Here is a 67479-nt window from a genome sequence, read left to right on the forward strand (position 1 = left end):
ATAACTTATGTAATTTAATTCGTGAATAACTTACTTTAAACTTTATGTCTTGATTTTATTTGTTTTTTGGCTTCTTTTTTCCTCCTATATAAATAAATTAGGCAAATTATCGCGCTTTGCGAGGTAGTGAACTAAGTCAATAATCTACTTCTGAATATTTGATAATATAAGTGTTTTTGAGAGGGTACAACCTACGATAAATTGTAAAGAATATTTTATCCAAAGAAAAAATAAAGTATTTTTAATCTTAAAAAAAAAATAATTGATTCCAAGTGTTTTTGAATTTTGTTATTAATTCTTTATTTTGCTGTTATAGTTCATCACTAAGTCTTTAGAAAAGATATTTAATTGTTTCAGCGTCTATATTTGTATTTTAAAAAAGTGGTACAAAAATTTTATTCATTAATTGTGAGAGTTTTCTCCTATTCAAAGCCTCTACATACATAATCTAAAAAGTATACATTTTATATAAGTAGTTGTGTACTTGATAAATTAATTAAAATTAAAGAGAAAATGCATACGTATTCTCCAACCTATGCTCGAAATCTGAGAGACATATACTATGGTCCTATTATCCCCTCCCCCCCCCCTTATTTTATAAATAATTATTTCTTTAATATTTGATTAATATAGATTCATCCTACTTTGACTGGTAATTCATTGATTCCAATCCAACATTTGAACCCCAAACGTTTGATTAAGGTTGAGTACAATACTTCCTATCCCACTACATTTCTTTAATTTTTTGATGTCACTAATCGATTGAATGCCTCGATAAAATAAAAAGTTGAATAAATAAATTGTTAAGATAGTGTGGAACCACCATAACTTTTGAACACTCAAAATCCCTTCTTGGACATCCCATGAATCTTTTAACCACTGAAAACTCTATGAAGATCAAAATCATTTACTTTACAAGTTTAAAGATTCTAATCTACATGACATTTATAGTGTAATGATTACATCAAACTCTTGATAAACATATCTTTACTTCAATATAATGATCAAAAGCATAAGCATAAACAAGAAAGTTTAAAATGTATACTCAAAAACAAAAATTAATAGCATAAACATAAATTAATGATCGTAAAAAATATATCAGGATCTGTAATAATAAAATGAAACATATAGGAAAAATCAAGCAAAATTGAATGCATATTTTCCCCTTAAGGAAATTATTCTATTCTAGTAGCCGAGATTTAAAGAAATAGATCCTCTCAAGACAAAACGATTTTATTCACCAGCGTGTTGATACAAAAATAATGTTGTCAGTGAGCCACTCAATAAAAACTACACGAATATTATATTGTGAAGAAGAAGAAGAATAACAAGAGGAAGAAGAGGAGGAAGAAGAAGAAGAAAAAGAGGAAGAGAAAGAAGAAGAAGATGAAGATGTAGTAGTTCAAAATTTTCGTTATTTTAAAAGAAAAGGAAACAGTAAATAAATGTTTATTGTGCCTTATCAAAAAGGTCACAACTCTTCGGAGAAGTCACAATCTTTCATAAAAGTCACAATTTTTCATAAAAGTCGCAACTCTTCATAAAAATCGCAACGCTTTATTAAAGTTGCAACTCTTCATAAAAGTCGCAAATCTTCGTAAAAGTCACAACTTTTTATAAAATGCCCAATTATTCATAAAAGGAACGGAAAAGGGCCTAAAATACCTTTAAAGTATTGAAAATGGTACAAAATTACCCTACATCCACCTATTGGCTCCAAAATGCCCTTTTCATCCACCTATTGGCTCCAAAATACCCTTGTCATCCACCTTTGGGTTCAAAATTGACCACTTTTTTAATTGTTTTAAAATTAAACTCTTTAAATATTTTTTAAAATACTTGGCGTTCAACTATTGATTATAATTTTAATTTATTAGTATAATTTATAAACCAACCCACTACCCACTCATTACTAACTAAACCTCACTCAATTAATGATCCAATTATAATATCAAAATCGTCATAAACACTACTAAAACACAATGAAATTATAGATTCCTGAAAATGACATCCAAAATTATTCGAGTCCGAATCGAAACCCCAATTTAATTTAGGTTGAGCCGCTTATTTAGGAGGACACTTTCTTTCAAAATTGAATTAGAAATTTATGAAAGGTAAACAAGTAATACATCCCGAATTAATTCATGCACTTTTTTTAAATATAATTTTATAAATATTTATGATTTGTTTTAAAACCTTTAATATATTATTTTGAAAAAAAGTTACCTATGAAGTAACGTCACATAATTGAGACTTAAGAATAATTAAGATGAACATAGTCAGACTTTTAAGTTTATCGGTGATTTTTATTTAGCCACTTGAATGTATAATAATTTACTTCTATAATTTTTAAAAACACTCAATTGGCAGTAGCTTGCATTAATAATGTGACGGGTTTATTAAGAGGAATTTAATTAGTAATGGGTGGGTAATGGATAGATATATAAATTATACTAATAAGTTTAATTATAACAAATAATTGAGCACCACGTATTTCAAAAAATATTTAAATAGTTTAAATATAAAACCGTTAAATAAGTGGTCAATTTTGAACCAAAAGGTGGATGACAAGGGTATTTTGGACCCAATAGGTGGCTGGAAAGGGTATTTTGGAGCCAATAGGTGGATGGAGGGTAATTTTGTACCATTTTGAATACTTTGAGGGTATTTTAGGCCCTTTTCCGTAAAAGGAAAGACTAATTTTAAAAATAAATAAATTAAAAGGAAATCTTGGTTTGTGATGGCGGCACGTAGACGGACTTAGGGTTCTCTTTTATATAAATATATGATATATGCTGAAAATTACTCCCATACTATATGCGTGCGCGTAAAATAATAAAGCAAGAGGAAGAATATTGTAGGAAAAAAAAGAGATGATTATTACGAGTATTGTTTATGGTTCTATAAGGATCGCTTATTGATTAAAATCAAAATCAAATCTTTAGTTATTTAAATTTCTAAAACCAAATCAAACGAAAAAAATAACCGTTGGTTTGGTTCGATTTGGTTAAGTTATTTTAGTTATTTGGTTTAAAAGTAAATAGTAATTTTTTTGAGGACTTACATCGATAAACACAAACACCTAGTACATGAACAATTAACAAAAAAAAAATTATTGTCGATTCAATTAAGCATTATTAGAGTTATCATTACACGAAAAAGTGTGACTATTTTATGTGAAGTAGCAAAGTAGGGTAGGTAAGGACTAAAATGGATGTTGATGGACTTGAACTTAAGATTGTTATAGTTGGGCTTGAGAAAATTGTAAAGTTAAAAACTAAAATTAGTTAAAATTTAACAAAACAATTATATTTTATTTATAAATGATATATAAATAATTATAAAATTTATAATCTAATTTATCAATTCAGTTTGGTTATTTTTGCAATTTTTTTAGCATAGCCAAAGCCAAATCAAATAATATCGATTTTAAAAATATAAAACCAAACCTAACCATACCAATCAAGTATCGATTTTTAAACAATTTGACTTAAAAAACAGGTTCGATTTGATTTTTTAACCATAAACAGCCTTAATTGTTACACTATTTTTCTTGAGGATGTAACATAATAGATACCCTTTTATTTTATTTATAGTGAAAAAATAATTTTATCCAAAATAATTAACCCATCACTCGAATAAAAATATATCTATAACAACATTGAATTTATGCAAGATAAATTACAAAAATTATGTTAAAATTAACTTAACCTAATCCGGAATTACACTTTGGAATGTACTTCAAGTTGTTCGTGGATTAATTCGATTCCTTCTGATCTTGTTCTCTCTCCTTTAGGACTTCATTGAATTTTTCAAATTACAAATCTACTTTTTACCCTCACTTTGTAAAAATAAAATTAAAAAAATTCATAATAAAGCCGCTTAAAATTATCTAGCTATTGGTAAAAAATAAAATAAAAATCTATTTAAAATATTGCATGATAAAATATTACAGGATTAGAGATTTCATGTTTTTTTTCTCTTGTAAAATAAAGAAATTTTATCAACAAAATAGAAAGATTATATACCCTTAAAAAAAGGTACCGTTAAATTTGTAAAGCTCAAAAATACAAAAATTAAAACGATCGAAATGCGTGATTTGAATATATACGACAACTTGATTAATATAAACAAGACGAAAGAAATAATAAATATATATAATTGAAACAATATACTCCTAATAAGTTAAATAAATAGACTGGGTATGAAATTTGATGTCAATGATTGATCGAATAAGCTTGATCTTATTGATAGTAATTAGAACAATGAGTAACAGAGATCAAGAGCTTAATAATACAATGTAACAATGCATTGCTAGTCAATAAATCTATATTCGAGTTACAATGAGTACATAAAACTTTATTATTCGCATAATTCAATTTCTCAAAAATTTGTATTTGCTCATGTTTGCATTTGTTAGTAATAATTCAGAAAGATAAAAAATCTTTTAATAATGATTAAATTTTCCTCTTTACTCTATTCAGTTATGATCCGATATTTGATTTCACAATTCTGAAGTTAGATATCTTTAATATTGTATTATTGAAAACTTTAACTCCGCTTCCATTTTTCTTTATTGAAACTAAAATAAATTTGATGCTTTTATGAAGACCGAAGAAAAAACTATTGTCCACTATTATTATTAAAATAGAGATATTTTGTTACTATCCTATCCACGTACATATGTGGTTTGATTTTTATTTTACCATATATATAAAATTGAAGGATTGATAATAATTATAAAACCATAAAGTAATCAAAAGTTATTACTGGATTAAACTTATAATATATTTTCATTGATATAGAAATAGAACTCTCTAAGCCTAATAATTAACGCTATTAGCAAATCACTCTATATATGATTCTTTATCAATATTTTTTAAAGACATTTAGCTGACAAATAAGGTAGACATAAATCAAATAGTAATTAAATATATTGTTTTAATCAAAAGAAATTTTTATTAATTTCACTTTAAAAAATACTAATAGAAATATACGCCTTTAAATAATAGTAATCATCTCTAATAATCTAAACTATTGCAAAATTATTTCACGGAAATATCAATTAGATACTAAAAATATATTTCTAATTTTTTTTACATGTTTTCAATTGAACATATCAATCAGAAAAAAAGTTACTGAGCATAAGTGATGCAATGATAATGATTTTTTCTCACCATTAGACTAAAAATATATTTCTAATTTTTTTTACATGCTTTCAATTGGAAATATAAATCACATTTGAAAAAAAGTTACTGAGCATAAGTGATGCAATAATAATGATTTTTTCTCACCATTAGACTTGAGCAGTTCTAATAAAAATAAGTGACATTAGCTTTAAAACAAATGTTAAGTTTATTTAACAAATTTTCATATATATTCTGTATTTATTGTCGTAATTTTTTAAAATATACAATAATTAGTTATGTCTCACTATTTATTTATTTTTTAATTATCATATAGTCAAGCAATCTAATCTTTTGTAAGACATTGATATTCTCGTATGAATTATTATCTTAAACAAATTTTTATTGATTATAGTTTTGAGAGTTTTTTCAATTAATTTAATTGTTATATAAACTATTAAAATATTTTATAAGTACTAGAAGTATTTCAAATTGAAAATAAAACTTCACTAGATTGATTCAGTATGTCAATAAAAGTATCAATATTTACATGTGTAGTATATCCGATTACTTTTAATTCTATATAGATCTAAATCATACAATATTATATACCATGATTGTTTTGCTTTTGAATTAGACATTCAAAATGAAAACATGTCTTTCTAATTAATTTGTGATTTAAAGTTATTGACTGCAATTTCCTAATTGTGAGTGTTTAAAGAAGATGGGCTTCCTAATTATGAGTGTTCATCAAATAATTACAGACGTTTTACCTAATACATATGGCTCCAACATCAGTCTGTCAAGCATATTTGAAACATCCCATCATAAAACATACCTAATGTGCATTTTTCATATCGCGCTCGCATTTATTTATGTTATCAATATCTTTTGTTTCTTTCGATATTTATATTATAATGAATTTTTGCATTTTATTAAAAAAATATATTTGAAAGATCTATTGTAATAATTTTTTACTTCATAAAGTGAAGATAAACTCTGCGTAGTTTCTATTTTGTCCAAATTTTATTTGTGAAAATATATTGAATATGTTATATTGTTATTGTTACAATATCACGTTAATTGTTATCTATGAAATATAATTCACAAATACATGTTTCAGATAAAATTATCCATCAAAAATAATTTTTTTATTTGGATTCAAACATGGACTGTGCATATCATGATTATTATTGCGACTTAACATCGTTAAATGGATTATTTTTCACCAGTTAATGTCTAATATTCCTTCTTTCGTACAATATTTTAATATTTCTAGGACGACTAGTATTTTAAATTAAAGAGAGAGTTCAACTTGGTATCATTGAATATTCTTTATTCTATCCAAGTACAATTTCCAAATCGCTTTTATTCCTCTCATTTCAATTAAATATTGATACAACTTAGTACTCCCTCGTTTATTTTTATTTGTCATATTATGTTTTTTTAAAGTTGATTTAATTAATTTTGAAAGTTAAATTAGATTATATTTATTCAATATTCTAAATAAAAAAATTAAATGTTAAAAAACTATATGAAAAGTACTATAAATTGCAATTTTTATATATCAATATGATGAAAAAATATATCTTAAAATGTTAGTCAAAGTTTTTATTTAACTCTAAAAGTAAAAATAATAACAAATAATAATGGAGGGAGAAAGTTTTAGATAACACTAATTATGGTTTGTGCAATTGATGGAAATAACATTATTCAAATGTTATGTACTCCTTTTTAAAAAAAAAGAAAAATCGAGAATTTGCCATCACTATTTTTTGTTCGTGTTAATGATAAATTACATTAGATTAACTCTATAGGACTAGTTCGATTGAAGAAAGTTCTTTACTTTTTTTTTTACTTTTTATTTTTTTTATCTCCTTTCCTTTCTAAATGTGTTTTTTTTTTTTAATTTTCAAAATTATCTGGGCCAATTTAAAGTATTAACTAGATAGAAATGAAGTTGAAGATTCAGACGCTAAAATTTCCTATTTAGTAAAATAAAAAAAATTCCTTTTTAAAGACTTAAAAGAATCATTTTTAAAGCGATTCGGTACAATTCATTTTGTCTTCTATTACAAAAAAATCGTTTTTTATTATATGTTTTTTAATAAAAGATTTATATTTTACATATAAGAGATTTCAAATAACGCATACGAAATCCAGAAAAAATAAAATTTTCCTCCTTCCTCTCTGAGATGAGTTCAATAATTGGAAGCGCAAAAGTCTAAGCTATTATTCTCTTCGTTTGGTGTTGTTTGTTATAATTTTCATTATTAAAGTCAAATTTTAAAATTTTTAACTAAATTTTAAGATGTTTCTTTTCATCATATTAATATGTAAAAAAATGTAATTTATAGTACTTTTTATATAGTTTTAAAATATCTAATTCTTTTCTTTAAAATATTGAATTACTATGATCTAATTTATCTTTAAAAATTAATCAAATTGACTTTCAATAAACACAACATTACAAATATTTCTGAACTGAGGGAGTAAAAAATAATAAATTAGTCCGATCTTTATCTCTTTTCCTTTTCTAAATGAGTTGTCTTTTTGTAAAAAGTTTATAGAAATGATTGTAAGCACAATATTGTATTTTATATTATAAATAGATCTGAAAATATTTCAAATTTCATAGCAAGAAAAATCAATTAGTTACACGTTTAATAATACTATATCATTATTTCTTTCGGTAAACTAAACCTTTCTTTCAGATTAGTTGGCACTACTAAAAGAGTTCTTTTTATTTTAAACATACGTTTGAATACGAAGATATGCAAGGTAAACATTCATATATGTAATAACAAAAGATAAAGTGAAAACTGTCGAACTAAAAAAACATATTATAGAAATCATATATTTTTAAGGTAAAATTATAATTTATCACTTAAAAGTTTATAATTACAAAAATCCCTCAAATCGATACATTAATAGATGATTCGGATATATTAATGGCCAAAAAAATTAAAGCACTGATACATTAAAAAGATGGTTGAATACATGCACTGATACATATAAAAGAGATCAAATACATTAATGGATGATTAGGATACATTAATGGCCAAAAGATCAAAACGCTAATACATTAAAAAGAAGGTCAGATATATTAATAAAGTGTTAGATACATTAATGACATTTTTGAGTTTTGAGAAAAATGAGAGATTTTGTTTGTAAATCTATAGAAAATAATGCTAATAAGTAAAATAAAAGGTGGAATTTCCGTAATTATTATGTTATTATCCTAGCCAAATCACACCTGATGTTCGATGTAAAATGAATAGAACATCAATTCTAATAAAGTCATAAAAAAATTCATAAATTCATTAATTTCATAAAATTGGTTTAATTTTTATAATATTATTGTCGGTTAAGATTTTAAAAAATCACTTTTAAGAAGACAGAAATCAAGAAAGGTAAAGAGCAATTAACTCGTGTTTTCCTATTCATGGCATGCATTGGTGGTTCAATTATTATTACTTGAAGTAGGTAAAATTTAGAGATTACGCACACTGAGAAATAATATCAAAAGAATTGATTTTCGATTCTATTAACCTTCTGTCTCTATTTACTTGTTAAATATTTATTAATTTAATTTTTTTTTTTTTGTTCTTTCGATAATTTAAGAGAAGATAATTTTCTTCTTTTTCCCTATTATAACCTAAATTTATTAATATTGAGTTAATACTTTTGAAAAATATAATTAGTAAATATATTTGAGACCCTATCATTTAATAGAGATAAAATAATAATCCCGTTATATTAATTATTATTTTTTTAAATCAAAGTTTGATAAATAAAAATAGATAGAAAGAATATTAATTTTATTTTGAAATAGCTGGAATTAGTGACCACGTTTTTTCCCTTAACATTTTTTTTTAAAAAAAAAAAATTAGAAAAACTTGACTATGCAGGAGGGTCCTATCTTGTCATGTAATACACTCTTTTTGCTTTAAAATAAAATATGTTAAAGTTCAAATTCAATTCATCATATAGGCTCTAAAATATAAGAATAATAGAGTTATAAAACATATATATATAAAAAAAATCGTTAAACGATTTTAAGAAAACTGATATATATATATATATATAACACTCAATCTCAAACTAAATCAATGAAATATTTAAATCTTTAAATATTTCATTCTAACACTTGGATATATGAAAACTTATATAGATACACGCAAATTTTATATACAATAGTTGTTTTAATTTTCCCAAGTTAGAATAGAGTGCAGGCATATGTATAATATTGAATAATTGAAGAAATAGTTGTCGCTTGGACGAATGTGTCAATTTAAGTCAGAATAATCACAATAAGCCCTGCGGAGTATTATATGTTACTATATAAAATAATACTGTGGTTTGAAAATAACCAATGCGTAATACTACATGTGCTTTATGGACGCACATGAGCCTAGCATAAATAAATGAAATTAAATAATATACGACAATAATGTAAAGAATATTATTAGAAACTTCTTAAACTTAAATTAAAAATTAAGAATATATTTTACTTATATTATAAGATCAGATATATTTAAATTTAATTAATCGAATAAAAATATATTTTTAAAATTATCGATAATTTAAAAAATTAAAAGTAATAAAATTGAAGGTTTTTCTCATCTTTATATACTAAACAATATATATGTTAGTACCATTACATCAGTGTACCTAGTGCGATGACGAGCGCAAGCGCATTTGCTCGCGTCATAGATGCTTCCTCAATTTTTCATGAAAGAGAAATATACTTAGCTGACTCGTATTAGTTGATTATTTATCTGATTCGTATTAGTTGATTATTATTTTTTTCGTACAATGTTTTGAAAGTTATATTATCTTTATGTTTATGCTAATGGTACGATATAAAATAAAAGATAATAAAGTAATATGGTACGAATTAAGTCGCTCCGGAAGGAAGAAAAGAACACATTATTTGGTTACCTAATGATTTCCCTTGTCACATCTCAACATCCATTGCTTCTCTTAATTCAGACATACATGCCTGTCTATATGCTAAGCTTTTATCTTCTTTTTCTCAATATAATATGGTACATACACCTCCAGTTTTGCTCATTAATTTCTTCATTCCCCAAAATTCTGTGAGTCATCAAAATGCAAAATCCAGAAGATCACCACTCTGACAGGGAGATCATTAGTCCCTCCTACACCACCAAATCTAACGATGACAAGTACGTCGAAGTCACCCTTGATATCCGCGATGACACCGTAGCAGTCCACGGTGTCAAAAATGCCACTAAGACTAAAGCAGAGGAAGCAGAGATTGACGCACTGGGCAAAAACCTGCAGAAAAAACGCAGCTTTGGGGCCACAATCGTAAGAAATCTTTCCAAGACTTTAAGAAGCCAACCGCATCCTCCTCGGACAATTGATAGGAGTTCAACAGCAGCTCAGAATGCTCTCAAAGGCTTCAAATTTATCAGTAGGACTGATGGTGGCTCTGGATGGGACACCGTCCAACAGCGATTCGACGAGCTTACTGCCAACTCAGATAGCTTACTACCTAAAGCAAAATTTGGAGAATGCATAGGTAAGAGGATCCGAGTTTTAACTTCTATACACTGACTGTATATAAGTAATTTACATCATCAAGTTACCTAAAAACATGTAATTATGTAAATAATTACACGTCGTATTTCACTGGATATGTTGTTGTTTGTTGATTTTCAATGATAGGTATGAACAAGGAATCTGAGGGATTTGCATTAGAGCTTTTTGATGCGTTAGCTCGGAGGAGAAATATAACAAGTGGTTGCATCAGCAAAGAACAGCTTAAAGAGTTTTGGGAACAAATTGCTAACCAAAGCTTTGATTCCCGCCTTCAAACCTTTTTTGACATGTAACTAACAAAATATTATCATCACATCTTTTCATCGATTAGTTGTTCAATCAAATCAATTAATTTTTGGATTCTGATTTTTGTGAGGATTTTATGCAGGGTTGATAAAGACGCAGATGGTAGACTTACAGAAGAAGAAGTCAGAGAGGTATTTGTGATTCCATATATTTATCTGTCTTATCTAGTAAATACAATGATCGTTTGGGCGTGCGAATAAATTTCCACATGAAAAGTTGAAAAAACAAATATATCCTGGCAGATTATTTGCCTAAGCGCATCAGCTAACAAGCTATCAAATATCCAAAAACAAGCAGCAGAATACGCAGCGTTGATCATGGAAGAGTTGGATCGCGAACACAAAGGATACATCATGGTTAGACTAGTTTTATTTCATGTTCAATGATCTCAATTTGAAAATAAATATCATTTCAACTATTTATCATCTGATTTGATTTGACAGCTTGAGAACTTGGAAATGCTTTTATTACAAGCTCCAATTCAATCAGATGGAGGAAAAGGCTTGAATAGGAACTTAAGTCATATGCTAAGCATGAAGCTAAAGCCAACATTGGAGACTAATCCCATAAAAAGATGGTATAATAATTTGACGTACTTTTTGTTAGACAATTGGCGAAGAGTTTGGGTACTGTTATTATGGATTAGTGTCATGGCTGGACTATTTGTTTACAAATATGTCCAGTACAGAAACAAAGCAGCATTTGATGTCATGGGTCATTGTGTTTGTGTGGCGAAAGGGGCTGCCGAGGTACTTAAGCTAAACATGGCACTGATTTTACTCCCAGTCTGCAGAAACACTATCACTTGGCTTCGAAACAAGACTAAATTAGGTGGTGCTGTTCCCTTTGATGATAACATCAATTTTCACAAAGTAAGCTGTTCTTCTTTTTCTCTTCTTCCAATTTAAGCTGATTCTCACCTTGCTAGGAGAGTGCTGTATGTGTTTACTTCTTTATGTTTTAATACCTCTGAATGAAAATCCTGGTTCTGCCACTGATTTAAGACCGATTATGTGACAAACTTACACAAGAAAAACTAGATATGGAATAAATTGTTGTTTTTATCTTTCCCTTTGTATAGATGGTGGCAGGGGCAATTGGACTTGCTGTTGGAATACACATACTTGCTCATATGACCTGTGATTTTCCTCGGCTACTAAATGCTAGCCCGGAAAAGTATAAACCTATGAAGCCATACTTTGGAGATCAACCAAGAAACTATTGGCATTTTGTGAAGGGAGTGGAAGGAGTGTCCGGGATCATAATGGTGGTTTTGATGTCAATAGCTTTCACTCTAGCAAGCCAACGATTTAGAAGGAACAAAATTCGTTTACCAAGACCATTGAACAAGCTCACAGGTTTCAATGCCTTCTGGTACTCCCATCACCTCTTTGTCATTGTCTATTCTCTCCTCATAGTCCATGGTATCGAGCTTTACTTAACCAAAGAATGGTACAAGAAGACGGTCAGTCAAGACATTTGTGGAATCAACAATAATTTCTTAATGAGTTTAACTTTTATACACTCACAACTATTAAATCAACTTACAATGCGAGTGTATACTTGCAGACATGGATGTACTTGGCTATACCAATCATACTTTATTCTGGTGAAAGATTACTAAGGGCATTCAGGTCAAGCGTCAAGGATGTTAAAATATTAAAAGTAAGTTGAGTCCAAATCTATACATATAATTTAGTTATAATTCTTGACAATATCAAAGTTGTTGAGACAAATGATAAATTTACACTTAATATGGAGCTAGGTGGCTATGTATCCTGGAAATGTGTTGACACTTCAAATGTCAAAGCCACAGGGCTTCAATTATAAAAGTGGGCAATACATGTTTGTCAACTGTGCTGCAGTTTCACCATTTGAATGGTAGGTGATGCTTAATAAATAAATTACTACTAATTAAGTGTCACATGTGTTTCTTAATTGTGTTATTATTGTTCCTTTTCTTTTCTCGAATAAATTTTCTTAAAATATGAATTTCAAATCTTGAAAATAAGATATGTTATCTATTACAATAGATAAAAATGGTCTGATGGTGTAAAAATATGTTAATTGAATTACATTGGTTGTGCAAAAGACACGATATGAATCTCGTTCACTAATTAGATGACGAGGCATTTGACTAACTTAAAAAAGTGAAATACAGTTATTTGTTGGGTTTTATTTGCTCTGATTTCTTACCATAAATTGGTTTTCCTTTTAGGAAAAGGTTTTGGATTGACTAATCATTTTCTTGTAGGAAAAGGTTTAGGACTCTATAAATAGAGGAATGTTCCTTCTAACTTAATCAACATTCACAATGTCTTAAGGGCTTTGAGAGTTTTGGTTAGGGGGAGAATTTATGGGTCACAAGATTGATACATTATCACTTGTGTGAACCTCCCATGTATTCCGAGTGAATTGGTTGAGGTTGTTTCCCTCTGTATTTTGTATTCTCATATTTATAGTGGATTGCTCATCTCCTTTATGGACGTAGGTGGATTGACTGAACCACGTTAAATATTTGTGTCTTTTGGTATATTTCTCGTTGTCTTCATACTCGTGGTCTTTTGAGGTTTGCTTTGCTAGCTTCCGCGTTTACACCTACTTATTTTCGATCCTAACATTACTCTCTCTATACTTGGTTGAATTTCTTTGTTTTTAACTCAATACACATACTGTTCTTGTGATTTGGCAAATGTTATATATACACCAGGCACCCATTTTCTATAACTTCAGCGCCTGGAGATGAGTATCTAAGTGTACATATTCGAACTGTTGGTGATTGGACTACAAAACTCAGAGATGTTTTCTCAGAGGTAAGCATTATTAAAGTAATGTTTCCACTATTTTTAATACTCAATTATTGAACTTTTTCTTAATCATATCCATACATTTTTTACATTATTATATATGCGTGCCAGCCATCACAAACAGGAAGAAGTGGACTCGTTAAAGCCGCCTATATGCAAGACAATACAAAGTGAGTCTTTTTTCCATTATTATAATACAGTGCCCCCCAATCACACTTAAAAAAATTGATTCACTTAACAGCGCATTAGGTAGTTTAACCTTCATTTTCATATCATTTGGGTAAGGAATAAAAATAAATAGTGGTACGATAAATTTTTTATATTTATTTGATTGTTATGTTCAAAATAATTTATTCTATCATTTATATCATAGTAATGAGATAAATTATATCAGAATAACTATACTCAGAATAACTAATTCTGAAATAACTTGTTTCAACTAAACCATAATATTCCGTTTTGACGAAAAGCCATAATATTTGGTGTTCTATTATTCAAATACTACTGACTTTTTAAAATATGTTGACTCTCTGTGAGGTACTATATTGATGGGTTAATTTACTAATTTAAATTTTTCATGATCATAATTGACAAGATTTGTTTACAATGTGTATGATATGACAGGAAATTGTTTTCTTTTGGACTCAAAAAAAATTGGAAACCTTTTCCATTACTCAGAAATGGAAATAAATTTTCTTCACAAATATTCCAACTCTAGCAATGTCATTTGCTCTAATTAACATTTTAATACTTAAATTTTTCATCAAACATTGTCTAATTTTTCTAAAATTATTATCAATTTTTAATAAAAAAAATTTCCCCACATACTGGAAATTTAGTTGTTCCCTTCGTCCTTTTTACATGACATTTTTTTCCTTTTTAGGTCTTCTAAAAAAGAATGTCACTTTACTATAGTAAGAAAAAATAATTACTTTAAAATTTTTCTTTTACCTTTAATGAAATGATTTGCAATCACGCAAATATCTAAGAATTATTTAGACAATAAGTTCCATTTTTAAAAAAAGAAAATACCATTACCAATAAGTTAAAAAAAACTAGCATTACTTATAAATTGTTTGGTCGGATGGATTAAAAATAAAATATATTGCACAAAAGTATTTATTTATAAAGATACCTCCACAATTATGATGGAAAAGATGTAAAAAAAGGTTTTGAGGAGCAATACGTGGTTTTGAAGTATGTACAGGATTGAATTTTAATTTTTAATCATTCCAGAGAAACGTTATTGTGAGTCACGTTTTAACTTTAAAACGTGCCTCATAGTAACGAAATATAAAACGTTACTGACAATAACGTTTTATGTCTGTTTACTCTGTCAGATTTTTTTCTTTTAGTTATTGAATTTTTTTGAATAAAATATTACCTAAAACGTTAGTGAGAACCACGTTTATACTAGTTTCGTAAAATTTCAAAAAAAATATCGTATTTTGGTAAATTGATTTTAATAATGACTTACTTTGGTCAAAACTTCATAGATATACATAAGTTGAAAAAATGCATTAAACAAGGTATTACTAATATACAGAGCTAATACATACATTATTTTTTCTAATACACTTTGCCAAGATAGCTGAATTATATATGATGACGTTTAATTATTTCAGTTACCCAAAAGTGTTAATTGATGGACCATATGGAGCACCAGCACAAGAGTATAACGAATATGAGGTGCTTTTGTTGGTAGGTTTAGGAATTGGAGCCACCCCTATGATAAGTATTGTTAAAGACATAGTGAACAACATGAAGGAAGAAGAGTATGATCATGATTTGGAGAGCACAGAACAAAAGAAAAAATCAGGATCAGGATCAAACTTCAAGAGAGTATATTTTTATTGGGTTACTAGAGAACAAGGTTCATTTGATTGGTTCAAGGGTTTAATGAATGAGTTAGCTGAAATGGATTGTGCTGAAATAATCGAGATGCATAATTATTGTACAAGTGTTTATGAAGAAGGTGATGCTCGCTCTGCTCTCATCGCGATGCTTCAATCCATCAACCATGCTAAAAATGGTGTAGACATTGTATCTGGAACAAGAGTTAAGACTCATTTTGCTAGACCTAATTGGAGAGATGTCTACAAACGCATTGCTCTTAATCATACTGATGCAAGAGTTGGTATGTACCTGAGACTTCCTATAATTTTAAGAATTTCAATTATATGCATAATAGTAAACACCTCCTTTAATTTGGGCTCAACTGATATAGACATAACATATAAATATGACCGTTAACTTGGCGTCAGTTAACATTACGACCTTGAACTTTAGATATATATGCACAAGCAGACACTTTTACTTGTATAAAATTGAACAAATTGACACATTCATCTTCCATGACACCCTACATGGAGAATTTGTGTCCTACGTGTATTATGCCATGTAGGACACGTGTGCGTATTTGTTCAATTTTATACAAGTTTAAGTGTCTACTTATGCACATTAAAGTTAAGAGTCATAGTTGTCAACAAACACCAAGTTAAAAGTTATATTCATATCATTTCAACTTTAAATTATATAAATAAACCCTTAAATTTGTATAAAGTTAAACACGTTTTCTTTTAAAATTTGAAGGAGTTTTCTACTGTGGGGCACCAGCACTGACGAAACAGCTTGGACAACTGGCCTTAGATTTTTCCCACAAGACATCAACAAAGTTTGATTTCCATAAAGAAAATTTTTGACCAATCATGGACAAGCAAAGGATCAAACCAAACAGATAACAACCATTTTTTTTCTCATAAAGAAGCATATATATCCACTACTTTTTTTTTATATATATAGAAAATGTTGTTGATTTTGTTAACAGTTGGGTTTTGTATTGTTATACGAAAAGCAATTATTTTGTGCAGCTCCACCCACCGGTACTGGATTGGATTACCAATTCAAATAATCCTTTTATTTCAATGCCTTTTGTAAAGGATATATGTTTGATTTATCGTAAACGATATTAAATGTCTATAGTAATATTTTTGTGATATTACACTTTATTATTAAATTTTTTGCTTACTTCCACTGTAGCATTATGTGGTATTTTTTATTTTTGAAGAATTAAACAGTTTAAATTTGATCAAAAATTTATTTATAGAATTTTCAAATTTTTTGAAATTAAAAATTAGAGTATATTTATAAGTTACATAAAAAATACTATAAATTATAATAATTGATAATTTAAAATATATAAATGATATATGAAAATTTTAATATCAAAATAGACTTATATCAAATCTCAAAATTTTAAAAATGTCACATAAAAAATAAAAACAAAATAAGACTGTAACAAAAATTTGGTGCATTTTTTTTAATATGATTTTTACAACTTCTAGTATTTTTATATTTAGAGTTAAAAATATAATTTAAAAATTAAAATTACATGTCTAAATAAAAAACTTAATTTCATATTTATATTATTTTATATCACGTAATCAAACGGACACTAAAAATAGACCAGCCGAAAAGAGAAAGTAAAATTTTATAAATTTTAGCTAGCACCGCAAGAACAAACGTATGAATCCACACACATCAGTGAAAAGAACGGTGTCGTCCGCATGGCTAATTACGTGGCGAGCTGCCCATGCGACTTTTGTCACCGCTGAATTTTATTTTTATTCTTTTACATTGTTAATTGTCCCCCCCAAACTACTCCGATTTCTGCATCATCATCCCCATTAGAATATTTGGTTTTTCCAGCATTTTCCCACAATTATGGTACACTCTTCCTCTTCTCCCTGTTTTTTTTTTTTATCATCTCTGGCTTAATTCAAAATTGTGTTTCTGCTTTAATAGTGTTTACTTAAAATGGTACAGTACTTTTTACATCATTACCAATTTAACATGATAGTTTTGTTAACGCACTGATTACTACTGTATTAGATGCAACTCGTTGTTTAATTTCCGCTGCAAGCTAGTTAGTTGTGCCTAGCCGTAGTAAAATCAAACTCAATCCGTCCAATCCATTTAGGTTTCGGTTGCTTGTTTAACTCAATCCGTTTTAACATATAAAAAATTGAATCGACACGTAACGCCAAATTGATTTTTGAGAAATTTTGTCAATTTTTATTTTTATTTTATATGTTATATATAAATAGAATAAAGAAAAATAATAATTTTATTAGGTATCAACAAATTATAAAATAACAACTAAAGCTATTTAAAATTTAGTAAGAATTGAGCGGGTCAGGTTACGATTACTAACCTGTTACCTCACCCATTTTGGCCCAAGTAAATTTGGGTCGGGTTGGGCCTGACCCGTTTATTGTGTTGACTCTGATCAGTTCAAATTTAGTCCAATCCGCCCGATTGTCCCCCCTAGTTATGCATGCGAGTTGTGTGAGGCTTTAAAATTTAAGCCTGTAGAGAACTAGTAACTTTTTTAGGACTAGACAAGTAGGGTAGATGTCACCCGCAACAAATAAGGAATTTTGCAGCAACTATTTAGCAGTAATAATATAATTGTCATTATATTAATTTAGTGGTAATAATAAATATGAGTATTTATATTCGGAACACTATACGAATGGTATCAACTCAATTGACACAAAATGTAGTGCGTGTGAGATGCAAAATTATATTTTTCGCGCTTGGATAGTTAGCATAGGTATGAAATTGCTGAATATAGTTTAGTACATTCAGAACTGAAATGACAGAGTAGAAGCTGAATATATTTTGGGTATGTTTACTGTTTGGTGTGAAGAAATATGTTTTTCAAGAAAATAGTTTGTTAATTTTAGAAAATTAATGTTTGTTTGTTTGTTTTACTTATTTTTTGGTGTTTGGGGAGTAAGGTATAGTGCAGCCAAACGCCATGATCTGATTGAAGCTGAAAATGTGATTAGTGACAAAATGGTTAATTTGTGTATCATCTTTAATCATCAAAGCTATGACTTTCCTCGAAACTAACATTTGTAAAGCAGGTGAGAATTTATAGAATGTTCTACAAAATTTTACCACAGAGCACCCGGGTTTATTCCCGGGACTTCACCTCAAGGTAGTACATTCGAATTCGTAATCCACGACAAAGATAGTATTCTTTGTTATTTGTTTGCTACGTTCTGTTTGATAATCTGTAGTCATTGCTCAGGACAGTGGGAAATTAGGGCCTAAAAACTGTGGCGAACACTTGGAACAAGCCAAAAATGAGTTTCCGGTATGTAAATGTGGATTCGACATGTTGGATGCTGGCTTTTTCAATGACTGTAAGGTACTGTGACGGAGTTAAATTCACTAAACAATTTGTTAGCTGTGTTGCACGGATTATTCATAAATGTCGACTGTTGTGTTTTGGATCCTCCAAAAGTAGCACATTTTTTTGGAGGATCTGACATTGAGTGCTCCCAACATTTTTGGAGAGCCCGAGCAAAATAGTTTGTTAGTATTCTTGCCCTTAATTGGAAAACTGAGTAAGGCTATTTTTGTGTCTGGTGCTGATTCTTTCTTTTCAGAAGCTTGAAATACAAAAGGGCGCAAAAGATTTTAACATTCCTATAATAAGATCGAACCGGAAGTTAGTTGCTACTGAGAATGGAGGTTTGCGTGACCCGTCTCCTTTAGTTTTCAATTCTGCATGGAAATCCCAGGAAGCAAAGCGAGTAACGGACAAGTTCAGTTATTCTGTATGCTCTGGCATTCAAAGGCCGAAAAATGATGAGGATATTGCTTTCATGAGTGTACGTGCACCCTAAATAACCATGCTAACGTAACCGTGTTGCACCACTGTTTCCTAGTTTAATTTTATTATTTGAAATTGTTTATCAGGTTCTTGAACTCGGGCAACTTCTCAAGGAAAAACTGATTACATCCGAGGAACTCACTCGAATTTTTCTGAACAGATTAAAAAGGTACGGTGAATGAATGATTTGCTTTTGTTTATCTCATTTGCTTGCTATTGAATAATTTAATTCTGAAAATGATGTGTTATGCCGGAGCTCGCAGGTACAGCCCTGTCCTTGAATCTGTTATCACAATTACTGAAGAATTAGCATTTCAACAAGCGAAAGAGGCTGATCAAGTGCTTGCAAAAGGAAAATATTTGGGTAGAAGTCCACCTTCCTCTCTTCCCCTTAGTCCCCTTCCGCGTCCTCTCCACATTTTAGTTTTTGGATGTCACGAGAAAATCTTCTAACATTTGTTTTTATGGAGTGAGGTGTCTGGAGAGAGATGATACTAAAATTTCAGTTTGAATGACCATTCTGTTCTTTATAGGTCCTCTTCATGGGATTCCGTATGGTCTAAAGGACATTATTGCAGTACCAGATTATCCCACAACATGGGGTTCCAAGTCTTTTAAAGATCAAGTTATTGATGTCGAAGCTTGGGTTTATAAGAGGTACTTACAAATCAATAAATGTCATGGCCACTCCCGAAGCCAGCCTATATTGTACATATGTTTGTATAATAATTTGTAGATACGGTTGATGCAGGCTGAAATCTGCTGGTGCAATTCTTGTTGCAAAGTTAGTCTCTGGTTCTTTAGCTTATGACGATATCTGGTTCGGTGGTAGAACAAGAAACCCCTGGAATATCGAAGAATTTTCAACTGGTTCATCAGCAGGGCCAGCTTCCAGCACCTCAGCAGGTATATTGAGTTAGCTTTCTCTAATACTCCCTCAGTCCCAATTTAAGTTTCTTAGTACTTACATCTGTTTCGTTATCTTCACGGGTGAAAGAATGAATTTTTATTAACCTTTAGCCATTTACTGATCCAAATGAATGGAATCTAACAGATATATCATACTATGCCCAGTTCTTAAATTGGTTCTATACATATGACCAGCAACAAGAAAAACAATTGCAGTATCTAAATAGTGATACGGAAGATGAGTCAATCATTACTTCGTTTTTTTTTTCTAATAGAATACTCTGAGAAGAGATAGAATGGGAGGTACCGAATAAGATTATTTGGCAAGTATATTGATCTACAATGATGTCTTCACATTGCAGGTCTAGTTCCATTTGCAATTGGTTCAGAAACTGTTGGGTCTATTACCTACCCAGCTACTAGGTGTGGTGTTACTGCATTGCGGCCCACTTTTGGAGCTGTTGGTCGTACTGGAGTTATGAGCATATCGGAAAGCTTGGTATCGTACCTCTTCCACAAAATTTGATTCCTTTTATATGTATTTTTATCTTTTACTGTAGAGGTGCTGACACTTGAATCTGGCTGGTCATTAGGATAAACTAGGCCCTCTCTGCAGAACTGCTGCAGATTGTGCGGTTGTTCTCGATGTCATCCGAGGAAAGGATCCAGATGATCTTTCATCCAGGGACATCATGTTAGGTGATCCATTTTCAGTTGATATTACAAAACTCACCGTTGGGTATCTCGAAGACGCTGACAAGGAAGTAAGTGATTGTTCTACATTACCAGAAATTCACTATGCAAATTAGATTCTTTATCCTCTTTGAAAGCCCGAATTAACTAGATTGTTTAATTATGTCAATTACAGGTTGTTGGTGTACTTAGATCAAAGGGAGTGAATATGGTTCCATTTAATCTGGATTACACTGTCGATAGTGCTCAAGGTATTGTTAGCTTCACTATGGATGTTGACATGCTAGCTCATTTTGACGAGTGGCAGCGCTCGAACCAGGATGATGAATTTGAAGCTCAAGACCAATGGCCTCTTGAACTTCGTCGTGCCCGTGTAATATCTGCTGTCGACTATATTCAGGTATATGTCACAATCTAGAATATATCGCTCTCTAGATGTTAAAACACATTGCCTCGGATAGAGCCCGATACACTTTACCGATCAAATAGCGTTAAAGAAGGTAGATGTACTTGACAGGCACAGAGAAGTCGAAGCAAATTGATTCAGGAAGTGAAAGAGAACTTCACAGTTGATGCATTTATTGGAGATTCAGGTGACTGGGAGAAAGTTTGTGTGGGCAATCTTGTGGGTATGCCAGTAGTGGTGGTTCCAACAGGTTTTAAGAAGATATCCAATGCACCGTCTGATGATACTCGCAGGAAGACAACAATAACTACTGGCATTTATGCTCCTCCTGACCATGATCATGTTGTAAGGCTCTAATCCTCTTATCTTGTATGTTTTGGATATAGGAAAATTTAGAATCCTAGAGTCTAGCTTGGTCAGAATGAATTTAATTTTCTCATATGTATATATGTGAACACGCACACATGGTTCGAGGGGAAAGTAATGAGTTCAGCTCAGAACAATCCGTCCTTGTTGCTAGACTGATGGCCTTGATTTTGTGTGTTCCTTCCTTTTATGCGCAGGCTTTAGCATTGGCAATGGCGTATCAGTCACTAACCAACCATCATAAGCAGCGCCCTCCAATTGACGACATTGGGCCAAATGATTCAATTCCAAACCCACCCACTTCCACTGTACCCGCAAGACAACTACGTGATTACTAATCTCTCAAGGGTGTTCAATGTCACTCTGTGTTGTCCTTTTAACTTATTATTATAGATGTATACCACTAGTTGTAGTAGTCAAAGCTGTGTTGGATCGACAAAAAAGGAAGAAAATAGTTCTCTGTTTTTGTTTATGCTGAAGGATATTCTTTTTTGGTATATTCGTTTCATTCTGTAGCACTTATAGTTTGGCTATATACCTCTTGCCAATAGTTTGTGGTAGATAGCTCTCCCTAATTGTTTGTGCTATGCAAATTTCAATTTCGAACCCTGGTGTTGACGTTTCAAATTGAAGAAAGGATCAAGAACAGTTGTTGTATGATTGATTCCAGGAGCTATATAAGCAACTTTATCAAGACTTTTAGTTCAGGAACTATGGAAGAATACCTAAACTATATGGATCTGTCTAAATCTACACTGTCATACATTTTTCTTGTTAAAGAGGAAAAAAATCTCAAAAATTGGCGAAATGTTTGCTCGGCTGGCCATAAGGCAAGAAGGGATGAGAAAATAAAGCAGTAGTAAAGGGAAACAAAAGAAGAGCATAACACCTAACTCAAATATCTAAGTCCTTCTAGCTGAAACAATTCTCTGTTTCAGCATCTCTAATTTTCACGTCTAGTCCTCCTACGAGGAGCAGCGGCGTCCTCATTCTGGTCTTCTTTCTTCTGCGTGGATCCTTCCTTGTTTGAACTTGATGTCTCTGCACCGTCACTTTTCTTAGCTTTTACCTGCAAAAGCAACAAGTGGTTCTTTTATCAAACATACATACTCAACAAACTCGACACAAGTTTCATTTGTTTCCTATTTCTTTGTGGGGGGCTGAGGCTGAGTTCAGACTTACGGGTTGCTGCTGTGTCCCACCAAAGATGAGCTTCAAGAAAACTGTAAAAATGATAATTATGATTGAAATGACAGCACCAACTGTGAGATTGGGCTGTTTCTCAGCCTTCTCAAGAAGATCCTACAAGACAAGTTATGTATTAGTCATGCGTACAAAAATGAAACAACATGCAACGTCAAAACACCAGGTCACACTCACCAATACTTTGGACCTGTGTTCGCCCAAGAAGGGAATGTCAGCCACCTTGTAGAGGAGATCAAGTACCATTTTCTGCCAAGTGTTCCAAATAGATCTCAGATCAAGTGATGGAATGAAAAGAAAAATCAAGAACAATGGGTTGTATCTTGAAGAAAGTGTAAACAACTACCTGGAATCCTTTGAGCCCACCAGCGCTTGCTGCTTCCTCGGCCTTTTGTTTCTCTTTCTCTATGTCAAACTTGGGCTTCCATGAAGTCATCCTGTATGATTCTGCAACTTTCTCATCACTTGCTATCAAGATATTGTCAAATAATATACCATCTTGCATTGTCCAGATTTCAATGCCAATTGCTGCAATAGGCTCGAAATTGGGCCTGTCGAGTTTGAAGTAGTTGGGATTTGGAATATCTCTTGGCTTCCAAACACCCTTGTAATTGGGATTCTCAATCAGTGGAGCATACCATTTTCCATTGTATGCTGGATTTCTCTTCATTGGTCTTGTCCACTCCCCACACCCAGGGACTTCTTCACATTTTGGGTTGTCAATTTTGGGAGCCTCCCATTCACCATCTTCATCGTCAACCCAATCTTCAGGCTTTGTTGCCTCAGGATCATCGATCTCTTCAGGCTCGTCATCCAACCATCCCTCAGGCTTCTCAGCATCCTCATCTTCAATCTCCATTGGTGCATCCTCATCCCAATCATCTGGTTTCGTAGCATCTGGATCTGGAATTTTTTCCCTCTCATCCCAGTCCTCAGGCTTCTTATCATCTGGGTCTGGAATGGTCTCTGCTGGAATAAGAGGTGGCTCCATATCATAATCTGAGAGTAAGTCAGCCTTCTTCTTCTGTTCCCCATCAACTAAGATTAACAACTCATTGTTGGGTTTCAAAACCGCAGTGTAAACATGGGTTAGTTTGTCAGAAGGTACAGATGGTGGAAACTTAAGGTGGTGTTCAATGTACTCCCCGCTCTTAGGATTCTTATGTTTCAAGATGAAATGAATTTTGTCTGTGGCTCCACATCTATCTGGTCCAAACATTATAGTATAGGGAGATTCATTGCTGAATTCCTTGGGAATCCACCCTGCCTCCTGGGGGCGGAGGTATTTAAGATAAGCACCACCACATTCAAGTCCTTCCTGGAGGCGAACTTCATATTGAAGAACCATAGTTCCATCATTGAGGCTGACAACATTGTCAAGCTCCTTGACAATAGCATATTTTTTTGCCTTCTCACTCACAAGAAGCCCATGGTCATCATGTCCCTCACTCTTGGCATGTTTCCACACACCTGAGACACAATTTGAACTCCATATGAACACTTGAAACTTTAACAATCAAAGATCGACTCAGCATTATAGAAATAAAGACATTACACAATGTTATAAGGCACACTCGATGGTGAGAAATTTATTATGAATCAAAATTGAGTTAGCATTATAGACATAAAGATATCGCAAAAATATCTAAGACTGGCTAATATGACAGACAAGCAAGGAATTCTATATTGCTTCGCAACAAATGGATTTTGAGCCTTATCTGTCACTGGGAACAGAGTTTTGCAGCATAAACTCCAGGTTCATTATTTGGTGGGGTTGCAAATATACAGTACACTTTTGAAAAATTAATGGATTTGAATAATGGTATAACTCTTTAAGTTTTATAAGCATTGAACACATCAATCAGCATAACTCTTTAAATTTCTATTTGATATTTTGGTTTTTTCCTCTCTACCAATGTATTATCCAGAGTTGCTGTTTAATTTCCTTACAAATTAATGAATGATGACATGAATCTGAAAGATATTCGCGGATTATAGTAGGAACAACTAGCATATACCAATATAGTATAAGAATTAACAGTCAAAGAGAAGAACATAAACAGATGAAATGAACCTCGTCACCCTCATTCATCCGCCAAAATTCAAAATTAATATGCAATTTTAAACAAAAAAAAAAGGAAAGAAGAACACCAATTGATCTCATTTTATGTTGCACTATGGATGACTGCTTCTTTTATATATACACACTTCCCTAATCATCGAAACTAAACATCCAAATTTTAAACTTCGGCGTAATTTTTCTAAAAAAAAATCAACTTTTCAAGTTTCAACTATTATGATCTGTCAAATTCCGACGGAATACTTATAACAGATCCAGAGAAAAACTTACCATTAAACTCCTCTTTCTCAGACACAATCCAACGCCCATCAAATGTCTCATCGAACGACTCGTAAAATTTCTAGAATCAAACAATAAATTCTCAGCCAACGCACCGTTAACATGATCCAGTAGACACACTATTGCAAAAACAAACACGATCAGACATGCAATTAGAGATATACATCTTACCACATCCGAAGAAGCATAGAGTTGAGAAACAAAGCAACCGGCCAATAATAACAATGCATATTGCGTCCAAATTCTCCGATTCCGCTCTTCCATAACCAAATATGGAATGTAATACTCACTGAAATAAAAACAAAAAAATAGCAGAGATCTGAGTGGGTATAGAAGAAGAGGAGAAAACAGAGTGAAATTTGCGGGGAGGAGAAATTCAGAGTATAAATAAATATGGCGACCAGTTCGGGTAGTTCATAACTCGTGAAGTGGACCAATGAATATATGCCACGTTGGTAGCCGCGACTTCAACGAACACCCGCAGGGGAAGTTGGATCTACGACTGGTATAGTTTTGTGTACACTTCAATTTGGTGGCTCAAATTTTTTTCCATTATTTCGATCAACTATATATAATGTTTTTATTTTTATATTGTTACGTAATTTCATCGAAAGTTTATGTCATGATATTACGAAAACAGACATATCATTTTATGATTTATCCATCTATTTGGTTCGAATTTCACATTATACAATCATAAAATACATTATTAGATATGCAAACTTTTGTAATACTCAACGATAAGGGATATATTAAGATCCCTTTTAGTTTTCAAATCCAAATAAACTGAATATAGTGTTTTAATTCATTTGATAGTGGCTAAATGGCTATGGGGCTTTATAAGATTCTTCCAATTTCCAAACCAATTGAGGGTTCAAAGTGTTGGGTAAAAGAAGTGGACGGTGCAAACTGCTTGCAATCTAAGGCATTTGGACATGATTTCAAGTGGTGATTTAAAATCAATGATTTGACATCATGCTGATTTGAAATTGAATATTTAGTTAGAACGTATAAATCCAATTTTTTAAGTTTGTATTTTTTTTTATAAACATGGAAATTCGTGTGACAATTATTAAAATATTCTCAAATCTCATACAATCTTTGAGCAAATTATCATTTACAAATAAAAGTATTGAAATATTTAAAGACGTCACATCAGTAAATTGCATACTTTGATGTTTTCTTTTGTAAATAAATTTAACAATTTCTTTCTGAAAAATTTAAAGTGAAGAGTCTTTTAAAACTAATGGATCAATTTTACATTCTGAAAAAACAAAAAAATTGAGTCACAATTTGACATCCTACTAAAATTTGAAGTTAGAAATCATGATTTAAATTGAAGATCAAATTTTAAGCAGAATTGATAAGCAAAACCTTATGCAAACACCTACTTATATTAATAAATATATAAACTACTTTTGTAAAGGCTGCTAAGTGCTAACTTGCCACAACTGTTTTCCCCTTCAACATTTTCTTTAACTTGCACCTGCACATTCCACTTCTCTCCACCTGTCAGCTAACTTTGACCCCCCCAAATCCCAAATGGTATTTTCTTTAATCTTTTGCTTTTTCTCCACATGGAGAGTGAATAGATTTCTTTTGTCTTTTAAGTAAATAAAATCTCATAAACATGTGTGATTGAAAGAGACAACAAACATTGTGTTTCATGTGGTGGGATAAATAGGAGGACCCAATATATATAAACATCATAATGCTAGTAAAGTGACCTTTCTAGAATTGACTTTTCTCTATCATGGAGAGGAAGTCTTGGCTTCCACTATAAATATATATAGACTCTTGAGCCCAAAAGAAACCATCATCTCAACTTAAGACACAAAAAAAAAAATGTGGAGGAAGAAGAGAAAGAAGAGTATGACAAAATCAAGGATGACAATCAACACAAGTACCCCTCTGATGCATCTAATCTAAGTGGATGTCAAGGACTCACAGGCAAGTCATTGAGGCAAAGGGAAGGTTATGCCTTTCTTCCAGATCTTTTTTTTTTTCCTTTGTTGTGTTTTGGGTTAATGTTTTTGAAGTTCCACTTTATATGTAATGTATGCTTGTTTTGGGTTGAAATTCTCTTTAATACAATGATTCGTGTTACCCGCGTATGCTATCATCCTGTTTTCCCCAATTCCACTACTTTCCTGCCACAGTTTAGTCTTCACCAGCAAAGTTATAAAGTATATGTTTGAATCTTACAAGAGAGACTCAAAGCATGTTTACACAATGAAACTAAGTGCCATGTAAATAAAAAAAATCAGAATAAGATGCAGTTCTAGCATTAAACATCAAAACCAACACATGAATGCGCAAGCAAACATGGAGTAGAAGATTAATTACTTCAAAAATGTGTCAAAACTAACAAGATGGACAATATTATAGTCAGAATGCCATAAAAAAGTACTGAGTAAAGGAAAAGTTTTCTTAACCGACTCATTCTTCAAAAACCTAATTTAAAATATATCATAGCTTAAAAGCACCTCTAGCAAGCATCAACCCAAGACCATCATATCCTTCTCTTTAACCCTAAAAGAGCATCCTTCAGTAAGTTTTGCACGGCCACCAGTTGGCTGGCATAGCACTTGCTGGCAATTGGGGCATGTAACTACGGTTTGCGAGTGGCTGAAAATTGTTGTTCTGTAAGGAATTAAGACAAAATTATTAGTACATAACTAACAAGTGACACACTTGTAAAAACGACGACATTAACCACTGATTTTCAGTTACTTACATTTGGAAGCAGCCTTGGCATTTGACATCCTGCAACAGTATATAAACGTTACACAAGCAAGGCAAGAAACCATATACTGTACATACATATATCAAAGGAAATCTAAAATATCAATGATTGATAGTAGACTACCAGAAAAGTAGAATTAGGTGATTGGACCAAACGCTTAAGCTTGTGCTTTTGCTTCTCAAGCTCAGCAGGGGGGTGAAGCAAGTCAGTGTCATTTGAAATCTTTGGAATACCCTGATCGAGCCACAGGAAAAGACCATTAAACCACACAATTGCCAACTAAACCAATGTCAAAATATTGAAGAATTTCAAGTGGTCACTCACCATATTGCCTTGAAGCTTTTGTATGATCACGGATGTTGCAAATTGCTGTCGATCAAAAGAAAGCAGAAACTAAGAAAAACAAGAGATCGCACCAACACATTCATAAAAGAAATTGCAGTAGGTAATATAGGGGGGCCGGGATCAGCAAGTCATGTCTTCGAGAAACTATACCGATCAAAAGACATAGCACATTCGTCATAAAAAATAATGTACTTGAATCAGCTATGAATCTTTTACATTAATTTACCTATATTCTAGCCCATTCCATGATAAAATAGAACCCCTAGCCCTTAGTTACAAAGACTCTTCACATTTGATGCCACCCATGTACGATCCACCAAAAATACACTACGCTGGCAAATCTACCAAAAATACACAATTTTGGCAAATCTACGTGCACCCGCTAGCATTTTTGAAGAGTCCGAGCAACATAGCCCTTGACTTCACCAATCCTAAAACTATGAATTCTTCAGATCTCATTATGGATGTATAACTCTTCCGGAAAGAATATTTAATCACTTCATCCTATAGGCATGCATACTCAATTGTCAATGTAAGGCATGCCCAAGTGAGCATATGTACCAACAGATTCAGTCACTATTAAAATAAAAGGTGAAACTTATTTACCTAATTCTGCACATTAATGCAGATTATCACCAAGGTTTCAATACACATTTTTCTTTTCCCTCAAAAACAATTTATCACAATTATGGAAATCTCCACTACCTTTCTAAGGTACAAACATACACTGGCTCCCCAAAAATATTGTGCATTATAAATGTAATCTTCTTACACACTTGCATAAATTAAACCTAGGGATCAATGACCAATACACTGATGATTAAACAAACAAACAACAACATACCCACTCAATGGAATCCTTATACACAATCGGCTCAAATATACATGTAGATTCATATTTTCTATTGATCATGCATGCAACGTATGAGATAAAAAGAATTCTAAATGTTAAGAGATGATCAGAAAACGAGAGTTACCTCCAATAAAAAAAGCCCTAAGCTCTGTTCCTTGTTTGCCTATGTGAGGTAGAAGAGGCTATTTCTACTAGCTTTCATCTATTGGGCCTCTAAAGAAAGTCTCAATTTTTTCGGCCCAATCATAATAATAAATATAGTAAGTAAATCTTTTCAATTAATTTATTTATTATAGTGAGTAAAATAAGAAAAAAAAAACTCCTATAACGTATGCAACTCTTCTCCTATCCAAACTGCAACAAAAAATATACACCAGCACGATGAATCATATTATTATTTTTTGTATTTGGAGAAAATGCAAAAAAAATGAGTAAAGTTTATTTAAGAGACCGTTTATAGAGATTAAAAACCTATGCTGAGCTGATGGTCTTTCAGAAACTAAATCTTGCCGTCCATGAAGTTGTGGTAAGATCTGTGTGCACTCTATCACTATGAATCGCACATTTTGTTGTTGTCTTTAATTTACCAGTGTTAATGCGTTGATTAACACGTGTTTGTAGAACTAGAATATTAAATAGGATTATTTTAAGTCTTAGGATCATATATTAGATAGATGATTGTACTTACTTTAGAGGTTAGTTTTTCTTGAGTTACAATTACCATTATTATTACAATTGTTTTATTTGCATAAAGTAAGTGCAGAGAGCAATGAGCATAAAGAGTTGAATCTCACTTGCATATAATCCATATAGCAAAAACCTTAAAAGGTCTGCACATCACTGTATTCATTTAACATTTACTTGCCAAAAAGTGTAGAATTGATATTCCTATAACTCAGACATACATTGTAAAAGAGGACTATTCTCAATTGCCAACGTAGTCATTTTGTCAGTTGAATCTACAAACAAAACTCTATAACTATAACCCCGCCGATATCGATAACCAATGGGGAGTCAAAAATCAGGTGTATGATTTTGATAATCATATCACCAATGAGCTAAATTTATCTTATTTAATGTCACATTATCATCATCATCTTCATCAGCAGTTTGAACCTTAAATCTGTTGCTGACTCTATGTCAGCTAATCAAGATCTAGACTCTTTTTCATTGATTCGTACACAAGATAGGTTATGCTTGCTGCTGGCACAACTTTTAAAAGATTTGGAAAAAGTCCTTTGTAGAATCCCCTGAAGCCTTCACGCTGAACTGTTTTTCGGAACACATCAGCCATACCTTGGTATGCAGAATCAGCTTGCATTCTAGCAAGAGTACAATTTAGAGTAAAAAAACGGCACGGCACATGATAAACCAGAAAGCTACACCTTCCAAATAGAAAAATTGGCAGTTGTTGGATCCTAGAATCAAACTGCAGAGTTTACCTGGTCCGAATAACCTGCAAAGGATAAACACATGTTGCTCCCAGGGCTCCTGAAATAGTCCCACATCCCAGTTGCACAAGAGGGCCGGCTTCTGCATTACATGCACAATTCGTAGGAAATTAGTTTTCATTTTCTTGGAGAAAATAGGTAGTAACAGTTGAGAAGGCACAAGTTAAAGCTGTACCACTATCATGAAGAATGTAAACCTTTGACAAATCCTTTAAAGTTTCATATGCAGCTAAATCAATGCCTGCATAAGGGATGATTCCAAGCAGAGATGGTACCAATCCTCTATAAAATGCCCGAGGTCCCTCTTGTATAAAAATGTCTTTTGATAGTTTTCGCAGACTAGGAACGCTGCCACTCTCACATGAATGAGTCTGTAACCGAGTTTTAACAAGATCCATGGGATATATAGCAGTTTGTGCTATTGCACCTGCCATTCCACCAGCCACAAGACGCCCAGAAGTTCCTATGTCTCTCTGATCTTCAACACCCCTGGCACGACCAATAGCATTTTTCAAGGTTTCATATGCATAAAATTTAATTGCACTTTCTGGTGCAACCTTCAACACATTTAGCCCATTGCCACGAAAAAACCCCAATAGACCACCTTCCTTCCATATGCTTTTGACTGCAGGACCAATTGAAGCATGAGTTGTTTGCACTTGTAAAATGACCTTAAGGCGATCAAGAGGTGCTGTGGCAGTACGCGAAGCAGCTCCTGCAACTCCACCTGCAATCAGGTATTTGGATGCATGAACATGCTTACTGATGCCTTCCGGAATGACTGTCTGCTCCCCAATATCTACAAGACATACCCTCTCCAAGTATTGGTAAATATTCTCAATGGTGGCCTCATGTGGATAGAGTAGAAGAAAATCCCTCCACTCCTCAAAAGTGATAATTCCGTTATTATCCTTGTCCACGTGTTCCACAAACCGTGCAAGTTCATCATCATCTAATTCTATTCCTGCAAGAAAGAAACTGCCCTAGCTTATAAGAGGAAGACAACTAAAAAACATGGAAATGAACATGGAAAACTCCTCTAGCCAGAAACAAAATTAGATTCCAAGAGATGGCAATCATAAAAGCAAATAATTGAGCAATAACAGAGGAAAAATTAGTATGCAGATAATAAATGGATAATCCAATTTGAATATGTTATGCAAATTCATCAATGGGCCATCATTTTAGCACCTTTATTTAGTAAGCATGAAATTGTAAAAACAGGTACTTTTCCTGCAGATAGAGAAAAGTGGACCAGGAGAGCAAGGGAACTTAATACTGATGGGGAGCCAAAATAAACTGAAAGGCCCTAAAGTTTGTGTCAACAAAGGCAACGAGTAGAGCAACCAGGAAAGAACATATAATTATTTCAAGTGCCCATATTCAGATTCTAGAAAAGAATAAAATTAATTAAAGCACAAAGTGTCAACAGTGTCACACACATATCTGATTATCATGAAGCAACATTACTGAATCTGTAGCATAAAGGAAAACAGAGAAAAAAGAAAAATAGACAAAAAGAAGAAAAATAATTATGACGGGAAAGCACCATCTGAAGGACTTAATTGTCAGGCACCCTACCTTATTTCTTGCATGAGAAATATCTCAATTACCCACAGTTATTTGGAAAGCTCATACCTGGTGGTAATAATGAATGACTGAATGTACATACAACTCAATTCGTACTGTACAATTCGAACATAAGCCCCATTTGCATTGAATTTTTTTTAGGTCATCTTGTTTGGTTAAGAAATAATCTTAGGTTTTTAAAACGCCCCAAAAAGATTTTCAATAAACAAAATTAAACTAAGTAGATTTTCATTATTTTCAAAAAACAACTGAAGCAAAGTATAGATGTAGGAAAAACAACCAGTTGGAAATAAGTTCCAATCTTTATTGATACGCTGACAGTAGTCCCATATTTATCAAAATGTCAGTTTGTTCAGAGATTAGTGAGTCAGTTTGGAATAAACATGAGAGTAAAAGAATCTCGAGTATATGAGAACAGAGACACATTATTAAGTTTTTTTTTTTTTGATGAAGTGAGATTTCATTAAGGCATCCAGTAGATGGAAAGATACAAAAGGGGGGATCTGTCAGCTCAGTAAGAACAAAAAATTTATAGAGCTAAGGAGCTGACAAAGTCCAGGTAGTGATCTAAGTTATTTACAAGGGAAAGTAGGCCCAACTAAAAAGGTTAACCAAACAACTAGCCTTAAGCTTACATTGGAGTGAAAAATCCGTCGAAATGTCTCCTGTTTCTTTCATTCCAAATAACCCAAAAAATATAAGCTGGGGTCATGATCCAGATTTTCCTGATGGATTTTCTAACTTCCATGGAACTCCAACTAGTGTAGGTCTGATATTGAAGGACACGGACCAACTTATACCAAAAAGCGCTAGGAACATGTTCCAAAAGTGTTAAAGTTAAACTGACTCAAAAGAAGCAGAATTGATATGAAAAATGATAGTCGTGTTGTTTTGCCCATATTTACGGAAAAAGACACACAATCCATACAACAATTGGTTTCCCTGACGCTTACAGAATTGCTTCAAAACACCAACTCTTGACCTGATTATGCTGGACCCCAGCTTGATTACACAACGGTAAACTCAAACTCATCTAAATGTAATTCATTGTCTAGAGCAGAGAGAAAGAAAGAGTTAACTAATTTCAGTGTAAAGAACCAGTTCTCCTCAACTATGAGTAACTTGTAGAGAACATCATGGCCATCCTAAGCATCCTATAGCTACAAGAATATGAATTATACCCTTCGGGGCCCAGTGGTTTGAGATTGGGACTTCCATGTTGGAGGTCTCAAGTTCGAAACCCCTTGCCAGCGAAAGCAAGGGGTTTGCCTTCTGGGTCGAGCTCGTTGCATCCAGGCTTGCCTGGTGCTGTTACCTCTCCTATGTGGTTTGCGAGCTATTGCATAGGAGTGGGGGTTTTACCCTGCCTGGTGCGGTTACCTCTCCTATGTGGTTTGCGAGCTATTGCATAGGAGTGGGGTTTTTACCCTATGCGCACCCAAAGGGTAGCGGCTGCGGGTTTCCCTTGTCATCAAAAATAAAAATAAAAAAAATATGAATTCTTGCACCATATCATCGTCAACCAGCCAACTTATTAACCACGTAATTTAGCTCCGTATAAGCCTTGACAATCTACTCTGCATATTTCTAAATCAAAGAATTGAAGAAGTCCCGCGAGAAATAGTCTAAGAATTAAAATTAAGAACTAGAAAAATTATTTTATCACAGGCACCAGAAAAGAAAGTGCAAAAGCATCTTCAAAATCAGACTAAAAGTGGTGAAACCATTGTAGCTAAATTGAAGACGAATCAAAAACCATCTGAGCTTAGAGAAGTGGCACCTCAGAGCATCAAAATACTACTACAACTTTATTGTGAACAGTTAAACATTAACATCTTGCTCAATAAAGCAAATATTGAACAACTATAATAGCATAATGCACCAATTTGCTATGAAGTGATTTTACAGACACACATTTTACCTTTTTCAACTGAAATCATGAGTATCAAAGCGACAAGTCAGCTAAGCAGGACTACTTATCCCATGACAAAAAGGGGGGTGACAAGGGTTAAATGGATGATCCAGTGATAAGGTGTAACGAAACAAACATACTCATATCTGCTCAATGCTATGCAGATAACTTGCCCTAATATACATCACCAAGATGCCAATTCCAAAACTAAAGGCTTTAAATACCATCTTGCGAGAGAAATAGATACTCACACGTTAAAGAAAATACCTTAACACGACGAACTTATGACTTACACAATTCATATCTACTGAATAAATGAAGAGTAGAGATCCAGTGCAGAGAAGAATAGATTGAGGTGGCCTATGCATTATGTGGTCCTTGTGGAAACCAGGAGATACTATGAGGGGAAATAACTTGTTGATTGTTGTAGAGATTTTAAAGCGTAGTTGCTTAAAACCTTAAACACCTTTTTACATAGGTGATGTAAATATTAATTTGTAAGACTCCATATACATGTAACTTTGTAAAAATGTGGTAGCACCCTTCTGGAGCATTTATACTATTGAGATTGAAGTACTCTATTCATCAAAATACAAATAATAAACAGAGAAATGCCAACCCAGATCAGTAGATCAGTACTCCAAAAAGAAAAAATTCTAAATATTGATTTTGGATCAACCAATCACTACTTTTCTAAAGCAAATTCATCAAAATGCCAACCACAATTCCAAAGCTCCAGAACATAACAACAAGAAGACGCCCAGTGATATCTCACATGTGGGGTCCTGGGGAGGTGGTGTGTACGTAGACCAACCCTACCTTATGAAGGCAGAGCTCCTCGACAAGAATACTTGAATATCCATCATGAAATTCATCAGATGGGGAGCTTATTAAGAAGATACTCCCTCCCTTTCACAAAGAATGGTCCAGTTTGTCTTGGCACGGAGTTTAAGAAAATAAAGAAGACTTTTGATCATGTGGTCCTAATTAAAGTTATCTCAAATGTACAAATTGCCCTTTAATCTTGTAGCCTTAAACATGCCACATGGAAAATTACAACCAAAAAAAGAAAGAGGTCATTCTTTTTTAAACAGACTAAAAAGGAAAGGAGGTCATTCTTTTTGAAACGGAGGGAGTAACCAAAGTCTAAGATTCAAGTTTATCATGAACATTTTACTCTCCATTCTTCAACAACTAGCAGATAAGGATTGAAGCATCTAAGTGTTATTGATACGTACAAGCACAGAATAGATACATATATATTATGTCTATGCATATGGGTATAATACCTAACATTATTATTCATACTTATGATCAACTCTTCATGTAAAGTCACTGTTCATAGTATCTGTTTTATAAATTTGAGGTAAAAGTATGAGGTGGGGTTATGATGGATCGAAGATGCTGAGATCCCTATATACCCATATGATGACTTGAGATATCTTCACAATGAGTGAGCAATATACAGTGGTGCAAGAACAACTACTGGGAGACAAGTTCAGATGTTCCACAAAGATTGTGCAGAAAATACCGAGAGCGAGCTTCTTAGCAGAAAAGTAAAGTCCCACAATAAAAGAAGTTCCACAGAGCAGTAAGGTGAAAGGAAGTTTGATGCATCAGGTACAGGAGGAAAATTTCCTCTTTTGGGTGGTAAATCTATTGATGACTTTGTCATATTTGAGACTACCTAGTGCATAATTCTCTAACACAGTAATGTTGGTGCAACAAGTGCAAAGCTCAGAAGGATTTTCAACGTATATCTGGGTTTCATTCATTTGTTTATACTAATAAAGTAACTGTGGTTACTCTTCCTGTGGGTTTCATTCCACAGCTCCCAACAGAGCATACATTAAACACAAACTTCCAACTAAGTCCAGTTTGGCAACTGATCCCTTAACCTCAATTTGAATAGCAGAGCCATTTAAGGTTCAAACTTACAAAAATGTATCCGAACAAATAATCAGGACTTATCAAACTAGTTCTGGGACCTCAACGGTGCAAATTTTCAATAAGATAGGTTCCTTTTATGAACCACAATAGACAGTTGTATTGTACATCCAAACCACTTACTCCCCCAGTGATCAAAAAGCCAATATCATATTCATACTTGACCATTAATCTAGGAACCAGGAAGGTAAAGCATTTTAAGAGAATGAATAACAGTAAAGTACCAGCATTTACAAGGGCATCCCATAGTTCCTCCGGCAAGATGCATCCACTATGCTCCACATCAATATCCTGAAAAATCCTATACAGCTCCATTTCCTTATCATCCATGTATTTCCTAAACTCCTGATAATCAACCCTTCCATCCTTATTGGCATCACAACCATTCAATAATTCTTTAGCAAACTTATACTCCGCTGGAATTTGCATAGCAGACAAACCCTTCTCAATTTTCGCATAATCCAAGTACCCCGCATTGTCAGAATCGAAAAAACCAAACAGGCTTCTGATTCTCGACTCTCTCTCTTCCTTGGTTTCACCTAAAGCTGATAGCACATGGTCCAACGAAACCGGGCCGGCCTTCTTCACCGGGTTACAACATCCGGACCGGTCCTTTGTTGCCATTGCTGGAAAATTCACATGCTCTACGGCCTCTCCAGCCACTGACATGCCAGAAAATTGATTCTTCCGATTTCTTCACAGCATAGGCAAAACGATTGAATTTTTTATTTATAGATCTTTTCTTCACAGATCTAACGCTACTTTGAACAGAAGGTACCTTACAGTGGAGGAAAAAGAAGAAATTAGATTTGTTATTATTGGAAGAGGGGAGAAGAAGAAGAGAATATTTGTGGAGGATCTTCTTTGAGAGTGACCCGATGAATAGACCCGGTTTAATTCGGGTCATAATTCGAAGTTTCTAAATTTAATGTTGTTTATTACATGACTAATTTAAGATTAAGACTAAACACTAAATACGGTACATTACATTTTAAATCAGCAATAATAACATATTCAGTATAATATTACAAGCGACTATAAATATTAAATTTTTTAAAAAATTAAATATTTAATTTACACTAAAGCAGAAAAGGGTCAATTGGGACAATAAATAGTAACTGAAAAGTCTCTTGCTCTAATAATATTCAAAAGTGCGTGGAAGAGAAATCTTGATGATGTTTTTCTTTTAGAATTCATGATGATTAACAAGTTAATTTGTTTTTTGAAATTTTTATCATGAAATGATTAGGAGTAAAGTTGAATTGACAAAAGTTGATCATAAGTTTGTACTATTTTTTCCATTTCTATTTACTTTGTAAAATATTTTATTTATTTATTATTTTTAACAAATTAAAAGAGACTGAGGGAGTAAATATCTTTATTTTATTTTCCGCAAAAAGAGAAAATGAATAAGAAAAAGGTAAAAGGGCCAATTTTGGTTTCGTGAATAAAACGCAGTAACCGTGGACCAATGGAAGGATGTCAGGTTTCAAACCACGTGTTTATTGTTTTTAGGTGCAATAAAGACGACGTGGTTGTGACAATTCATTTCTTATTAATTATTGCAATTTTTTATATGATCAAATTTTTTATTTATTTCAAATTGTTATCCACTTGTTTTTCTATTATGAATTAAATCCATTAGTACTTAATTATGCGTACTAACTAAAATTGGGACAATTTTTTCACTAAGATATGGGATTTTTTGTCCTTGCAGAAGGTGCATATTGCTCTTTATTATAATCATGGTATAACCTTGTTTTAGAAATAAACTAACCCTAAATATATTTATTAGCTGGGCCACAGCATATAAAATATTGTTGGGTGCAAAGGGATGAACAACGACAATTTTGATGACTTCAGCTCTTTTTTATGCCAAATGTATAAAGGGAGCCAGTAATGACCACACGTTTGCCATAAAATATATCGTGAAGACCCCATTATTATTATTATAAAAATCTATGTCAGTGAATAAATGGTATAGAGAGAAATAAAATATCAAAGATAATATAGTTCGATTAATCAATAAAAATTGATCAGTATGACTCAATGCAATAAGTTACCGTCTGGTTAAGTTTTTACCTTGAAAAAGTCGCCCTAGTTGTCACTCGTGAAGTGAGATGAATGACAATAATTTTGTCTATAACTCACATTTGAGCTAACTTTCGAATTGAATTAGGCCTCGAAATTCATTCTGTTATCACTTTCTCATTATTCGTTGACAGGCTTGTTGCACTAGGAAAATAACAGCCATTGATCATGACCATATGTTGAGTATTGACCATGTCCAAATGCATTTAAGAAACCAGTAGCCTATACAGACACAGCATACAAGCGAGTAATACAATGTTAACAGACTAGACGCTCTCCATCTGCATTTAGTTGATGATCAGATCTTCTCATGGATCGCGTCTTATCTTGCACACTGCCTGAGGACTGGCTTGGTCTTCTCCTTGAAGGCGGATATGATTGCATTAGCTTTGAACGCGTTACATCTCTATAAAGTTATTCTTAAGTACACACTATCTAAAAGATGAATATACACTATATGCAACATGTAGTTAGAAAACTAAGACAGGTATCAAAGCACCCCATAGACTAAAACATTTACAATTAAACTGCCTAAAAGTTAGCATATGTACCAAGAACCAACTTGAGTTGAAACAGTTGATTACATGCTACATTATAAGGCTGAAAGTGAAAGAACATCACATTAGGATCGATTCACACCCTTCTTCTCTTTCGCTCTGATGTTGATAAGTTACAGTTGCAGCAACAAGTGCTGCAATTCCAAACCCTGCTAATGCCCAAACAGCATTATGTAGTATGACAATATCACCGATCTGCAGAAACAAGGAACACTAAGTTTAGGTTCTTTTGTGGTACTTGAGAGGAGGCCATTTGAAACAATAAAATGAATAGGCAGAATACATTGATGGCTACTTAAGCTTGTCAATTTTTTTCATCTGAACACTTCAACTATAGGGGTGACTCGGACATCTTTTTCCTCCCAAGCTATAGCCCCACGTCTCAAAACCTTCCTAACCTACCAACTCTCTACACAGACCATATTTATATTCAGCTAATTGAGAGTTCACTACATCAGAACACCTGAAAAGATTTCACAATTTCAGAGAAGAACATGAAGCAAGATCTTACGTTGTCTTTAGAATGCAGGATAGAGCTAGATTGCCGTGACATTTCAGCAACCAATAAATAGAACAGGCCCATAACTCCTGTATGCCTTTGATCACAGCTATAGTTTGATAATAAAGTCAGAGTCTCTCCCTTGGATATCTTGACAGAGCCAGGTCTGGGATAACAACTGGACATACCAACAATATAACCAGCCTCATTTCCTGCTTCCTTTCCTTCTCCATAGATTGGAAGAGATGAGCATATAACCCCTCCATCCTGAAACAATTTAGTGAAGAAACAAGAAACAGTAATCAGCAGACCTTGCATTCCTTTGACGTGCAGAAACGATCACATGACGATCAAGACAACTTCAAATAGATATGCGACAAATCATTATCGTCACCTCATTCACTAACCAGAGTACTGAAGTTGGTTGAGGATTTTATTGTGATACAGATAAATACAGTACATAGAGAAAGAAGGAACCAAGCTGTGCTTAGCTTAATACCAACCCTCTGTGAGAGCTTCACGTGTAAAGATTGACTAAGGACTAGCATCTACTAATCAACTCGCAAAGGGAGTGTGGATTTGTAATCCACAGACGGTGACGCCACATTAACTAACTTTCAAAAAGTTTAATGAAGTAATTATCTTAACCAAAGAAGATAGCTATTAAGATTTCCCAGACATTGAAGAGAAAACAAAGCAATACTCTACAATTGTTAGGATCTAGATAACAATTGCAATTAACAAAATGAGTCCCTAAAAGTTTGATGCTTTTGACAGTTTTGCCATAAGATCGACCCATTGGCATCGTTCAGGTGCTTTATAAGTAGACTGGTTTACAAGGGAACTTGACTTTTAGGTCTGATGAAATTTGGCCAAGCCTATGCCACTTTCTTAATCAAGAGAAAAAAGGAGACCAAAGAAGTACAGTACTGATGCATGAATGATCAAACCATAGAGATGGAAGAAAATGCCCCTCGGAGAACAATAATTTGATTATTTTCCTCACCACAAATACATTTGAAGCAGGACATGTTGATATTCTGTAACTGTTATCTCCTGTATTCAGGTTAGTAAACCAGAAACAGCCTCTCTAATATACAATCCATCAACATTACAAGTGTATCACCAAGAAAAACTTCATCCTAGGTGAATAAATTAGCAAAGTGGAAAGTCGTGGAATAAAACAGATTCTGAGATGACTATGACCAAAAAAACAAATGTTAACATCTCAAAGTACCTCTCCAAGGAGGGTTGAACCAACCCCACCTGCATGCTGGTGAGCAACTCCATAAATAACATTTCCACCATTTGGCAAAGTTACACTTATCTTTTTTGTATGGATGCATCCATTATTAGCAACAGCAGCAGAACATGACTCAACTTCATATTCAATCTGTATCAAGAAAGTTCAACAAAATTATTGACTCTCTTATTCATGCATTAATTGGATATCCTATAGAGGATTTTAATATTGCTGATTCCAACTAGTTTGGGATCGAGTGATTGAAAGCAAATAACCAAATTAGAAGTGTTCATCACCTGACAATGATGTCTAGATGGTATAAGTCCTGTTGATTTCCGCCTTTTCCATGTATCAGTGACATCAAGAATATATATTTTAACAGGCTTAATGAAGGCATGCCAATCAACATATTTGATTGTGTACTTCAGGTACAAACTTCTCTTTGGACCCTGAAACCCCTCTCTTGTTCTGCATCTTGTTTCATCATAACAACATCTTAAGCCTCCAATGTAATTTGGTTCTATATCTCGGTCATACTCATCCTTCGTAACATTATAAAGATCACACCTGCATTCTGTGCATCCCATCCTATCTTCGGAACCTCGTGTCTCAATTGCATGTACATTAAGCAACCATCTCTCTTCATATCCAGGAGGTACTTCTAAAGGATTACCAACCTCTATCCCGTAAGGGTCTGGAACATATTGTACTGTTTTACGAGTTTCAGACCCAAGGCCAAAATATTGAAAAAGATCCCTATCACATATCCCTGAGTTCCTAACTAATATATAATCTGACTGTTCGAACCCCAGATTGTCGTGGTACTTTGACACCTCCATACCTTTTTGTTGATAATATCTTACCACAAGCCAATGATGGAGATATGTTTCATAAAGGGGAACAGGGTTCCTCGACTCATCAACTACTTCAGCATCAAAACTTTTGATAGCAATATGGCCTTTAGGGAAATCGATGTTGTAGTAAAATTTGTTAGCAACTAATCCAGGTTCGAGCACAAACTTTGGTGATAGGAAAGTGGCAGTTCTAACTTTGTTTTCATTTCTTAGTCGAGTTTGTAAGCTTGGGCGAATCGTTATTAGCAGTAGGACTACCAGCACAAGCAACTTGCTCTTTGAATCGAATGCCATCTTATTCACTTCAACAACTCACTTCTTGTTTATATATCTGGCAACAACACTTTCAACCAGTTAAACATCCATAGGTTAAGTTTTAGAGGAGTTAAAAAGGTCTCAGCACTTTTGTCATCTAACAACAATAGTTCCTAGATAGATTAGTAGATAACTTAGTTCATCAACTTTATTATCATTAATTGATTATAAAGAAAACAAAATGGTACTAACAAATAACTTTTTCCACATAAATTTACTATTCATGGAAAACTCTTTTTTAATAACCGTGTTATTCAAACTAATTCCACAGGTACCGAGTTTTATCTCTCACCTATATATACCGAGCAACTCTATTCACAAAGGCTTCAATATATAGTATTTGAGCCCCAAATCTATAAAATGATATTAGAGTTAGGTTTATCTCAATTCATGATTTACTAATAGCGAATTCATATTTAATTTGTGCATGCTCCAAATGTCCAGCCTTCCAACTCTGAGCATAAGAGAGGTATTATACTTGAACTAACTTTTGAGGTTGGCTCTGCTAAAGTCTATAGCACATTTCATCCATACTAAATACATAAAAAGGAGATGAAAGATAAACTCACCTGATATGGTACTGTGTAGGGCTAAAAAAAAAAACCAAAGGAATTAAGGAGCTTTTTTCTTGGAAACTAACTAGTAAAAATTTGAACTTTTGTTTACAAGGAAAAAGTATGTGGAAGTTGAAGAATAGAGACAGCGACAACTGGACTCCGTTTATTGAACATCAATATTGGGTGTTGATAGGAATAAACGTGTCACTTGGTTTCCAAGACTTAAATGACTAATGGCATTACTTTTCAATTTGAGATGTGAAAATGGAAAAGAAAAAAAAAAAAAGACAAAGGAATTTAAAAAAAAAAATACTGTTGTTATTTTTACAATTTTACTTGTTCATATGAATACGAGGGTTTGCTCTAAAACTCTCAAAACAAAACTAAATCTGGAAATGAGTAGTGAAACAAGGTGAAGAATAGCATGAGCTTAGAACCCTAATAGTCGAAGAATTAATGGGTAAAAAGGAGAGGGCGCAAGAGAGAAGAGAGCAGAGACGCCAACAGATCTCTCTTCTCCGTACTATTCCTTATTCTGATCAACAAAGGTGAGTTCTTTGATCCATAAAAAAACTTTCTTGATATGTTTTGCATTTTGTTCTCAATTGAGTCGAAAAAATCCGTGCCTGAATTGAGGGTTTCTGCATTTGATTCAGAGGAAAAATGACAAGTCAAAGGGTCTAACTGTTAAGTGTTTAATTTTGCCCTGTAGCTTTAGCATTGGGTTTTAGTTAAATTAACAAGAGTGGAAACTGTGTGTAGATAATGGAACAGTCTCTAGTGTATTCAATTTTGACATACTTGAATATGATAGTTAAGATGACAAACTCAAAAAGCATATAGTTAGTATCTAAGGAAATGTTTTTAGGTTGAAGATTGTTTGTGTGTTCTTATGCTTATTGGACAAACAGCTCTGCAGTTCAAAATTCAAATGTTGCATTTTGGATTCTAATAATGTGACCATATTGTTCTCTTAGAAGTATGTTTTTTGCTACAACGAAATTAGAAATGCAAAGATGTAAGGTGTTTTGAGAACCTTATTCAGAGAACAGAAACCTAAAACGGTTATGCTTGGTGCATTATTTCTGCATGTTTACTCTAGTATTGTTAGATGGGAAACAATGACATTGTTGATTGGCTAATCAGCTTAGCAGCAGATTTAGAGAAAAAATATGAGAATAATGATTTGGTGTACAATTGGTTTACTTCCATTCTTCCAAAGCTGCCTCTGTACTTCATCTATGGTCTATGCAACATATCATAAGAGTTCCTATGAATCATAACCTAAAGTGACTGTATCATTGGAAAATTATTAGTTCTTTGATTACTTGGCAATCAGTCTCGGTAATTAACTAAGATGACGCTCCAAAGTGTTTTGATAATATTTTGGCTTATTGTTCCTATTAGTTATTGGAAGATCTGGATAATTACTATTTCCATGGCATAATTATCAAGATGCAATATGGTTCATCCAGTTAAAGTTGGTTTACTTTACGGTGTTGATTCTGAGCATTACACTTATAGACGGAAGATGATTTTCAGATGGTGGTCAAATGAAACTATCGCTGTCGTGACTGGTTCAAACAGAGGAATTGGTTTTGAAATTGCTCACCAACTGGCCTCACATGGCTTAACAGTAGTTCTTACATCACGAGAGACTCGTGTTGGTGAAGAAGCAACGAAAATCATGCAAGAAAAAGGTTTGAATGTGGTATTTCATCAATTGGATATTGTAGACCCTGCATCAGTTGAAACATTTTCTGACTGGATAAAGGAAAACTATGGTGGCTTAGATATACTGGTAATCCATCTACTCTATTTTCTCTATATAATCTAGCATTGGTCCGTCTACTCCATCATATCTTTATGATGATGATACAATATGAGCTTAAATGATGAAATGGGGATTCATATAGCTGACCCCAACTTATTTGGGACTGAGACGTGTTGTTGTAATCTAGCATTGATCCAGTCGCATATACATCCAGTTGCAGAGCCACCTTGTCCAAAGGGATGTCAATAGACCCGCCTTTACTGCAAAATACATTGCTTAGATAGAAATTTTTTAATGCTTATACTATATGTTGAATCCCTTTAATTCCTCGTGTGGTTACTTCTTTATATGTTGACTCCCGTTAGTGAAATCCTTGCTTCATTACTGTGTAGAACCGTACTGGTTACAAAAGCTTACTACCAGGTGCTAATTTTTCTTGTACTTCACAGTTTGTGTTCTTAGTTATTATTTTTTCATTTTCCTTTTATTTTGTTTGGGGTGGGGGGTGTTATTTTACTTTCATGCGGTTATCAATTTTGTCTGTTAACTGTTTTGGTAAATCTGGCCCTTTCAGCTAATGATATGGAAGTATTTAGATCAATAATGCAGGAGTCAATTTCAATTTCGGCACAGATAATTCAGTGGAATATGCCGAAACTGTTATCCAGACCAACTACTTCGGCACCAAAAGTATGACTAAAGCTATGATTCCATTAATGAGGCCGTCTCCTTTTGGCGCTCGAATTGTTAATGTGACCTCACGACTGGGGAGACTTAACGGCAGAAGGAATGTAAGTGCCTTACTGTTCCTTTTCATTCTTATTCTTCTTCTCACTCTTATTGCCCTTGTTCATCTTGTCGGAAGAGTATTCCTTTTGTTCTTTTACTTCATAGTCAAGTTTTTTTCAGTACTGCACCCTTGTAATGCTTCATAGGAGATATTTGTTATTTGTCAAAAGCAACAACTTCTTGAGTTCTCTAATATGCAAATAGCTTTTATCTTCACATCTCAAAATGATCTACTTCTGTTTGATGCCCACCAGAGAATTGCAAATGTCAGCTTGAGACAACAACTGGAGGATGTGGATTCTCTATCAGAGGAACTGATTGATAGTACTGTGAACTCATTTTTGGAACAAGTAAAAAATGGAACTTGGGAATCTGGGGGATGGCCACAAGTATTCACAGACTACTCATTGTCAAAGCTTGCTGCTAATGCTTACACCAGGCTAATGGCAAGAATACTTTCTGACCAGCCAGAGGGCCAAAAGATATATATGAATTGCTATTGTCCAGGTTGGGTGAAGACTGCCATGACTGATTGGGCTGGGCATACATCTCCTGAAGTAGCTGCTGATACTGCAGTCTGGCTTGCTCTTACCTCAGATCAGTTTGTGAGTGGTAAGTTTTTTGCTGAGAGGCGTGAAATAAACTTCTAAAGTGGGAATTGAAGACACATTCAAGAATCAGCCCATTTCTTTTGCTTTTGAATGAAAATGTGATATGAGTACATATAAAAGCTAGAGTACTCATGTTACACGATGCTAATTTATATTGCTGATGGGAAACAATATGTATCGGTACAAGTTGTCACCTAGTCGTCAAACTCTGGAGGATGTGTTAACTTTGGGAAGAGCTGAAGCGAAAGGGTGGTCTGGTTTTCTAATAATCACATCGACACATCCTAGATATAAGATCATTTGCCTGTGTTTTGGTGTACCATTTGTAACTTTTAGTACAGATTAGCAATGCATACTACAGCATATCGCATAGCTTACTACTTAAAATATGTCTTTCTTTAATTATAAGCATTAGCTGTTTTAAAAGATCACTAAATCGAACCGCACACATACTCCTAAAGAAAGAACATCCTGCCTTCTACGTTCGATTTCTTTGACCAATATATATTTTTATTTTTTCCCGAAGAGAATTCACAGACACTATCCTTTGTGCATTGAATAAACCTGCTCCTGTGCAATAACTTACAGACCACACAAAATATGTAAATTGTACTAGATAAGCTCGGTGCTGACACTTTCGGGAAACTAGGAATATAATTTACCGCACCAATTCGGTCATCCATATAGGTACCAATAAATTACCATGTTTATTTTTTGAGTGTGACATACACCTTATCTACTTCATTGTTGTGTGTTGTATGGTCCACATATTCCCTTCTGAGTTTCGATACACTTCATTACTGATTTCTGACTGAGAAACAAGAACAAAATGTATTTTCCAATCAACGTCATCTTCCTGTTCACTTTATCCCCTTTCTGGGTTCCTTCAATAGCATTGAAATTAGATTCAACAGACCCAGTTCCATCACCATGGCCGCACCAGTTCCATGCAACTACCATCATGAACTACACAGGAGGTCTCAGGAAAGTGGATCTCTGGTACGATTGGCCTAACAAAAGGTACTTGCATATAAACCAATACCAATTGGGGGAAAAATTGTACGACGTTGAATGGCAGAACGGCACTTCATTTTACTTCACTTTGGATTCTACCCAGGAATGCATAGTCAAGCATTTCCCTGTGGGGATTTTGAGACCTAATTGGCTTGAAGGTGCGAATTATTTGGGCCAGAGGTATAAAGATGGATTTCTCTGTAATGTTTGGGAGAAGATTGATTTCCTACACTATTATGAAGATGTTGCTACCCAGATACCTGTTTATTGGCATTTTTATGATGGTACGTATGCTTTTATTATATGATTTTGAGCAATTCCTGTTAATATTCTAATTGAGTTAGACTGCTGATTCATTTAATTATATACATCAAAATTCCATATTCTTAAAAAAAAATCAATCAGTATTTTTGCATACTCGTGTTTCGAATTTGGTTTTGGGGTTTGCTGGTTGTTAGAACACATTGGTGAAAGGATTTAAAATGTATGATGTATCTGTTTATATAGTTTTTGGGTACATGAACAATACTCGTTTCATGAGCTAGCGTTTTGTGTTAAGTTTAAACTTTAAAAGCCGTTCCTTTTTTCAGCCTCTCTAGATCTGCGCATGTTAATTTTTTGCTGGATATATATTTGTGAAATAATGCAGGATTGATCGAACATATTATAACTTTTGAGGTGGGGAAAGTGCTGGAGGATTCTAAGTGGCAAGCCCCCGCTTACTGCTTCAAGGAGATAGAGAAAGGAAAGATAACATTGCAAGATCAAAAAGTTGAAGACCACTCACTTCTTGCTTCGTTTCATGACAGAAGATTTAAAAGTGACAAATGAACGAAGATGTATGACAAAAATTTACCTACTGCTACTTGAATATGCCCATGTTTTGAGTTTGTAATGCTAATAGTTTGGGCCAAATACATACACATTCCTTTTAACTTGCACTTTCATATGGCATGACATTTCAGTGACTGGTCTGTATGTGTTAGATACACACTGCACAAAATATTATTTCAAACTTGTATTTGTTTGTAATCTAGAAGAATATTATAAGGGAGTGGAAGTTTGGAGGTGAATGGTTAAGGTGAAGACAAGGCAATGAGCGTTTAAGCTATCTGTATATATTTAGTAAAAATTCAAAATCACCAATTCCCAAAGTTGCTTCCTCCGTCCCATAATAGATGAACACTACAAGGTAATTAAGAAATTATTATTGAATTGATCAACTTTACTATTTTACCCTTTTGTACATATTAATTAGCTTTTTAGAAAAAAAATTATATCTTTAAAATTTGTTTAAACTTTCAACGGCCGTATTAATTTTAGAGGCAGAATGAAAAAAATTATCAATGTTATCTTGATTTAATAAGATATAAATTAGGCCACAAACTACAAATTACTTAATATTTCATAATCCAACCCAAACTAATTCAGGAAAAATTCATTCGTTCAAAACGAATTACAGCTTAGGCCAAATTTCCCTTCACCCCTTTAATTTAGGCAAATTATATTTCGTTTATTTCTGGGTAGGATTTCCTAATTTTTGGACTTTACTGAACCTTTTTCCTTTCTCTTATACAATCCCCACTAAACTAATAGCTTATGTTTGGTTTTTTAAAAAATCAGTTTTTGTAGAACTAAAATATTGCAAAAAAATCTTTTTGAGCCAAACATCATCTTCTTCCCAAATGTCTGGAATCAAGTTTAAAAGAGGAAAGGATGTTCAATTATATAATTTTGGGTCTTTAGAAATAGTTCAATTGGTGTATCCCTTATAAAAGTCACCATTTTGTTTTAGAGATCTAGAATAACTTTATTTCGCTTTCCTATCAAACAAACACAGAAATACCACAATAATATGACCAAGAAATCTAAATTATCAGTTGGGTGTCTATGTAAAGAGGCGAATATTTTTAAAGGAAAATTGTATATAATAGCAAACTAATAATCTAAAATAAATAGAGTAGCTAGGGTTTGATTTAATTGTGCTCCATAGCAAACGTTTGCAAAAAATTGTCAGGCGCCTCTCTCCCAAATATCTCGCTCGTCACTCTCCTCCAATCTCTCGCACGCTTCCTCACTTTTTATACAAACACAAGTGTATAAAAATTGTTTCTAATTGTATAAAGCAGAGAAAATTGTATAAATACATCTATTTTTGTTCCCCTCTCTCCCCTCTTCCAGATCTCGCTTGCCACTCTCCCAAATCTCGATCGCCACCCTCGCCTTTCTCACTTATACAAACAGAAGCGAAATGTATAAATTACGTTTCTGTTTGTATAAAGAGTGAGAAAATTGTATATACGCATGCAAGTACATATATTTTCGTCCTATACACTTATAATTATACAATAAAAATATTCCCCTGCCCAGTTTTTTTTTGCCTTTCTCTCTTTCTCGTTTTATACAATTCGATTCAATTGTATATTCCTTGTCAAGTCTCTTTTATTTTTTCTCTTTCTTATTTTATAGAAATTCAAATTGTATACAATCGTTCTATACACTTATAATAATGCAATTCGTTTTATACACTTTGTTTTTATACAGTTCTCTACCCAAGTGTCTTTCTCTTTCTTGTTTTATTATACAATTTGCTTCAACTGTATATGTATAGCGAATTATACAGTTTCTATGTTTGCTATGGAGCGCAATTATGCAAAATTTGCTATAGCATACAAATACAAATTTTTTATTTGCTATACGTGAAAGTTGCCCTATTTTTAATTAGTTTGCTTAGTTTTTTCAATATTTTTAGTAAAATGTTCATTTGATGTAGTAAAGTGGGCCTTTGAGGTTGGGCTGATATGGGCTTCAGCCCAGTGTAAGATTCTACTATCCAAAGTCGTTTTGTATCGTCGCATCTGAAAAAACAAGTGGTGGTAATTGATCGGACGGCGTGAGGCAAAGTTTATACAAATTACTCCATTTTCAGTAGTACAGATTTTGCAGAAAGCTGAGAAGCACAAGCTAAGATGATTTATCTGTTAAATAAACTGCTGTTGAAGAGTCCACTTTAAGTATTAAAGCGCCGGCATGTGTACGGGCTCGGACTCGGGTTTGGGTTCGGATTCTAAGTCGGATCCCGACTCAAACGGGTGGAGCCGAGCTCGTGGAGCGGTTCTCAAGTCGTTGGTGCTCGTCGGAGGAGCCTTATTGCTCCGGCGGCTAACTAAGTCGACTACACGTTGGGACCATGCTCGAATTGTCGCAGAGTCACTTAACGGTGAAAAGGTACTTTTTTTTTGCGACCTACTGCTTTCTATCTCTGCTATCTTTTGGGTCTCTAGAACTGTGCAAGTGATAATAAATGATATTTTTGAGTTCTGTTGTAGTTTTCAAAGGAGCAAGCTGCTAGGGATCCTGATAATTATTTTAATTTCAGGTATTACATTCTTCGTTTGAAGTTATTACTGTTTCCTCTTTTGATTTTGGATTTGTGTTAGAAATGGTTGCTGCCAAATTTGCTTGTGTGAGTTTTGCATAGCCGATTTCCAGCTGTATAATAGCTAAGTAGTGTTGAATCTTATTTACTTCAGTTTCATGATTGGAGATTGGCTCGAATGGAGCTGATTGAGTAACTAACCTTCAACTGGTCTGTAATGAGGCTTAGTGGATTTTATTATTGGAGGTGTACAGTAGAAGTGGATTTTATTAAATGTTGATATTTTGGCACTTTTGTATGTTGTTACTCGATTGGCCTGCAAAGTTACAAACCTTTCTTTTTGAGAGATGTAGTGTTTAGGCTAGCTTGTGTGCGGCTCAACTAATTCCATGGGGTACCTCCCACCAGCACATGTAACGAGTGACTCTATCCATCAAAGCTTCAATAGATTGGAAAAGATTACCTAGTGGTTTTGCTTCTGTTAGGATTTGAACTTGAGACGTCATGATTGTCAACCCACTTCTTTGATCACTTCTAGGTCACACCCTTGGTTGTGGAAGTCACAAACTTTAGGATGCATACCTTTCATAATTTGGATATCAATCTTCGAATGATCCCTTCAGGCATGTGAGTGTGCTTCTCTCCAGGAGCTTTGCTTCTAGGCTCTAGCATATGGTCATCTCTTGATGTAGAAAAGACACGGTGAAAGTTTTTTTATTTGAAAATTTTCTTTTATTCACCTTTCATATTTTCATGTCTAGATGGCTTTCATGTCCTGCTGCAGACATGGTAGATGGCTCTAAGGTTTTATATTTTGAGCAGGTAAGTATCTCTATATCTCGATTTGTTTGTTTCATGCTCCAGGTTTGAACCAAGAATGATCAGTTTACGATGGATCTAATTTTGTTTTGTAGGCATTTTGGCGAACACCACACAAACCCTTTAGACAGGTGAGTGAAATCCAATAATTTTTTGTTTGTTCTTGACATTTCTATCTGTGATATTATAGACCTGATAGCTCTAGTCCAGTTTTTCTGTCTGGTTTGCTTTGATTGCTGAAACATACATAATCCCATAAGATGGCAGAAGTTTTTAATTTGATTTGTTGCTCTTATAGCTGAGAGAACTTCAGTACTTAAATTCTAACAGAACTCTTTTGCAGAGATTTTTCATGGTCAAGCCTTGTGCAAAGGAGTTGAAATGTGATGTTGAGGTTGGTCCAAATTCATATTTCTGTGACTAAACTTTGCTCTGCATTCTACTCCCCTTGCTAAGCCTCTTCACACTTATGTTTGGCATGAGCAGCATAAATTTAAAACACTTACTTTAGTGTAGAACCATCATCCTTTATTGTTGCATCATGTAGTATAATATGATTGGGTACAATTCTACTTCACTTACAGCTTGTTCGCTTGAATAATTACTCATTCTAATTTATTGTTGGTGGGTGTGGGTGAGGAGGATTATCAGGAGTCTGAATAGTAGCATGAAGGTATGATCATGGTCTTCTGGTTGATAGGAAAATATTCTTTCTGCACTGACTGTAATGGGAATAATACACCTTCCCTACATGGTTGCCTGGTGTTCATGCAGCTGAATTCTAGAATTCCTGTAACTCTCCTGCAGTTTCCCTTTTTTTGGGTGTGTGTGTGTGGGGGGGGGGGGGTAACCCAGTGATGGAAAACAAGCACTGGTAATAATATTGCAGCCTTTAATTCCATTATCAGTTCCTAATAATATTTCTTTATCTTCCTGTACAACTAGTTAAGCACATATGCTATCAGAGATGCAGAGGAGTACAAGAACTTTTGTGATCGCCCTAGGGATCAGCGTCCACAACCCGAAGAAGTTATTGGGGTAAATATTCAAATACATTAAGATTGAATCTATTGTTTATATTTTACATTTGAGTATAGACTCAGTCTTTACCTTTGTAAGATGCGTTCTCTCTTATGTCATATCTCTGTTGCTTAAATAAATCAAGTCTACCATGACAAACTGTTTAATAAATTCTTAGTTTGGTAAATACTTCATAGAAGTTTGATTGTTATGGAAATAAAACTGTTAGAACATACAGTAACCTGGAGGAAACATTTAGGAATTTGCTGGAAAGTCAGTTTAGCTCTATCGTTATGTGCAGGACATTGCTGAACATTTGACTACCATTCATCTAAAGCGCTGTGAGCGTGGGAAACGGTGCTTGTATGAAGGTTCAACACCTGCAGATGGATTTCCTAATTCATGGGTATTTCCCTAAGTTTTTCATTAATCTTAGTGGTGAGATCCATATCATGATAGCTTTTGATGTTTTCTCCTTTCCTATTAAGTTTTGGAAGTTTATTTTGCCCATGTAGCAGAATGGTGCGACATACTGTACCTCAGAACTTGCTGTGTTAAAGAATAATGAGATACATGCCTGGGATAGAGGCTTTGATGATGATGGCAATCAAGTTAGTTCCATATGCTATGTACTTGTTTTTTCCTTAAAAGTTATAACCTGTCTTGTGTATCTTGTCTCGATTATATATCCATTTATTTGAAACCTCTGACAAGGCTTGTTTGCCTTCCAAATGTTGCAGGTTTGGGGTGTAAAAGGAGGTCCTTATGAATTCAAGCCTGCTCCTTCTTCAAGTTTTAACGATGTGCTAAATCCTTTGAGTTTTGCTTCACAACCCCTGGGGAAAAGAATAGAAGGCTCATTTGTCCTCCAGGAATGATTTCTTGTTATATAATCCCCCCCCCCCCAACTGCCCACATCTTGTAAATCATAAGTCATAACTCAATTAGTATTATTTAAATTATAGTAAATCATAAGGTGTTTTATATTTCAAAGCTTACTGTTTTCTGATGATAGTTCTGATCTTTCTCTGAGAATGCCTGAAAGAATTTTGCAGAAACGGTAATCACCCCTTGAATTAAGATTGATGTTTGTCATGTATGACTGATATAGTGTTATTGAGAGAATTTGGGATCAATAGGTCTTGTCACTGCGGCATGTCAATTTGGTACTACAAAATTTGAACTGCCGCATCTTTGGCTCTGTAAAAGTGGATTTCTACAGAAGGAAAAGATAACAATAACCAATTGCTAGATTCATAATGGGTCATTTGATGTCTCTCTTCTGCTGTGTCCTTAATTTTTTGTGGGTGCATTCCTGCCTTTGTCTAGAACTGTGCAGTTGCCCATCAACCAATTGGTATCTTAAAAGTTGGCAGAAATGTCAAATTTAAAACACTCATGCTTCAACAATTCAATTGTACAAGGGGACATCCTGTTTGGAAAAATATTACTAGCATTCAGTGTTTACGTTCAATCAATGAGTGCAAGACAATCCAACACAGCGCCCAAACAGAAGGCACTCAGATCCACCTAAATCGTTGCGATTATCATGGATGAAAATGCTGTGATGGATGATAATAAAACATAAAAAGGTGGGAAAGCAGGGATCGACATAAGCTTGTAACTAAGAATGCTTAGATGCTGAAATAACCTTGTATGTTGAAGCAACACAAAAGCTGAATAAAATTTTGACAATGTCCTAATATCACAAGGACACGAATAGGCAAGTGAACATACCCATATCTCTAATGCAGAACCCTACTGATCCAAAAATGAACATGGACTACATGGTTAAAATTTACAACTCAGATGAATTAAGCAAGCTTGGCACAGAAGAAGGTTTTGGCGCCAAACAGAAGAGTGGAATCATCACCAAGAGCCAGCCTCTACCAAGGTTTGAGGTCACCAACTGGACCAGCAGTCCAGTTTAAGGACTTCTCCCCCGGCTTCAAGTAATTGGTCTTGTCATGTGGCAGTTTCCGTGCAAGTCCATTCAAAATCTGATGAAAAGCATCACCTGATTGAGCAGGTGTTGGAAACAACATTGCCTGCTTCATTGAAGGATTGGCAAGCAGTCTCTGCTTCCTCAATATTTCTTCTGGTCGAATAGAAGTGAGAATGGTGTCCAAATTTGGAACATCTTTCTCTGCCACAAACACGCCTATATCTTCCCAGGGGATTGCGTCAGCAAATGGCAAGACAATGTCATCTGCTATAATAACAGGGATGCATCCAAATATAACTGCTTCAACCAATCTTGGACTCCATGGTGCCCATCCTAGAGGGCACAAGCAAAAGATGGCTCGCTGCATGTCTTCATAGTAAGTAGTTGGATGCTCAGTAGAAATATCAAAGAGAGGATTGTTTTTAAAGTTCTCCCACACTGCTGCTCGGGCACCTCTGAAGTGAGAAATAAACATAGTTAGTTATTTTGTCTTTCCACGTCTCGGAGATCAGTGGTGAGTAGACTAAATGAGAAAATTATTTGTCAACTTCTACAGTCATCATTTATTTAAATAATCTTCATTCATTCCCAGAATCACAATGAATAAATCAATTAACTAAGCATCAATACTAGGGCCTTTTGATAAGTAGCTTTAGTGTAAAAAACAAGTGATTTATTCATGAGTCATGGGTATACCTAGCATAGTAACCACCCTCTGGATCATTTCCAACATCATAAAACAAGCCTCGGAAATAAACAAAGATAGACCGGGGAGTATCTGGAGGGATCAAGTGGGACTGCATTTTCTGTGGGGGAGCATATGGAGGAATTGTAATTGAGCCATCCTTCAAACAAACATGATTTCGTTGTCCAAAAGTTTGAACCAAGGTAGCATGTTGGAGCAATGGAAGAATTCCCCTCTCAATAGCTTTTTCTTCCTGCAATCGCGCAAAACCAGTGTAACCAAAACATCTTTAACACCCTTGACAGAAATGACTGAAATCGAGTTGAAAATGACAAAACTGATAATCATGAACCTAAGGGATATTTGTTGGTAACCTTTCCGTGGGTTCTATCCAATTATGTGAGTGTGTGTGTATGATAGAAAGAGAGAGAGATTCTCACTTGATAGTGAAAACAAGCACCAAAATCATGTGGCACAATAAAGAAGTGATCAGCTCCCTCTGTCCTATTCCAGTAAGGCCAGTTAGAAGAAATAAGTTGTATTGCACTCCTCATCATACGTGGTGACTTGAAGGGTAAAGGAAGGCCATTTGGTGTAAGGTCACAAGTACTGTAAACAGGGGTGTAGAACCAATCTGCTTCCTCGGGATTAAAGGTTCGAACAGCGCTAGATAATAGGAAACGATGCATAAAGATTTCAGCAGCAAACATGTGGTTGAGGCATCGCTGGTCTTTCTGCAGAATTTTCTTGTTATATTTGCTAGGAAGCTCATACACAAAAACTTTTAATCTCCCAACTGGATTATCTTCCAAGACATCACCCGCACTTCCTGAATTTTGGAAATAGAAGGAAAACTAAGAAGTTAATACTTAGTGTTGTAAGCAAGTATCCAAATCATTATAGGCTAAAACCATTTAAACAAGTTAAAAGATGATGTTTATATGCTCAGAAGAATTTGGAACTCTGTTCTATTGAGAGTCTCAAAATACCCCTTGGAAATTTATGACTAACCTTAAAACATCTAAATTACACCTAAATACCTCATTTTTATACAGGGTTAGCTCTAAGGTGAGCACAGTTGTTATAATTGAGACTATAATGATTCCTCATAGGAATGATCTTACGGGTTAACCACTACTATATCCCTATAGAACTTAGAATACATTAATGAAGCCAGCTGAAGTCGTCAATAATATTGGAGCCTTTAAACAAAAGTCTTACACAGGAATGAAAGCTAATATCGTCAATCTCACTAACATGAATTTTCAATAGTGCCTCTAAGACCAGATACTTGTAACCTCCTACATTGCCTAAGTTTCCCCAAAACACATCCATTTCAGAGCAGGAACCAGCTGAATCTGGACATATTTAATGAAAACATAAAGTCCAAAAGAAATTCATACAAGTATGAAGTATCCAATACAAGAAAAACCTAATTTACTATAACAAATAAGTATTCCCATCTCAGTAACAACGTGCGTTGCACGGACTCTTCACTTTCGATGCTAGACCCGTCCACATTATTGAAGAGTCCGAGCAACATAGGTAAAAACAACAACAACATAATCCAACGAGTGGATTCTGGCGAGGGTAAGAGAGATTGTTTTTGATAGACCCTAAACCCTCGGCTCAAAAAGTATTCTCATCTCAGTAAGACATGAAATTACACATAATTCCAAGCTAAACCACAACAGTTAGCATCCAAAAGAAAATGTACCTGATATTCTCTCAGTATGTTCAGACCTATGAAATTTCAAGCCTTCAATTTTCAACAACAAAGCCAGATAAAGAAGAACAAAAATACCCAAAGTCCAACTCATCATTTTCTGTTATCTCCCTGTACAGAAAACAATAAACACTCTAAAATGGCTCAAAACAACAAAAGAAGACCAGATATTTAATGGGTATGCCCCAATAACAAAGAAAGTTTGGAAATTTGTTATTATAATAATGGGTAGGAGGAATCAACAGTTAGAATGTCATTAGCTGGGGTAGTTGTTAGTAGTATTTTCTTGCTACTGGGGCTCTTTCAAAGACAGCTAAGAAGAGAGAAGTAAAAAAAAAATGAAATCTTGGTGATTCTTGTATAGACTATAGAGTGAGAAGAACAAAGATTGATAGGGAAATGGGGTTTGTAAGAATTTGCTTCAAGAAACAAAGAAGGAGGAGAAAAGGGGGGATTTGGTTTGGATGTCAATTTTCAAGCAACTGCTAAATTTACTTTCTTGAAAAACTTTAGCAATATTATATTGGATGTATCATGTACAAGCACTGATGCACTGGAATTGTATAAAAGAAGATGAATTTCTCAAATATAAATAAAAAATCTACTCAAAAGTTATTGAATTTCCAAAAATCGATTTGCCCTATTGGAGAGGTTGAGACGGTGAGGTATATGTAGATATTATTCCAACGTCATTAAGTTATTTTGTTATAAATATGTTCAATGAATTTGGTTTATGTTCGCTAAATTTGAAATTTTAAAAATATATTAGCATTAGATTGGTAATATGACTACTTACTACTAACTCTTTTATTTTGACCACTTTGACTATTTATAGTAATCAGATTTTATGCAAATCTGCAAATAAATAGAATTAATACTAGCTTATATATATTTGTATTAAACTCATTTAGTATCATAAAATAAAAAGAACAGTAGGTGCAATGTACCGATTGTGGATTATTGATTCCCTTTTGAAAGAAATATAAAATTATCATAAAGAAAAAATAAGCAAATTAATACTATATGATTAAGAAGATGGGTTGCTTTTAGATGTCGATGTAGTTCCTTGTTTTTTTTTTGTTTTAAGTTAGAAATGTGGGTTAATCTTGCTTTTATAAATAGATTATTATGCATTAAGCACGTTTTCTTCTAAGTCATTTGCGGATTAAATAATTTTATAGTTCTTTAAAAATTTATTTTTAATTTTTACAGCTTTTTCTTTGCATAGAGAAAAATAAAGTAGATGTCCAGAGAACGTAGAAACATTCCGTTACTTGCAAAATGTGGTCATATTAATTGTACTAATTTCTTATGTAATTACCAAATGAATGAGCTTATTTTACTAAATAAATTGAGTTGGTACATTTATTTTGTAGGGAAAATATGATCGCTGAATAATTCCATCGTGTTAAGTATGGTAAATATAGTTGATTTATCCTAATTTTCATCATTCCATTATTCAAATAACTCAATTCTAATTCGTTATTGATAATATCTTCACCATTTAAGGCTCGTTTGGTATGATATATTAGTAATATTAATACTAGTTATACTGAAGTTATTTCGTATATATTGCTTAGTTTGATGTATTTAAAAGTTAGGCCAAATACATACGCAGGTCCCTAAAGTTATTCGCGCTTTTCCCCCAGGTATCTCAACTAACCAAGATTCCTATTAAATCCTTTAACCCCCTATAATTTGATCCTTTTAAATATTCTTGGCTGATGTGGAGCCAAATTTCAATAAATTATTTTTGGTAATTAGGCGCGTGAGATGAACCTTCCCCACGTGAAAATTTTGACCAATACACTCCAACCCAATTACACGTCAGTGCCACATATTAAGTCATCAAACCTAAAAATCAATTTTCCCCCAAATCACTTCTAACCTGTTTCTAAACGAGAAAACCCTAAGAATCTCTCCCTTTCAATGACTTTTACAGCTGAAATTCTTAGATTTTAAAGTGATTTTGAGTGTTTTGTTGAAGGAATTGCAGAAGATTGCAGACGATTTTCGCAGTTGAAGAAGAAGAAATCGATGAAGAAGATAAATTCGACATTGGAACTTGATGATTAAGAAGAAATCAATGAAAAAGAGATATAATATAATGAGGTAAAGAGGAGAAATAATGATGAAGAGAAACAAAAGAGGAGAAATAATGGAAGAATGGGAGAAATTAGGGTTAAAAGGGGGAAGAAGATCGTTGGTGGGTGGTTCAAGATCCACATCAGCGCTTTTAAAGAGTCTGCACGCGCTTAAAGGACGTGAGATCACGTTTGGCTCCACATCAGCCAAGAATATTTAAAAGGATCAAATTATAGGAGGTTAAAGGATTTAATAGGAATCTTGGTTAGTTGAGGTACCTGGGGGAAAAGCGCGAACAACTTTAGGGACCTGCGTATGTATTTGGCCTAAAAGTTATGAGAGTAATTATATGTTTTTCCATACTAACATATGCATTAAAATCTTTTACATTGTCAATATCATGATTTGCATATATTAATTATATATAGCATGATTAACAATTAAAATATTTAAGTATTTCACTAGTACTTTTAAAAAAATATACTAAATAAAGTATTATTAATACACAAAACGAAATAAATCCTACCAAACGATAAGGAGTTGAAGAACATGGATGTTGCAACCACATATTGACAGGGAAGCATAACCAAAGATGCCAAGAGGTTATGTTAAAAGAATGACCATAGGATTAGTGCAAATGATATTTGTGGAAATAATGAAATCCCTTCAAATTTAAATTTATTCGCAAAATTCACTTTAGTGCAATAATTTTATAGACATTTAAATTTTTTAACAGTCCTTGGTCCATTATATTTTTTGTGGTTAAAATAATTATCATTTTGAAAATTAAGATATAATTACTTGTTTGTTTTATTATTATTCAATAAATATGAAGAAAATTTAATGCGGTAAAGGAAAATACCAATTAAATTATGTATCTTTTTTGTTATATTTTTTAAGGACCCGTAAAAGAAAATATGACAAACAAAATGGTCTAGCGAAATAAGTAACTAAAGTATATTATAAGGTTTGTTTGAATTGACTTATTTTTATCATTCTATATTAAAACTAAGTGCTTTACAAGCATTTTTCTAAATTTACCCATATATTTTTAATATGTTTAAAAGTTATTTTAACTAAAAAGCACTTAAAATAAATTGATTTAAATAGGCTTTAGCCATAAAATTAAGGATGACAATGGAGCAGTGCGGTGCATGCTTAAGATTGTGTGGGAGCGAAAATGATGTGGGGCAGGTTGAGGTCGGTGTTTTTAAACTAATGCAGATGGAGCGGGTTGCTGGTATATATGATTCTATCTAAGTTCAAACTTATTTTTAACTTTTTATATGTTATAAGGGTGGTAGAACATTATTTATTAAGATAATATTTTAAAAACTACATTAAAGATAATAATGAAAATAGTTCTATAAAATGATACAATTTTTACATGTTTCACAATTTGATCTCTAACAAGTTTCAAGTCATTATCTATTAAATTAATATAACTTAATAAAAAAATGAATAAATTTTATTTCTTGTATCAAACATAACTAGAAAATGAATTATTAAAAAAATTATGCGAAGCGTGTGCATGCGGAGCGAAATGAGACGGATTGAAAATGAAAAAATTGTTATACGTGACGGTTTAAAATTATGAGATTTAAGCTCAACCCACCTGGCTGCGCCGCACAGCCCCATTGCCATTCCTACACAAAATATTCTAATCGAGAAAAATACAATGCGGCTCTCTTAGGATCCATTTGGATATGCAATATGAATCATGATTTAGAATCACACTGATTTGAAGTTAAAATTAAAGTTTTATTTGAACATGTAATTTTGATTTCTTAGGTTAAATTTTTTCATATTCTTATTTTTTTCTTATAAATATAAAAAAGTTATAATTGATGAAATTTTTTTCTCCAATCCTCACAGTACAATTCAGTTTATAAAAAAGTTATAATTGATGAAAAAAATTTCTCCAATTCTCATAGTACAATTCACAAATGAGCAAATATAATTCATAATAAATAAGATATCATACTATCTTAACCCGCGCCACATAAAAAATCACATATCTCCATATTATTTTTGTAAATAAATATTTATAATTACAAACTTTCATATATTTAATTTTATAAAAATTCAATAATAATTTAATTTATTTTTTCACATTACTATCTTAACGCGCCACGTAAAAAATCACATATCTCCATATTATTTTTATAAATAAATATTTATTATTACAAACTTTCATATATCTAATTTTATAAAAATTCAATAATAATTTAATTTATTTTTTCACATATTTCAAACAATGTCAAACTTTGTTTTCTCTTTTTCCCCTTCTTTCCCAAATACTATAACACAGACGGTTTCCATTGCTTAAATCTTCTTCATCCTTACGACTCAAAGATTTTCTCAAGCTTATTTGGTTATCGAGAGGTGACTTAGCTTGAGTTACTCTCCATTGCAGTATTCTCCGAGATCGGAGATAAACGGATTGGATCTGGAGATCAGATACTGTTTTGAAAATCCTCATTTTTCATATATTCACTGCAATTTCGCTTTAGGATCTTGATTTAAGGTAATCCACAATCCTTCCGCCGTTTTTTATACCCTTCTCATTTTTTTGGTTATTGCAGATTTTCAATTGCCTTATACAACGACTGCCACTTCGTAATGGATGTAAAGTTCGGGTTTTTACCCAAAAAATATAAAAATTCTTTCTGAGAAAAAAGGGTAGGTTCTTCAAAAGGAGAAATTTTGGTTTATTGAGGAAAAGAAAAAAGAGAAGAAGAAAGTCTGGTCTGAAAACTAAATTTAGTTGAATTTGGTTTGCTGGAAAACTGGGTTTAATTTGGTGGGTTAGGGTTTTGAACCTTTTCTTCAGTTTCTTTTAACCCCTATACCCAGAAAAAACATGCAATTACTAACCCGAGTATGAAAACTTGTACTTAGAGTAGGATTTTAGTTAGCTTGCTATTTGCTTTCGAAAGTAATTAACTGGAAATGAATTAGGCAATTAATGTTGGTACTTATTCAGTTTGTTTGGTTTATATAAGTTTACAGAACTTTTGGTAACTTTGCTTCATGTTGGGATCTGATAGACTTTGTTCATGATCCGTTTTCTAGTTGCTTTTAGCTGCTTAATGTTAATTCTTTGTATGATATCAAGTTCTATGTCCTCTTATGTGTTTTAAGTTATGAACCAATGTGGTATTGGAAGTTAATATTGCCTATCAAAGTTACAAATGTAGATTTTGGAAGTTTTTTCTAGCAAGAATTATGGTATGAAGATTCTATATATCATTTGAGTTTAATGAAATTTCGGCAATGGGGCATCAATCAGAACTTGGAAATTTAAGTATTGTGTGGTCAAAGGAGCTTAATGCTGTAAATTTTGCATAACCATAGCTAAGTACCTGACTCCATTATAGGACCAAGACAGTCCTAGTGTCCAAGCTCAAGTTTTCCAATTACGTGCCAGTCCTAAGGTGGTATACGCTATTGAACATATAGACTCTGGTGCTTTAGAAAATTGTAGAGCATTGCAATGAAAGATGTTGCAGAAAACAGGCATTGGGGCATCTTAGAGATTGGAATAGTAAATGTTGTCCTAGTCTTGCACTGGTTAATCTGGGTTATCTGTAACCTTAAGGCCAAAGTTGAGGTATTAAGCAGGCAGGCTATTGCAGAAAGTCTGCTCGAAATTTGCTGTGTAGTAGCAGCTGGCTAGGATCATTAACATTGAAGAACGGAACTTCAGTGGTAAATGCAATAGTAAGCCGTAGAGTCTTCTCTCCCAAAAGAAAAATGAAGGGGAGAGAAGACTCTAGACAACAAACCATAGTTCTTCAGCATCATACATCACGGAGTTGGGAATATTTCTTTTCCTGATAAATGACAAGAGTTAAACCTGTCATAGCTGTTTGAGTGGAAGGGGCAATATAAATACAGTTGCAACTTAAAATATGAATACAAATTATTCCTTGTTTGAGCTTGAATGGAGATTTAATTACCTGGCAGCTCGCAGCTATAAGTTCTATGCCAAAGTCTCTTTTTGACTATTATATGTTTTTCATTTCGGGGGTTTAAATGTTACTTTAAGGTCATTGTGTATATATATAAGAGTTACAACCTTGGGTCATTACAGAAAGATTATAGAGAAGATTGAATAATTCAGAAGATGACATGTGAGACGATAAATAAGAGCACTGTTCTTGCTCAGTGCAGAAAGCTATTAAGAGACTCAGATTTTTCTTATTTCAAAAGCATTGCTCATGAAACCTTAATGGTTTGTGCTTCTACAATCTTTTTATATTTTGTAGGGTTTATTTACTTAATGAATCTAGTGTCAACTTAGTGGTGTAGTATCCTTTTCATTTTGATCTGGTTATAAGGTGTTCATGGCCAGCCATTATTTCCTTATTCCATTTCATCATTTGGTCAAAAGACAAAGAGTCTAGTATGAGAGGAGTTAACAGATGCTTCTTTACTTTTTATAGGCTTGGTGGAAGGCAAAACTGATTTAGAGAGGGAATTCAGATATGGTAAGTTAGACTACAGTTATTGTTATTTTTGTTGTTGAATTTACAAGCACTATGCTCATTTTCTTCTGCTGGTATTTTCAGTCGGCACTCTTCAATTTCCACTCCTTTTTGACAGTAGTGCTGTTAGGGATTTGTACATGCACTTATGTGAAGATGCATTTTCCTGCACTACTTGAACAAAGAACTGGGTAAGTCTTCTCTATAAGTAGTTTGTTGTAGCTACTGTATAGGAATTTGGCATTGGTGTCAATGTTACCTATGTTGATTCTTAATTCATATAACAGGTCCTCCTTTATTTCCTCTAACTGGTTAGTAAAGACTTAAGATTGGTTTTCTAATTCCTTTATTGTGTGGATGCCTGGTTGGAGAATACCTTTTTGTAGTGCATTTTCTGAATTTATGCTACTTTTTCTACCCCATGTTTCTATTATTCTGTCATGGTTGGAATTTCATGTATGATCACATTTAGGCAGCAGGTAAGTCTGTTCTACTGTTACTGGGTACTATGTAAACCTACAAGATGGTACATTCTTCTGTTGGATGGGCTCCGTTCTCATAAAGACACATATTAGTCCTCTCCACCCCCCCCCCTGTGGGACGCCCCCTTCTCCCTTCCTCCTTTAATGTCCTCCCTCAATTGTTTTTTACAACGAAATAACAGGGGCGGTGGAGTAGAGTGACAGGTTAGGATTGGAAGAAGTATCTTAGAAGAAGCGGGGTTCAGGAGAGGCAAATGTTTTGTGAGATCAAAATTCTTATCCCTTTCCATGTTCTGTCTTTCATAAAGTTTAACTCCATAAAATGAAGTTTCTAGTATGGTTATGTACTAGCGACTCAAGACTGATGATTTTCTTCATGCAATTATCCTACTCCTGAACTATGTATATCCACTATGACAAGCCATATAACCCGTTTTATGCATCATATAGTACTTAGAGAACAGAGAATATGAGGATTTAAGGGTATTAGATGTACTTCTGTTTCTCTGGGGAAATTAGTAGTTACACCTATGTGTAGATGGTTTTTCATTTGAAAATGGCTTTGCTAGGTTAAAAGATGTTAAACTCTTATCTGAAATGTTCTCACTTTGGGGAGAAAAGATCACAAGGGCCCTTTTAATTGGATCTAATTTTTTCGTTGACTTTCAATGGGCTTCAACATGTTGTTTTAAGTTGAGGGAATCTCAGGCATTGACTATTTTGTTTGTCTGGACTCTGATAATTGAATTTTCAGGTTTTGAAGCTAATAAAGTTCTGTAATGTTTTCTCCAATTTTATCTCCCCCTAATGTTGTGGCTTGTTACTTTATTTCATGTCTTATTTCATTTTATCTATCTATTCCCTGTATGTTCTTCATCCTAACTAGATGGTAAACTTGGCAGGTTTCGAGGTTTCTTTTGGAAGGCTGCTAGAATAGGTAAGTTATCTCATCTGCTTGCAGCGAATATTTGTCAGGACTAATTTCCTTATCTTGTTTACAGAATCGAAATTATTTTGCTTATTGTTAAAAACATTGCATGCATTTTTCTTAAACAATTCTGGCCTGTATCCTAGTGAAACCACACCATACAATAGGATGTTGATGACTGCCGAAATGAGGACATACAGTTGATATTTAGGCATCATACTATGACAAAAACGAGTAACATTTTCCTGGCTAAGCATTGTAATTCTCTCATAAGGCATCATCTTGATAGGAAGTACTTGTAATTCTCCCTTGATTGACCACTTCATAATATTTTTGGAATATCATGATCTTTTTCGCTTCCCTGTTTTTAATGTGACTGGAAGCTTCATCTGTTTGTGTGATTGCATATTGCTTAGATGCCTATTTAACCAATCAAAAGAACCGTCACATAAATGCCTATTTATCTTCATGGTGGTTCTTCATCCTTTTACTCTTAACTTTGAACATAAAAAATCGCTCTTCTCAAAATTTCTCCTATACCTAAAATTTGTAATTACATTATCATAAAACACATTACTTAAATTTTATCTTTTATCCATTTATCCTACCAATGCGTGAATTTGACGAGGTGTTCTATACTTCAATGTGGACAGGTGAACGGTTGAGTCCTTGGGTGGCAGTGGGCTGCTTGACGATGGGTGTTTCAATAATCTTCTTCTGAGAGAACAACTGTTTGTAATTCATGAAAGTACACTCTCAGCTGGGCTTAAATTAGCACTTGAATCTATTTTTCATCAAATGATCTGTTGTTCGATTAAAAGATGGCACGAAACTTGATGTGACACCAACACTGCTTTCTTGATCATGAACTGAGTTTTATCGTGTGGAAATTTTGGATTGTGACAATGTTCGACTCTCTGTTGTGTCCTTTTCTTTAGACTAATTATTTTACTGCAAGTAGTTTTATCATAAAAGGTAAAAAAAAATTATCAAAAATTCTAAAAGCGCAACAAAATTGATTTAGAACAAAAGGACAACATTATAATGGTTGAATTAACGTCGTCTAAATTTGGGTGGGCGCTCAGCATGTGCCTTTACAAGGCTTGCGTCTTACAAGATGCAGACGGCTTGCGCCTTGCAAGGCAACTCGCTGCAAATTTAAAAAAAAAAATTGTTTCATACTATAGAAGTTTCTTGGGACTTGTTCCATTACTTCATAATGAAAAGTGAGTCAAAAGCCTACTTAGATTTAAACCCTTTTTTCCAGCTTAAATGTGACCTTCATTAGGTATAATTTTAAGAAAAAACTTTATATTAAATTATAAAGTTAATATAAAGAGAAAAAAGGGAACTATTATTGACTCATTATTCATTATATTAGATGAAAAATGACTTGATAACGTAATTTATTAGAAATGAAAATATATTATCTAGACGTTTCTTGTTGCTTCGATCTTTGCCAAATACAATTCAAAAGAGATGTACCGTGAGATTGACTTATATGTAGGGCTGCGTATCGATCGGTTCGGTTCGATTTTGAAGTTTATCGGTTGTTTCATTGGTTATCGCCTATCGGTTTGTAGAGATGCTAAACCGTTATAGAACCATTAAGATATTAACTTATCGGTTATTGGTTTATCGATTTTTCATCGTTATCAGTTCAGTTATCGGTTTAACCGTTAAGATTTGATACAAAAGAAAAAACATTGAAAATCACTTAGATTCAAGGTGACAAACCAAATAAACCATGCACTTGAGTTCACATGTTACATCTTGGTCAAAAGCAAACACTTTTATATTGTTGAATAACCAAGTGTTTGAGACAACCACAAATAAAAATAGGAAATCAAACTCTAAGTCGAAGACTTTCTATACAAAATGGTATAAATATAATTATTTAATTTAGTATCGGGTTATCGGTTAACCCGTTAAGAAAAAACTTCAAACCGTTAAGAATCGATAATACGATCACAAAAAAAATCAAAACCGTTATCAAAACCACTAAACCAATAACCCAATACTATAAATCAATAACTTTTTTATCGGTTCGACTTATCGGTTTCGATTCGGTTACGAACACTCCTACATGTAAAGTTGATGAAATTCAATAAAGTGTGTACAAATAAAGAAACCTCCTAACCTAAATTAAACACAAACAAAAATTACCACAAAAAAAATAGTATATTGTTAATAGCAGACAATATTTTTCCATTATCTCTTTTATAAAAGAACCATTTATAGCAGACACTATTTTTCCAAAATTCAATAAAGTGTGTACAAATAAAGAAACCTCCTAACCTAAATTTGACACAAACAAAAATTACCACAGAAAAAATAGTATATTGTTAATAGCAGACACTATTTTTCCATTATCTCTTTCACCAAAATGTTGTCAACTCTGACTTTTCTTCCACCACATAAACTTGTGATTGTATGAAATAATGGAACAAGTCACAAGAATTTCTGTTGTATATATAATTGTATGAAACAATTTCTTTTTTTTTAATTAGCAGCAAGTCGCCATTTTCCTGCGCCTTGCAACGCGCATGGGTTTTTACGCCTTGCGCCGGCCATTCTAATTTAGACAACGTTAATTCAACCATTAGAATAATGTTTTTTCGATTCTAAAATCAATTTTATTGCTCTTTTAAAATTTTTGACAAATATTTTTTACTCTTATAACTCCGAACTATAGTTTTATCTCTGTGTCAAAGAAGTCTGATGCTGTCTTCTACTTGTTTAAATGATGAGTATCATCAATCATGTCGTGTCATTTGCATCGACAGCAGCTTCTTGAAGTAGCAGTGGATCCTCCCATCCACAAATAAAATAGAAGAGAAAAACTATGAATAATTGAGTTGGAAAATATTGTCAAAATCGATGTCCATTCTTATGCCAAGCATTAATTGGTTTGTCTTCTGGCCAGCTGCAAATCTTACACCAATATAAATTACCATGGTATGGTACACACGTAGCTGATGAAAATATAAATGAGATATAATGCAATGTGTTTTTTTAACTTTGAATTTATTTCGTATTTATGTCTTTTAATTTTGAGTGTGTAAAGGTAGATACTTAAATTTATATAAAATTGAACAAGTAGACACATGAATCGCATAATACATATAGAAACACAAATTGTCATGTAGGATATGTGTCTAGTTGTTTAACTTTATACAAGTTTAAGTATCTTCCCATGTACACTAAAATTGAAAGACAAAAATATAAAATTAGATCAAATTAAAGGAGTTAATTATGTTCTAACATATTTCATGTATTAAGTATGATAAATATATTCAATTTTCTTATATGTGTTTAATAAATCTCACGGAAAGAAAAA

The 67479-nt window shown here is 33.3% G+C and overlaps 11 protein-coding genes across 18 annotated transcripts; 6 read left to right on the forward strand and 5 right to left on the reverse strand.

Annotated features, from left to right (window-relative positions):
- The first annotated feature begins 10048 nt into the window (after positions 1 to 10048).
- Positions 10049 to 16796, forward strand: LOC107021468 (respiratory burst oxidase homolog protein D). 2 transcript variants are annotated; one of them, XM_015222139.2, is made up of 12 exons: positions 10051 to 10677; positions 10824 to 10986; positions 11086 to 11134; positions 11246 to 11359; positions 11447 to 11875; positions 12085 to 12468; positions 12573 to 12668; positions 12769 to 12884; positions 13714 to 13816; positions 13922 to 13980; positions 15436 to 15947; positions 16403 to 16796. In XM_015222139.2, exons 1-12 carry the CDS (start codon positions 10242 to 10244, stop codon positions 16510 to 16512), a joined length of 2571 nt encoding a protein of 856 aa, XP_015077625.1. In that variant the 5' UTR covers positions 10051 to 10241; the 3' UTR covers positions 16513 to 16796. The 2 variants fall into 2 exon arrangements, with proteins under 2 accessions (XP_015077626.1, XP_015077625.1); XM_015222140.2 differs by lacking the exon at positions 16403 to 16796 and having other exon boundaries at positions 10049 to 10677; positions 15516 to 15704.
- A 533-nt stretch (positions 16797 to 17329) lies between these two features.
- Positions 17330 to 22367, forward strand: LOC107021799 (glutamyl-tRNA(Gln) amidotransferase subunit A-like). Of its 4 annotated transcripts, none has more exons than XM_027917528.1 (13): positions 17330 to 17536; positions 18742 to 18815; positions 18909 to 19028; positions 19270 to 19494; positions 19583 to 19665; positions 19760 to 19860; positions 20030 to 20153; positions 20248 to 20402; positions 20768 to 20904; positions 20999 to 21169; positions 21274 to 21498; positions 21616 to 21849; positions 22068 to 22367. In XM_027917528.1, the coding sequence occupies exons 3-13, from the start codon at positions 18996 to 18998 to the stop codon at positions 22206 to 22208; spliced, it is 1629 nt and encodes a 542-aa protein (XP_027773329.1). In that variant the 5' UTR covers positions 17330 to 17536; positions 18742 to 18815; positions 18909 to 18995; the 3' UTR covers positions 22209 to 22367. The 4 variants fall into 4 exon arrangements, with proteins under 4 accessions (XP_027773329.1, XP_027773327.1, XP_015077995.1 ...); XM_027917526.1 differs by having other exon boundaries at positions 18914 to 19028; XM_015222509.2 differs by lacking the exon at positions 18742 to 18815.
- A 177-nt stretch (positions 22368 to 22544) lies between these two features.
- LOC107022781 (calnexin homolog 1-like) lies at positions 22545 to 25898 on the reverse strand. The gene is made up of 6 exons (XM_015223370.2): positions 25604 to 25898; positions 25424 to 25493; positions 23420 to 24543; positions 23251 to 23322; positions 23053 to 23172; positions 22545 to 22939 (listed from the first exon to the last, which is right to left on the reverse strand). The coding sequence occupies exons 1-6, from the start codon at positions 25694 to 25696 to the stop codon at positions 22814 to 22816; spliced, it is 1605 nt and encodes a 534-aa protein (XP_015078856.1). The 5' UTR covers positions 25697 to 25898; the 3' UTR covers positions 22545 to 22813.
- A 1760-nt stretch (positions 25899 to 27658) lies between these two features.
- Positions 27659 to 29598, reverse strand: LOC107021596 (40S ribosomal protein S27-1-like). 2 transcript variants are annotated; one of them, XM_015222290.2, is made up of 5 exons: positions 29501 to 29598; positions 28503 to 28547; positions 28302 to 28412; positions 28170 to 28198; positions 27659 to 28075 (listed from the first exon to the last, which is right to left on the reverse strand). In XM_015222290.2, exons 2-5 carry the CDS (start codon positions 28503 to 28505, stop codon positions 27931 to 27933), a joined length of 288 nt encoding a protein of 95 aa, XP_015077776.1. In that variant the 5' UTR covers positions 28506 to 28547; positions 29501 to 29598; the 3' UTR covers positions 27659 to 27930. The 2 variants fall into 2 exon arrangements, with proteins under 2 accessions (XP_015077776.1, XP_015077775.1); XM_015222289.2 differs by lacking the exon at positions 29501 to 29598 and adding an exon at positions 29368 to 29474.
- Positions 29599 to 30146: 548 nt separating this feature from the next.
- On the reverse strand, positions 30147 to 37105 carry LOC107021001 (calcium-binding mitochondrial carrier protein SCaMC-3-like). Of its 2 annotated transcripts, none has more exons than XM_015221563.2 (4): positions 36501 to 37105; positions 31003 to 31791; positions 30819 to 30909; positions 30147 to 30698 (listed from the first exon to the last, which is right to left on the reverse strand). In XM_015221563.2, the coding sequence occupies exons 1-4, from the start codon at positions 36943 to 36945 to the stop codon at positions 30521 to 30523; spliced, it is 1503 nt and encodes a 500-aa protein (XP_015077049.1). In that variant the 5' UTR covers positions 36946 to 37105; the 3' UTR covers positions 30147 to 30520. The 2 variants fall into 2 exon arrangements, with proteins under 2 accessions (XP_015077049.1, XP_015077050.1); XM_015221564.2 differs by having other exon boundaries at positions 31003 to 31805; positions 36501 to 36633.
- A 1375-nt stretch (positions 37106 to 38480) lies between these two features.
- LOC107022446 lies at positions 38481 to 41848 on the reverse strand. Its single transcript, XM_015223052.2, has 4 exons — positions 40963 to 41848; positions 40661 to 40816; positions 39436 to 39690; positions 38481 to 39119 (listed from the first exon to the last, which is right to left on the reverse strand). The coding sequence occupies exons 1-4, from the start codon at positions 41812 to 41814 to the stop codon at positions 38985 to 38987; spliced, it is 1398 nt and encodes a 465-aa protein (XP_015078538.1). The 5' UTR covers positions 41815 to 41848; the 3' UTR covers positions 38481 to 38984.
- An 806-nt stretch (positions 41849 to 42654) lies between these two features.
- LOC107023668 (carbonyl reductase [NADPH] 1-like) lies at positions 42655 to 45992 on the forward strand. The gene is made up of 4 exons (XM_015224430.2): positions 42655 to 42940; positions 43935 to 44193; positions 44763 to 44957; positions 45210 to 45992. The coding sequence occupies exons 1-4, from the start codon at positions 42849 to 42851 to the stop codon at positions 45603 to 45605; spliced, it is 942 nt and encodes a 313-aa protein (XP_015079916.1). The 5' UTR covers positions 42655 to 42848; the 3' UTR covers positions 45606 to 45992.
- Positions 45993 to 46259: 267 nt separating this feature from the next.
- On the forward strand, positions 46260 to 47653 carry LOC107023670 (uncharacterized protein At4g14100-like). Its single transcript, XM_015224431.2, has 2 exons — positions 46260 to 46864; positions 47230 to 47653. Exons 1-2 carry the CDS (start codon positions 46396 to 46398, stop codon positions 47409 to 47411), a joined length of 651 nt encoding a protein of 216 aa, XP_015079917.1. The 5' UTR covers positions 46260 to 46395; the 3' UTR covers positions 47412 to 47653.
- Positions 47654 to 49425: 1772 nt separating this feature from the next.
- LOC107023802 (chromophore lyase CRL, chloroplastic) lies at positions 49426 to 52893 on the forward strand. Of its 2 annotated transcripts, none has more exons than XM_015224610.2 (9): positions 49426 to 49808; positions 49910 to 49959; positions 50721 to 50781; positions 50874 to 50909; positions 51122 to 51172; positions 51724 to 51816; positions 52100 to 52204; positions 52314 to 52409; positions 52539 to 52893. In XM_015224610.2, exons 1-9 carry the CDS (start codon positions 49611 to 49613, stop codon positions 52674 to 52676), a joined length of 828 nt encoding a protein of 275 aa, XP_015080096.1. In that variant the 5' UTR covers positions 49426 to 49610; the 3' UTR covers positions 52677 to 52893. The 2 variants fall into 2 exon arrangements, with proteins under 2 accessions (XP_015080096.1, XP_015080097.1); XM_015224611.2 differs by having other exon boundaries at positions 49447 to 49808; positions 52317 to 52409; positions 52539 to 52812.
- Positions 52894 to 53411: 518 nt separating this feature from the next.
- LOC107021047 (probable beta-1,4-xylosyltransferase IRX10L) lies at positions 53412 to 56724 on the reverse strand. The gene is made up of 4 exons (XM_015221620.2): positions 56146 to 56724; positions 54869 to 55257; positions 54440 to 54681; positions 53412 to 54198 (listed from the first exon to the last, which is right to left on the reverse strand). Exons 1-4 carry the CDS (start codon positions 56249 to 56251, stop codon positions 53685 to 53687), a joined length of 1251 nt encoding a protein of 416 aa, XP_015077106.1. The 5' UTR covers positions 56252 to 56724; the 3' UTR covers positions 53412 to 53684.
- A 3762-nt stretch (positions 56725 to 60486) lies between these two features.
- Positions 60487 to 65052, forward strand: LOC107021428 (protein kish-like). Its single transcript, XM_015222086.2, has 5 exons — positions 60487 to 60766; positions 62688 to 62732; positions 62814 to 62920; positions 64114 to 64148; positions 64793 to 65052. Exons 2-5 carry the CDS (start codon positions 62730 to 62732, stop codon positions 64858 to 64860), a joined length of 213 nt encoding a protein of 70 aa, XP_015077572.1. The 5' UTR covers positions 60487 to 60766; positions 62688 to 62729; the 3' UTR covers positions 64861 to 65052.
- The last annotated feature ends 2427 nt before the right edge of the window (positions 65053 to 67479 follow it).

The sequence above is a fragment of the Solanum pennellii genome, chromosome 6, assembly GCF_001406875.1.
Source record: "Solanum pennellii chromosome 6, SPENNV200".
NCBI lineage: Eukaryota > Viridiplantae > Streptophyta > Magnoliopsida > Solanales > Solanaceae > Solanum > Solanum pennellii.

Excerpts from the sequence above, each read along its gene's own strand:
- LOC107021468 (XM_015222139.2), top strand. The coding sequence starts at position 10,242 with ATGCAAAATCCAGAAGATCACCACTCTGACAGGGAGATCATTAGTCCC. Across the intron at positions 10,987-11,085 it reads CTTCAAACCTTTTTTGACAT|GGTTGATAAAGACGCAGATG; the intron begins GTAACTAACAAA and ends GATTTTATGCAG. Across the intron at positions 12,885-13,713 it reads GCAGTTTCACCATTTGAATG|GCACCCATTTTCTATAACTT; the intron begins GTAGGTGATGCT and ends TATATACACCAG.
- LOC107021799 (XM_027917526.1), top strand. Across the intron at positions 18,816-18,913 it reads TCCCGGGACTTCACCTCAAG|TGGGAAATTAGGGCCTAAAA; the intron begins GTAGTACATTCG and ends TGCTCAGGACAG. Across the intron at positions 19,029-19,269 it reads GCTTTTTCAATGACTGTAAG|AAGCTTGAAATACAAAAGGG; the intron begins GTACTGTGACGG and ends CTTTCTTTTCAG.
- LOC107022781 (XM_015223370.2), bottom strand. The coding sequence starts at position 25,696 with ATGGAAGAGCGGAATCGGAGAATTTGGACGCAATATGCATTGTTATTA. Across the intron at positions 25,494-25,603 it reads TCTATGCTTCTTCGGATGTG|AAATTTTACGAGTCGTTCGA; the intron begins GTAAGATGTATA and ends GTTTGATTCTAG. Across the intron at positions 22,940-23,052 it reads GTGGGACACAGCAGCAACCC|GTAAAAGCTAAGAAAAGTGA; the intron begins GTAAGTCTGAAC and ends TTGCTTTTGCAG.
- LOC107021596 (XM_015222289.2), bottom strand. The coding sequence starts at position 29,436 with ATGATCAATAGAAAATATGAATCTACATGTATATTTGAGCCGATTGTG. Across the intron at positions 28,413-28,502 it reads AAAAGCTTCAAGGCAATATG|GGTATTCCAAAGATTTCAAA; the intron begins GTGAGTGACCAC and ends TGGCTCGATCAG. Across the intron at positions 28,076-28,169 it reads TGCCAAGGCTGCTTCCAAAT|AACAACAATTTTCAGCCACT; the intron begins GTAAGTAACTGA and ends AATTCCTTACAG.
- LOC107021001 (XM_015221563.2), bottom strand. The coding sequence starts at position 36,945 with ATGTCAGTGGCTGGAGAGGCCGTAGAGCATGTGAATTTTCCAGCAATG. Across the intron at positions 31,792-36,500 it reads GGATGCCCTTGTAAATGCTG|GAATAGAATTAGATGATGAT; the intron begins GTACTTTACTGT and ends TCTTTCTTGCAG. Across the intron at positions 30,910-31,002 it reads TTACATTCTTCATGATAGTG|AAGCCGGCCCTCTTGTGCAA; the intron begins GTACAGCTTTAA and ends CATGTAATGCAG.
- LOC107022446 (XM_015223052.2), bottom strand. The coding sequence starts at position 41,814 with ATGGCATTCGATTCAAAGAGCAAGTTGCTTGTGCTGGTAGTCCTACTG. Across the intron at positions 39,691-40,660 it reads GTTCAACCCTCCTTGGAGAG|GATGGAGGGGTTATATGCTC; the intron begins GTACTTTGAGAT and ends AAATTGTTTCAG. Across the intron at positions 39,120-39,435 it reads TCCTGCATTCTAAAGACAAC|ATCGGTGATATTGTCATACT; the intron begins GTAAGATCTTGC and ends TTGTTTCTGCAG.
- LOC107023668 (XM_015224430.2), top strand. The coding sequence starts at position 42,849 with ATGGGTAAAAAGGAGAGGGCGCAAGAGAGAAGAGAGCAGAGACGCCAA. Across the intron at positions 42,941-43,934 it reads CCTTATTCTGATCAACAAAG|ATGGTGGTCAAATGAAACTA; the intron begins GTGAGTTCTTTG and ends GATGATTTTCAG. Across the intron at positions 44,958-45,209 it reads GACTTAACGGCAGAAGGAAT|AGAATTGCAAATGTCAGCTT; the intron begins GTAAGTGCCTTA and ends GATGCCCACCAG.
- LOC107023670 (XM_015224431.2), top strand. The coding sequence starts at position 46,396 with ATGTATTTTCCAATCAACGTCATCTTCCTGTTCACTTTATCCCCTTTC. Across the intron at positions 46,865-47,229 it reads TTATTGGCATTTTTATGATG|GATTGATCGAACATATTATA; the intron begins GTACGTATGCTT and ends GAAATAATGCAG.
- LOC107023802 (XM_015224610.2), top strand. The coding sequence starts at position 49,611 with ATGTGTACGGGCTCGGACTCGGGTTTGGGTTCGGATTCTAAGTCGGAT. Across the intron at positions 49,960-50,720 it reads GATAATTATTTTAATTTCAG|ATGGCTTTCATGTCCTGCTG; the intron begins GTATTACATTCT and ends TTTCATGTCTAG. Across the intron at positions 50,910-51,121 it reads CACACAAACCCTTTAGACAG|AGATTTTTCATGGTCAAGCC; the intron begins GTGAGTGAAATC and ends ACTCTTTTGCAG.
- LOC107021047 (XM_015221620.2), bottom strand. The coding sequence starts at position 56,251 with ATGATGAGTTGGACTTTGGGTATTTTTGTTCTTCTTTATCTGGCTTTG. Across the intron at positions 55,258-56,145 it reads ACATACTGAGAGAATATCAG|GAAGTGCGGGTGATGTCTTG; the intron begins GTACATTTTCTT and ends TCCAAAATTCAG. Across the intron at positions 54,199-54,439 it reads GAGGGTGGTTACTATGCTAG|AGGTGCCCGAGCAGCAGTGT; the intron begins GTATACCCATGA and ends TTCTCACTTCAG.
- LOC107021428 (XM_015222086.2), top strand. Across the intron at positions 62,921-64,113 it reads CTACTTGAACAAAGAACTGG|GTTTCGAGGTTTCTTTTGGA; the intron begins GTAAGTCTTCTC and ends TAAACTTGGCAG. Across the intron at positions 64,149-64,792 it reads TTGGAAGGCTGCTAGAATAG|GTGAACGGTTGAGTCCTTGG; the intron begins GTAAGTTATCTC and ends CAATGTGGACAG.